Source organism: Glycine max, chromosome 14, assembly GCF_000004515.6.
Source record: "Glycine max cultivar Williams 82 chromosome 14, Glycine_max_v4.0, whole genome shotgun sequence".
NCBI classification, from domain to species: domain Eukaryota; kingdom Viridiplantae; phylum Streptophyta; class Magnoliopsida; order Fabales; family Fabaceae; genus Glycine; species Glycine max.
This window is the reverse complement of record NC_038250.2, coordinates 43,565,857-43,637,945: the sequence shown is the minus strand read 5'-3', so window position 1 is coordinate 43,637,945 and position 72,089 is coordinate 43,565,857. Positions and strand designations below refer to the sequence as shown.

General features: G+C 32.0%; 6 protein-coding genes across 8 annotated transcripts in view; 1 reads left to right on the top strand and 5 right to left on the bottom strand.

Moving 5' to 3' along the window:
- Nucleotides 1-699: 699 nt before the first annotated feature.
- On the bottom strand, nt 700-2,232 carry LOC100784445 (uncharacterized). Its single transcript, XM_003544742.5, has 2 exons — nt 1,807-2,232; nt 700-1,453 (listed from the first exon to the last, which is right to left on the bottom strand). Exons 1-2 carry the CDS (start codon nt 2,026-2,028, stop codon nt 1,001-1,003), a joined length of 675 nt encoding a protein of 224 aa, XP_003544790.1. The 5' UTR covers nt 2,029-2,232; the 3' UTR covers nt 700-1,000.
- Nucleotides 2,233-32,121: 29,889 nt separating this feature from the next.
- Nucleotides 32,122-40,782, bottom strand: LOC100790450 (sugar transport protein 5). Its single transcript, XM_014766627.2, has 5 exons — nt 40,647-40,782; nt 37,317-37,636; nt 35,285-35,614; nt 34,323-34,622; nt 32,122-32,768 (listed from the first exon to the last, which is right to left on the bottom strand). Exons 1-5 carry the CDS (start codon nt 40,780-40,782, stop codon nt 32,331-32,333), a joined length of 1,524 nt encoding a protein of 507 aa, XP_014622113.1. The 3' UTR covers nt 32,122-32,330.
- Nucleotides 40,783-44,642: 3,860 nt separating this feature from the next.
- LOC100783916 (sugar transport protein 5) lies at nt 44,643-57,771 on the bottom strand. 2 transcript variants are annotated; one of them, XM_003544741.4, is made up of 5 exons: nt 57,545-57,771; nt 55,827-56,146; nt 53,989-54,318; nt 45,881-46,180; nt 44,643-45,153 (listed from the first exon to the last, which is right to left on the bottom strand). In XM_003544741.4, the coding sequence occupies exons 1-5, from the start codon at nt 57,681-57,683 to the stop codon at nt 44,716-44,718; spliced, it is 1,527 nt and encodes a 508-aa protein (XP_003544789.1). In that variant the 5' UTR covers nt 57,684-57,771; the 3' UTR covers nt 44,643-44,715. The 2 variants fall into 2 exon arrangements, with proteins under 2 accessions (XP_003544789.1, XP_006596339.1); XM_006596276.3 differs by having other exon boundaries at nt 54,007-54,318.
- A 1,682-nt stretch (nt 57,772-59,453) lies between these two features.
- Nucleotides 59,454-60,420, top strand: LOC100789394 (annexin D2-like). Its single transcript, XM_006596275.4, has 3 exons — nt 59,454-59,528; nt 59,742-59,954; nt 60,124-60,420. The coding sequence occupies exons 1-3, from the start codon at nt 59,454-59,456 to the stop codon at nt 60,418-60,420; spliced, it is 585 nt and encodes a 194-aa protein (XP_006596338.2).
- Nucleotides 60,421-61,394: 974 nt separating this feature from the next.
- Nucleotides 61,395-67,328, bottom strand: LOC100788865 (putative pumilio homolog 8, chloroplastic). Its single transcript, XM_003544153.5, has 5 exons — nt 65,615-67,328; nt 65,335-65,497; nt 63,613-63,776; nt 62,294-62,549; nt 61,395-62,157 (listed from the first exon to the last, which is right to left on the bottom strand). The coding sequence occupies exons 1-5, from the start codon at nt 66,793-66,795 to the stop codon at nt 62,053-62,055; spliced, it is 1,869 nt and encodes a 622-aa protein (XP_003544201.1). The 5' UTR covers nt 66,796-67,328; the 3' UTR covers nt 61,395-62,052.
- A 3,678-nt stretch (nt 67,329-71,006) lies between these two features.
- The window catches only part of LOC100783378 (uncharacterized), a 7,393-nt gene continuing 6,310 nt past the window's right edge, over nt 71,007-72,089 (bottom strand). For both annotated transcript variants that reach the window (XM_003544740.5, XM_041009379.1), the window contains exon 3: nt 71,007-71,778. In XM_003544740.5, coding sequence (XP_003544788.1) covers nt 71,307-71,778 — 472 coding nt within the window. In that variant the 3' untranslated portion in view covers nt 71,007-71,306. The remainder of the gene's footprint in view (nt 71,779-72,089) is intronic.

Genomic DNA, 72,089 nt, shown 5'->3' with positions numbered 1-72,089 from the left:
TTTTTTTATATTTAACAAAAAAAGATGTGAAAAGAGAAAGAAAAAAGTTTGGAACAAGATGATTATTGAGCGACCGAGAGAGGGAAAAAACAAATAATGTTATAGAGAGTATTCTTGTAAAAAGACTATTATTGTTTGGCCGATAACTTTACCATGCTTAGAGCATTTTCTCAATGTTCGGCCGATAACTTTTTATTGCAGGATCTCTCATTTCAGTGATATTCAAATAATGTCCTTATTTTTAATTATCTGATATTCAATTATCTTCTATTCTACAAAAAGAATTCTTAAGTACCACTATATATATATACGTGTCTCAAGAAAAACAAGAAGAAACCTTTCAAGTTCAGTATCTAACTTTTCCACTCACTTGAACGGTACTCATCACACACATGGAGAGTGAAGACAATGGAAATAACTAGTAACTTAACTGAATGACAATGGTAACTCTTTAGCACATTAATACGAAAATAGTTTGCGTGAATGAAAACAAGTTACCATGCAACATGTCGAATATACTCGGTTCTCGTTGCTGGAAAAGAAAATGATAATACAGAGAAACATTTGTTACAACTTGAAGGACCGTGCTGTTATGAGAGCTAATTAAGAGCCCTCAGAGAAAATGGTCATGCAATTAATTTCAAATCCTGAAGGAACCTACCAAGCTAAATTCTACTATTATATGCAAAACACCATACATAAATTTAAGATGATCATTAACACTTATATATATGTACATAGATATGATTATGATAACATTAGGTTAGTTTCTCATGAATCACCCATTACTCATCCTAACAGTTAAATTCACCACTACGTAGAAGTAGGTTAATTACCACCGTACCCCTTGTTTTTAATGAACACAACTAAACTATAAAGAAACTTGGACCATATATTCAAGGGGTAATTAAACAGATAATACAAGCTTGGACCATGTGCTACATACACCTGAGAATTTTCAATTAAACCGTGTATCTGCACCACGTGCATTCCTAGTTAATTAGCACAAGAGAGGCTGGACCTTCTTCCTCTTCAAGAATTTTGAAGGGTTCTGATCAGGTGGGTGCATGAATTTGCAATTAGGACAAGCTGGGGAAGACTTGCACAACATTACCAACATGTGACACCTCATACAAACCGTTGTAATCATCTCTTTGTGATCATCTCCCTCTGATGATAGCCACCATGGTGGAGATCGAGTTAAAACACACGAATCATCCTTTTTACACTTGTTGCTCGATTCAATCATCAAATCACGTTCTCCAAAAGCACTCCCTGTGGAACCATGATTCTTTTTCTCATCTGTGTCATAACCATCTTCCTTTTTCTTCAGTGACAGCTCAAGGTCTAGACTCATTTGGCCAAGTGATGGCACTTTAGGGTCAGAGTTTCTCTCAAAGTCCTGTGTTTTCATCATAGTCATCCCTGTGTTGCACAAGTGTATCTGCCTTGACTGCATGAAAATAATATGAAACATTATATCAACTTATGAGAACCAAACTAAGAATACAAAGCTTGATATATTTCTATCTACACATGGTGTGATGTAGTTGACAGATATATGTGTCTCTTAAACATGTAGTAAAAGGTTTCATCCTCATATCCATATGTGTAACATCTATTGAAAGAAAATTCTTTAAATGAATCTCACTATGTCGAAGAACTAATCTCTAACTCTCGACTAAGAAATAGAACTGAGTTCAACCAAAACAAAAAGGCTAGATAGCCTTGTATAAAGTTTGACAACATATTATTATTATATGTCTATCAAAAAATAAAAAGACAACATATTATTATATATTGTACCTGAATAGTGAGGTATTGTTGCAATTTATGTGAAGGCAATGGTGTCTCAAGATGTAGCTCTATATCAAAGATGGATTTTCTCTTCTCATCTGTTGGATCATGCATGAAGAATTCTTCAGTGAGTGTCTCCCCTTCCCACTTTCTCTTCTTTGGTGGAGCTTCAAATTCTGGTGGAACTTCTGTTATTGGGATCTCTGCCAAAGCTTTGTGAAAGGAAACCATAGCTTTCAATTATTAAGAGAGTGAGCGAAATGTGTAATGAGTTTGAGGTGGTTATATAGTAGGTGGCAGAACTTGGGAGGTGGAAGTGTCAAAATTGGAGGTCTTTACCAACTTGCTTTCCAACTTGGCTACCCTTTCATAGTACACATTTTCACATCTTAAGTAATGAAGTTATGCATTATTATTATTAGATCAAAACGCTAGGAGTTCGGTTTTACCAGTATTACCTCATTCTTGCGTAAGGAAAAATGGGTTCATGCACTTTTTTCTGCTTCTAAAGTACTCTTGCGAAAAGTTGGGGGTGAAGATCATATCATAAATGAATCATGATTTCACCTTTAAAGGACCCTTGATACGTAACTCCACGCCTACACATCAAAGTTTTGTTACATTATATTGTGAGAAACTTTAACCAATGGGTATTAATTAAGTCAAAGGTAAAAATATCAATCAACATGCATTAAACACAATGATTAAGAGAAATTTAAATAGAATTATTTTGTTAGAAAATATTATATCTGATATATTAATATATCTTTAACGTGATATTTAATCTTAAAAAAATATTATTGATTCTTTAATTACCTACTAAAATGTGAGTCAAATTAAATTCCTATACTTTCTTTTGCTTGCCTTTTACTGCACCATTGACTATATAATATATGTAGCACCCACAAAATAAAACAACACTATAATCTTAGTGTAAATTAAATTAATTATGCTCCTTCATGACATGACATGACACGTTATAAATTAATTTGGTACTTGTGATTATGAAAGTCGGTGGGAAAGAGGGAGGAGGAGATGTATGACACGGGTCATAAATGTTGGGAGTCTATACAGTTGAAGGGAAGGTCTCGGATGACAATGGTTATTTAATGTGGATAATAATTCCAACTTCCCCCAATTACTAGTAGTTCATTAAGAGAAAAAAAAAACTAGAAATTCAAATTTTTAAAAAATAACAACGTGGAATGCTAAAACTATTAGTTTTTTTAGAATAACAAAATGTTTGTTGCATTTATAATTAAAGCAATGGCTTTAATTACTCATTTAATCTTAATAGTTTCAAAATTTATCTTTTTTAGTCCAGTAAACTTTTTAGTCCTTAAAATTTAATAAATGAATTTTTTAGTCTTTAAAATTTATATTTTAATTTTCAAAAAATTCTTAAAATTTATATTTTGATTCTCATAAGATTCCAAAAAAAAGTTAAAGAATTTAAATAAGAGTGACCTTTTAGAAATTAAAATGTAAACTTTAAAACTAAAAAATTTAATTATTAAACTCCAAAAACTAAAAAATCTACTTATTAATTAATTATTGGACTAAAAATATAAATTTAGAAATTATAAGAATTAAACAAATAATTAAACCTAAGCAATAAATTTCTCTCTAGTAGTATCTTTGAAGAGGATTAATATAATTAATAATTATGGTCATTATTAGGTATCATAATATTTTTTTTATTTTTTCGTATTCTCAAGATACATAATAAGAATAAAATTTTGGATGTTTCTTGATTAAAGAATCAATAATAAAAAGGTATTTATATTAAAAATCAAGTTAATAATGTTACCATTCAATCATTATTCTCAAATTCAAATTCAATTTTTAGATATGTAATAACATTAAATATTCAAAATGATAATATTATTATTTATAATAGTTTTAGTCGATTCAAGTAAAATTATCTCTCATAAAAGATATTTATTATCTTCAACAAAAAAATAATAAGATAGTTAGTAAGCATTTGTTTTAAGAAAAATTAGATACGAAATTTAGGAGTTTCATCATTCTAAAAACTTGAAAGCCATCAACATCATTTTCAGCCATTAAAGCGATCGAACTGATCCACATCCATGGATGACATATGCTATTTATAACACATTAGAAGTAAAGGCTCTCAACTCCCTCGATCACATTAAATCAACCAAGTCCTATGAGTCACCCCTCCCAAAGAAAAAAAAAATGAACGCAAAATTTATTAATTGTTCGTTCTCTCTCCCAAATAAATGTTTGAACAACCACTCCCCTGATTCCTGCAGCTGCATTTCATGCTCATAGATACATGCCCACTTCAACTCAAGATATTGACAATTTTGCTTTTATGCATTTGTCTCCCGGAAACAGAAAAACAACTATGCAATCGTCCTTATATGCAACTGAATCATGCAAAAAACAACAACGAGACAAATGTAGGGTTGTACGTGCATGGTTGAACACACAATAATGGTTGATCGCATGGTATGGCTTGAAATCTAATGTAACGTGTCATATTTTAATCGAGATTATTCATATATGCATGCAATTTAATATAAACTATTAAAACTACTATGATCTCATTATCGTGATTATATCTTATAGTTCACTTGAGTTTCCCATGATAAATAAACCTAGCTTGTAATAAAAATTCACATGAACAATATTCTTTCTATTTTCCCTTCTCATTAATTTTATAAGGATTTGGATCCCCTCCTTTGTTTTTAAATAAATAGTAAGATATGATTAAGTTAAAATAATATACATTGTTTTATAAAAAATATTGTCAGTTGATCATATAACTAATCACGTGAGTTCTTCTATGATAAAAATTACATATTTTTCCCTCTGAAACGTGATTATATTTTATTATTCAAGAATATAAAATCCATTTTATAATTCAGTAAGATATTCAAGTCATTATTCTTTTTAGAAAAAAAGTATTAAAAAATAGGTATTGGGCAAGATGTGCCAAAACATATAAAATGTGTTTTGCAGTTGACATTTATTTATAATTAGTCATCAATATATTGAATAAATTTGAGGAAGGGCCCCAAATGGATCGCTAAATTTAACACCATGTAGCTTGCTACTTTTTATTTTTATTTTTTTATAATCGAAGAAGCTTGTTGCTTGTCACAAAGATATTCGTTATGCATACTGCAAGTCGAATAAAAATCCTAAGTTTGAGTTTTAAAAAAAAGTAAATAATCCTGCGTTTAATTTTCTCATCATTGCTCTGCCTTTTTCTTCGTGTCCTTAACAATCGTGAGCGTTCTAACTAAAAAGTTGCAGGAGTCAAGATAACGATCGAATGCTGGGAGCATAATTAATAGCAAGCTAATTAAAGAAGCAGGACTGGAAGACAAGAACTGAAAATAGCTTAATTAGAAAACGGCAATAAAAGATGGCCGGACATGTAAAAAATTAAGCACTCATATATATATATATATATATATAACTTCTTTAATCTCATAATAATCGTTGCGTGAAAAGAAAAAATTTATCCTAACATATTTATTTTAATTTTTTAATGTAACATTAATTATTATTATTTACTTATTACTTACAATATTAATGATATAAGTTTTAAAACAAAAGTAAATAAATTAATAATAATAAGATTAATTTTGTAAAATAGTTATTATAATCAAACGGAGGGAGTGAAACTTTATTGTTAAGTTTTTATTAAATCTTGAGTATACATTATTTTAAATACTCTAAGAGATTGTTTTATTGTTCATGATGTTCTTATTTTAGTTGATAATATTGTTTTTCATAAGGTATATATATAGTCTCTACAAAGAAAAAACAAACTGAACTTTTTCTACTTTACTTTTGTTCTGATATAGATCTTTCCCTGGGACTTAGGAGACCTAGGCAGAAGCATTCGAATCATGTGTAGCCTACCATCTTCTAGGTCCAATTTTGAATAATATCCTCCTCGTACCTAGGGTTATTGCAATCTTCCTGTGAGTGATTCTCCGTGCATCACCATCTAGTTGTTGCCCGAGTTCTCTAGATACACCCACTAGACAATTGTCCCTGTAACATGCAACTTGAACTTGGGATAATGTTAAAGTCTTGACCAACATTGAACATTGACCCCTCTAAGGCTCAGTTGACATGACTGAGTCACATTCGGTCGATATATACAATCAAAATAATACACAATTAATCTTACATTTTCAACCGCAGAAGTACAAAAAGACTATAAGAGCATGTAAAAACATTCGCTCATACAATCTGTAGGGTACAAATTTTATATATATTTTCATTTAAGTTACTCGTCTTTTTATATTTTATTTCTCCTCTACTTTTATTTTTCGTAGTTTTCTCTCTTACTTTTTTTTTTCTTCTCTTTATTGCATTGAAAAGAACACACTTGAAATAGTAAACATGATAAAATTGGAAACGAAGAAAATGATCAAATTAAACCAAAGGAAAAAAAAAAAAAGGGTCCTACCTACCGGGGCCATTAAAGGCGTTGAGAAAGGGACAGGGTTGCAATGTTCAATCTCAAACAAGTTCACCTGCCTTCATTATAACCACTTTGAATTCACATAAATGCATACTTGAACAGTGACCAACTTGAAACAACCCTTGTTTTCTTGGTCACTTTTCTTCGTCATCAATCTCTCCACCAGCAGGGTTTTCCTCTGTTAAATGTCCCCAACCCACCTTGCGCTCCCTTCATTTATGTCTTCCCAGTTTCATTCACTTCTCGCATTTTAGAAAACTGTCAGAAAGTTCAGAATCTACCTTAGCATACATCTACCAGTGTACCACATTTCAGAAAGAAGCACTTAATTCTAAACTGCGTTTGATGTATATATGGATGAAATATATACATACATTGATGAGGACATCATATATGAATCTTCAAACTTCAATGTGAGAGGACATGACAGGAAGGAAATTTACAACTAGCGTTATGTTATGTCACGTGTATAGTGGAGGGAACCTGTTTTCATTAATTTTATTTATTACTTATTAAGCTTTTAACCGATCTTATTATAAAAAGAAATGTTGGGATCATGTTAACGATCGAATATCACTTGCTGATGAATAAAAAAAATAATGTAAAAAGTGAAACTTTTAATATATTAAAATCTTGAAAAAAAAATATTTTGATTTTAAAGCCTTAATAAATTATTTTACACGTCATTTTTTGATTATGATAAAAAATGTGACAAGGTATCATTATTTAATGAATTTAATAGTATCTCATAAGTATTCATTAACTTTTTTTTCTAAGAAAAGTATCCACTAACTTAATTCAACTTATCATACGAGATTGTAAAGTTTATATTATTATTATTATTATTATTTACGTACTTGTGTAAGGCAATGCATTAATTCTATGATGGCGCACATATAATAAGGAAATAATGGTAGCAGAGCCTACTACCTGCAAAGCAGGCTCTTGTAATAAAATATGGAAAGTGGAGGTAGGTTCCTATCGTTTTATGAATATTAATAGCGTTCATTAGAATAAAATCAATATCAATATATTAATTGTAAGAAACAGTTAGGTCACCATTGTATTAACTCCAGATATAACCCTATCCTCTTGGCTTTGCCGTCCATACTCAAAATCTTTAGATTCAAATATTCATATTAGCAATTTAAAAAAAAACATTCATATATTAGCAAATAGTAATTTTTTTTTTGTCGATTGTTTGAAACTGTCATTGTGTATATTGATAATAGCTTTTATTGATGCTTGCGACATTTCTTTCAATCATTAAATAATGAAACGACCTCGTTAATTTCCTCTTCAATTTTCAGGTAAAACGGAAACACTCAGGACTATTTTTTCTCTCTCTTTTTATTTATCCCTAAAAATGAAAGATAAGTAATAAAAAAATTATAATAATTCTTTGCATTTCTCTCTAAATTAACAAATAAACATATTATAATGGAAAGGTCAAACATAAGATCAAAGTGAAGAATATACCCTCAACCTTTGATAGTCTACAACTTTGTACAAAGCACTTATTTAATTTACTTCAATTTAATTATGTAAAGCCTGTATATATGTAATATAATTAAGCCTCATTCATATTAAAAGTTTTGAGCCTTAAATCCGTATGATCATCTGCATGTGTTATGGTGTGTGAGTTGAACGATAACTTGCACCTCACTGACTAGCACACTAATTTAAGATATCAAAAACCTACTTACGAATGTGATAGGGACCAATAATTATAGTAATTAATTTTGGTGCGAAGGTACACCCCTTCATTGATCGTATACCTTACCATTGCACCCCCTTTGGTCTATAATAAGCTAAAACAGCCTAATAACCCCATTCTAGTTGTGTCTTATTTTACAAATATATAAGATAGTTATTTTTGTTTGCACTGTACACTCAACGTGTGGTCTCTGATATGTGAATTGTGAAGGACGGTTTTTAAGGCATGGAAGAGTACGTGGAGACGGGACCACACTGAAGAACAACAGAATGCATGAACGACTAAAGCTTAATTTGGTTGTTTGATTATAGAAAAAAAAAAAAACCTTTCGATTGATGGATTTTAGATCCCATTTAGTGCAGGATGAACATAAGGACAGAAGAAAACCCACTCTGGGTCCCACTTTTTCTTTACAGATTACCTACCTGGGAAGATCATGGGGCCTATACTGTTGGAGAGTCTGGATTAAAAAAGATGACACTGTGAGTTGTATATGAGAATTTAGGTGTGGTTCGATAAGTTAAGAGTAGTTAACTATCTATTTATATAAAAAAATCCCTCTTCTTACATTTTTTTTTAATTTTTCATTTGTTTCACAATTAGATTTTGATTTTTGACTTAAATTTCAATTTGTTTTCTTTTATTTCACTTTTAATCCTTCTAAAATATATTATATTGACCATTCATTTTTCTTTGAAAATTCTCCATATAAAATTTTAGCCTATCCTTTCAACCAACCTTTAGTAAGTGATTACAATGAGAATAAAATAAAATATACTATTACAATACAATCACGTAACTGTATTGTTTGTGTCATTTAAAAAAGTATTTAGTCTCAAATTCTCGATTAAAGTTTAGTTTTAGTTCTCATATAATTTAAATTTTAATATTTCGTTCATTATATTTTTTTTTCTTTTTATTAGTTTTTATGGTTTAATATATTTTTAGTCCTTAAAAATAGGACAATTTTCTCCCAAATTTAAAACATGTTTTTTTCTCCTTTTTAGAAATATATCACTTATATGGTTTCATCAACTAAGATTTCAATAGAAGTGTTGAGATGTGTACTAAGGATGACATGATATATAGAGGTTGCCAAGTTTACAACTTATGATCTAATGTTGCATGAATGGTTGATAAATGCCTTATATATATTTACATATCTTTTTGGCATTTATCTTATGGTTGGTAAATCTCAAGTTTGACATTTATCTTTTTGACATTTACATATATTATGTTTTGATAAATTAGATTAAACTAAACCTTAAATGGGTCGAGTTATAAGTCCTCGATAGACAGTCCGACCTACTCATGTCCCTAACTAATTTCAATTTATTCATTGTTTTTCAATCCATTTTTATTGTAATCCAAGTGTTTGTAAAGGTTATCCTAAAAGAGTTTCTTATTTTTTATTACTCCTTAACTTTACATTCTCACAATTTAGTTGAATTTGTTATTTCCGATAACCATAGTTAGCAATTATTGTCATTTTGTTAAGTATTAAGTGAGTTTCTTGAAAAAAATGATACTCTTACTTATTAAAAAGTTTTTTATGATTTACTACACTTACCAATAATTTAACAATGGTGAATATGCATTGCCAACTCAATCATACCTTATTCGATGCATAAAAACTAGGTCAATCCTCAACACAACTTTCATCAAGATTTTGTGAAAACTAAATAATTACACTATTAAATTAGTTAGAGTTATATAGCGACAACAAGTTATATAATAATAGAAAAAAGGAATTTATTGACTATCCCTAACTTTTTAGGGTTTTATTTAATTTAATTGGGTTTCAAGTGTCACATATCTTTGATGTGCTTGAAGATTATATGGAAAAAAAAGATTATTTAAAATGACACATGACACATTTAGTATAATCGGGAGTGGTGATAGTGCACTTTCTTATCCTAAGTTAACAGAAAGACTAAAGTGTTTAACGAAATATTCTTTAGGTATAAAGAAAATAAACAAATAATTAATAGGGACCAAAAGAATATATACCCTTTTTAGGAGATAAAAACATATTTTAACTTTTTTTATATTCACTTTTTTATAATTGGAAATTTTATAAATAATAATTTTAATACTACATGTGTTTTCTTTACACAAGATACTACATGTGCCGTTAATATCAATTTTAAGGTGAATATTCTATGTACAATAACTTTTATTTTTAGTTTCTTAACACTTGTTTAGTGTTACAATTGATGCACGTACTCTAGCTATTTTATTTATATCATTACGTATTATATTTTGTTATTTTATAATGATAATCTACTTTTTTTTAGTTTATAGTGATTAAAAACTATTTTATTAACTTATTGTATAAATTTAATTTAATTCCATAGAATTTAATTTATATTTTAAAAAGTGAGTATTTATGCGAAAATTAAAAAATTCACAAGTTTATAACCTAGGACAGTTCACCAAAAGGTCCTAAGATCTACAAAACACTTGATTATTAAGGATTAAATAAAATACCTGGATTTGTAGTTAATTTCTGATCAAAGTGTTCTTCGACATTTGTTAAATCATGAACAATCAATCACCTTAAGGTTCTTCCTCAACTGGAGTCCCTTTATTTCTCAACGGGACCTTCGTAACTCTTCAGATGAAGAGAAGAAAAACTATGTGTGGTGACTCAATATATTGGAGGACTATAGTCTTCTTATAATGTGTTAACCTAATAAGGTTCTCATTATCCCTTAATGGGTCAATCCTAACATTTGTTCATTTAAGCATATATCATCTAATTTAGTAATCTAACGGGTACACTTAATTTGACCACATAAAATAAAATTCACTAATGATAAATAACTAATATAATTGTCTTATAATATTATATCACATTAATTATTGGAATAGAAAATTCCAACTATCTCTCACTTAGACTACATATTATAATAATTATATCACGATTCCTTAGGTGTGCATCCATACACTATTTATCTTTAGACTTCCACCTTAACAACTTAGTTCATCTCATGTATCAATAACGAAATCACTGCAATTTTCATCACTATAGCAAATGTGACTAGACCTCAATGACCACCACATCAATACACTCAATGACATAGGTCAATATGGATAAGTAACATGGAAATTACATGTAATGTGATCTCAATCATGCTTATGTCCAATTGGTCCAACTTAAGTATTTAACAAGATCAATCTTAAGTCCTTAAGTATAATTTAAACATTGCACTTAAATAAACAAGTTTCATAATAAACTTATAAACTTTAATCTTTATAAATGCAGAAAATCAAATACATGAAATCTGAATCCAAACATAGAACATAAAGACTCCTACTAAATCAAGACAACAATTGAAACAACACCATATAAGCAACATAAATGTTCACGTTTTAAGTGTCAACCATTAATTAGTGGGTTAGCTAGCAAACTGTCTTTTCCTATATGTTCTACAAATATCTTTAATTTTCTTAATTCTTTCTTTAACAATCATATACTTTATGTCAATAACCTCTGACCTAGTTGAACTCTTGTTATTGTTGGAGTATAACACTATTGAGTTATTGTCACAATAAATACTTAATAACCTCTTAATATTTGTAACAACAGGCAAACCATTGACAAAATTTAACAATCGTGTCATATGGTTCAATGCCTCAAAACAAGATATTAACTCCACCATCATGGTTAAAGATGTATCCTAATGTGGAGTCTCTTCTATTTAGGTATCCCACAAAATTGGAGTCAGAATACGTTATGATCTCTAAACTTTTAGACTTCTGATATGTAAGCAAGTAGTTTCTTGTTCTCTTCAAATAACACATTACACATTTTACTTCTTTCTAGTGTTGCATACCATGATTACTCATATATCTCCTAGGACTCCCACTAAAAAAAGCTATGTTAATATGGAAACAAACTTACGCATACATAAGACTCCTCACAGCTAAAGCATAAAGAATCATTTGTATATATTCCTTTTCAAGATTACTAATGGGGCATTGTTGGAGACTAACTTATCTCCTCTAACAACATCTGTATCTTCTAGTTTGTTATCTTTCATGTTGAATATATCCAAAACCATATTATGGATAAAAAGATGTCATCAACATATATTATGACTAGAAAGATGTCTATCTACCCTGATTATGTTTTCAAACTTAATAAAGCTTTGTATGGTTTAAAGCAAGCTCCTTGAGCTTATTATGAAAAGTTAAGATCGTTTTTAATTGAAAATGGTGATGCACTCCTACCCCCAAGGATATTGGATAGAAGACTCCAAGAAGATTGAGCCAGAGATGCAGGAGAAGGTCCTAGGGTTCTCATGAGCCTTAGAGTAGATTTTAGACCCATGGCCTAAGTATGAGCCCACTTATCTTTGTACATATTAGATTAGAATTTCATTATTTTTGGGCCTTGTATTTAGGACTCCATAGTGTAGGGAGGGTACCCTAGTAATGTAGAATTTTTCAACTCTTGTATTTTAGGACACCTAGACTAGTTTTTGTATTAGGGATAATTTTATAATTTCACATACATTAAGTGCACTACTTGATGTGTGTGTTGGGAGAGAAATTTAATTGAATTGGGAGAAGCCCAATCCAATTAAATTTTGGTCTAGCCTAAGGGGGAGGTGTGCATTTGCTTGCTACATCCTATTGTCACATCATATAATAACACTTTATGCATGTCCTTCATGCTTTACATGTCTCATGACACCTAAGTACACTTAGTGGAAAATCTTGAACTTGATCTTGGATAAGTGGGTTGAGCCATAGCTGAAATTCACTAATCATAATTAGTGAAATTTTGGCTCCAAATTTGACTCCACAAATTCAAATTCAAATTCAAGTGACCCTGGATGCAAGTTTAGTAAAACACAACATTTTGATTATACTTGTGCTAAGTCACCTGAAATGGGTCGGATCCTATTTGAAAAAGTCCATATTTGTTCAACTTCCCCTTACGATCTCTTTCTCTCTCTTCACCCTAAATACTTAACCATCACCATTACTCATCATTACGTATTTTCATGATCAAACCTTATACAACCCTTTCACATTCTCTCTCTCAGAAACCTTTCTACACCCTAATTTCTCTTCTTCTCGAAAACCTAAAAATTCTGCTAACCCTAACAATGACCAAGAAACAAAACCAACCTCAGTTGTCCACATTGCACCAGACTTCAGGAACAATTCTCCCTCTGCATCATTTGAGGAAGGTTCCCCTATTCATATCACCATACCTACACCTATGACCATTCTTGTTGCCGAAGTCATGATGAAGGATAAGGAACCAATACTTCATGTCGAGCATTTTTTCGACATTAAATCTCTGGAAAACATTGTCTCTATCATCAAAGCCCATCTTTTGTTGTGTGTCATCCATCACTTCTTTGAAGCCCCCAAAGTGGTGGTGCCTGAACTTATCCGAGAATTCTAGAGGACAGCCAAAGTTTACAGAAATGAAGATGTGGGAGGATATTTTGCTGGAAAAGTCCTCGGTATCCAAGTGAAGTTGTCGGTTGAAACCATTGCTTAAGCCATTGGCTATGAGTATCGAGGAACCTAATTCATGAACAACTAGGGAGATGAATTGGAAGATCACATTTAACACTCCTTATGAAGACCCAACTAGGCTAAGACCCCTAGATGCTATGAAACACTATTGAGCAAGGCAAAAATCTTCCAACAGATAGTCAACAAGGTCGTCATTCACAAACAAGGATCACAGGACGTTTTGTCCAACGCACACAAGTTTATTTTGTATCATCTTATGAAAGGCACCCCCTTTCACTTGCCCTAGATTCTCTTCAACTGCTTTGCTACAGAAGTAATGAAGGACAAGAGCACTGAAAAGGATATATACCATAGTGTCATCCTCACAAAGGTATTTGAAATCCATGGAGTTATAAGAAAAATTTTATATGAAACATCTGTAGATGTGCATGACAAAATCTACTAGGATGGAGCGTTTCTCCCCAAACAAAAGGTGTTAAGTTGATATAACATCTCCAAGATGAGACTCTCCAATGATGGCTAATTTCAACAAGTTCCCCAGGTGCATGATTCCACACTTGTTGAACTTCAACAGAAGTTTGGACTCAACACTCGACAGGACAATCAATTGGACGTAGTTTAGGAGAAGGTTGATGAAGAATAAAAGGTGGACGCAAAAGAAAAAGTTGCTCAAGCTGAGCGAATAACTAAGAAAAAGATGGATGTACCTCCGTCTAAGGTTGCACCTTCTCAACAAAGTCCACCTCCCACTTTCATTGCCCCCAAGGCAACAAGTGTCATGGAAAATGTCACCAAAATGCCTACACCTAAGAAGAAAACACAAAAGCCTTTGTCCACTACTCAACGCCTAAGGGCACTTAGTGAAACTAAAAGTGAGGATGCTTTGGTCTTCAAGAAAAGAAAGGTTGCACCCCTTTCAGATAAGACCTCTATGCCTCAAGTGAAGAAGGTGAAACCATGTCAACAAGCTCCTACTCTTACTCAACCTCGTACAAGAAAAGGAGAAAAGAGAGGAGCCCAACGACCAAAGCGCCTAAAGGGTGAACAATCCTACATTCACGATGATGCTACCAACAACCCTCCTTCAGCTGATATTCAATCGGTTCATCAGCAAACTTCAACTGTTCAACAATTTGAACGAAGCCTTTGACAATTTGAGACTAAACGTCTTAGGAAGAAGAAGCAAACTAAGTCCACCTCACTATTGAAGACATCACAAGGTTGTGTTTCCCTATTGCATTTCTCTTTGAGAATGCTTACAACATTGTAAGATGACTAGACGTGGAAGTCCGACCTCAAGTTAATTGGACGCAGTTTCCACTCAACTTAGAAAAAGAAGTCACCTATCATGAGGGATTGACCAACAGGGATCAAAGTTCTTCCTCCACCTAAGTGGAAGCGACTTCACCCCAAGGTATCCAAGCCTTCATCCTTTGCAGCACAACACAAGAATATCTACAGGATTCCTTCTGTAGCCTGCAGAGAAAAGGTCAGCTATGATAAGGACATCATTAGGTGGTTTCACAAGATCGACGCACAACAAATTGATTCATCCTCTGATGATTTCTTGCCTCTATTTCTCCATCCAAAGCATGTTCAACTCTTCACTCCCATGTCTAAGTTTGTTCCCTTAGACTATTGCCATCAAGCTCTCCCCGTTACTTAGGACAATGCATATAATGTTAAGATGGTAATGATGCAATATGGGCTAACTAATCAATGGCCAAGATATCCTCTAGGTCTTCACATTCGATGCACAACCTCCATCAAGTTTATGCCTGATCGAATAGCTCCAAGATTGCCACCCTTGGACTTAAGAAAGAAAAAGGGCAAAGTTCCTCCTCACAACAAGCCCATGTCTCATCAAGGCCCAAAAGACAATGTTGCCTTGCATCCAATTCCTTATGATTGGAGCAGCTACTTTACAAGGGACGCGGCAACAAAGACTATTGCGTAAGACTCTCGCCTTGCTTCCACCTTTGACTATGTCAAGGAAGACAACTCCAATCACATGCACATGGTGCAGATCTTGCATCCAGCTAAGATATAATGCTTCAACAATTGGTAGATGTGCTTCATGAGGCAAGAAGAAGATAATGAGTTTTATCAACGTTTAGTCCATGATACTTTTCTTCTTCACTCTCAGTTTGTCTTTGACTTGAATAAATATTTTGAATCTGCAATGAGAAGAGCTATTGTCACTGCTTGGACAAGGTTTCTCATGCTTAATGAGAATCCATACTATCCTAATCAAAATCCATGGGTTCCTAGTCAAGGAACGACATTTGATGTTCAACGTAAACAAGACAAGTTGAAGCATCACTTGATGGAGATGAAAAAAAAGGATGAAGCTAAACAACAGTAGGAGAAGCTTGAATTTGAAGAGTTGTTCAACAATATTCATACATATCTTGGGCCTTAGGTCAATGCTGTTGAACCTCCGCTAACTGAAGTTACTTTAAAACCTCCACGAATTGCTAAAGTTGCCTTTAGCAACTGTCAGCATTTCCAGTACTCCTCATGAGATAACTCCCTTGACACTCTTTGCTTCAACTGGTGTGTCTGGAGAGAGGATTCAAGAACTTTTGTGTTTTCAATAGGCCAACCTTGCTGAATGCATGAAGACCAACTTATTGATAAAAACACTTTAGAGTCATTGTCAAATACCTCAATGATTATGTTCTCTTCAACATGAATTTACTAATGCAACAAAGGCTACCTCCATCCGTCCAGCCACCAACCATTGTTGTACAACCTCTTCCCGAGGTTCCTACCTTAGAGGCTACTATATCTATTGATCATGTGCCTGTGCCTCCACCTTCACCACCAAAGTCACCACCTCTCATCCCTCAACCTCCATCCGCTGAAGGTTAACAGTGATGGTCAAGTCATTTCCTTTTTCTCTTTGAACCCATATTTTTTTATATTCACAAGAAGGGAGAAAATAGAATATGAATTTTGATTTGTAAACACTTGTACTTACCTGACTTTTTAATAAAACAAGTGTTTTGGTGGTCACATATGTGCGTTTTCATGCTTTTTAAATTCTTCTACACATGCTCTGATATCTATAAAAAGCATGTTATGATTAATACATGTTCTCTTATACATACATTTGGTAATGAACTCAATGAGAGTCTCACTTATCTTGACATAATCTACTCATGCATTCTAATAACATATTGCTCTGATTATGTCTTTGAAAGATCTCTTTATGCTCTGATGATTAACAAGTTTGTTATATGTCAAAGCTACATTCTTCAAATACAAAAACAAGAGTAAGTGATGTGCAATTGTACATTTTAAACACTTCTGGTACCTTGATCTTAATCTCTTCATCTTATCCTTTTGGTATCAAAATTTATATTGTTTGTCATTATAAAAACCGAGGAGATTGTTAAGTCTGGTTGTGTCCAAGTCATATTGGACTATACCAAACAATTAAATCTCTAAGATTTTGATGTTAAAAAAGTATAAATTTTATGTGTTAACCGTTCATGCTTAAGCTACAGGTTTATCTATCTCTATGAGATACAAGCAAAAAACATGAGTAGAAAGGCTCTGGATGATAGCTAAAGTATCAGTCATTGGACAATACTACCTTAACGTCCAATCTTAAGAAGACATGTGCTTTTGCAGTTGGCTCATAGTCCAAAGGCAATGGAACAATTACTCGATCCTCAAGTACTGAAAGTAACCATCAAAAAGTAATGTCCATGGTTCAGTAAGTAATTCATGCTATGGTGCACAATAGGGAAGTTTTAAATTGTCTTGTCTTGACATTCTTTATTCCTTTTGTCCTATGTTATTAACATTGCATTTGAATTGTATGCTGAAAGTCAACTCTGAGCACAAGACAACACTGATAAGTTGTACTTCTTTGAATAGACGCTGCAAAAGATGTTTATGGTCTCCACACACTCTCTCTGCACAATAATGTGCCTTGTGTAAAGTGCTTAAGCTATTAGACAATGGCTAGTTTGGATCTCTCAACGGATCAAAGCTCTGAAGTCTCTATAAAACTTGAAGATGGTCATGATAAAGTAGTCAAATCACTAGAGAATCATCTGAGCCAATACAAACATAGTATTGTAATGTTGCAGTTTAGTTGGACAAAAAAAACTTAAGCTAATCGAGTGAACCATAGCTCTACTAAGTTAGCAAGTTTCATTGTATTCGAGCTTATTGTGTAAACACTCTATGAGTGATTAGAATATTTTTTTTATCAAACATCTATTGTTTATGAAAGCTAGGAGTGACTTCGTGACAAAAAATACTTGGATATTAATCTCAAGGGGATTAAGGGTAGTGTCAGAAGTGGCCTAGAGAGTACTTGTTGTAGTCAAAAGTAGCATACATAATACTTGATTGTAACCAAAGTTTTGATTAGTGGAACCATTCAAGTTTGAAGGAGATAAGAACTGGACGTAATTCAAGAGTCGGGGTGAACCAATATAAAATCTGTGTTTCCTTTACTGCTTCTATATAACTAACTCATTTCTATAGTCTACTTTTACACTATTATGTCCAAGTTTTTGTGAACATACAAAGTGACTTCGAACCCTAGGACGAAACCTATCATCCATTGACATCTGTTTGAGAAAAACCTTCAAAGTTTTCAAAAGACAAAATTTTTATCCATCACATTGTCTCCCTCTCCCTTCTAGTATATTTCATATACTTCACCATTATTTTCACTCCATATTTAAAATATATGCCAAAGTAAATATCTCATGATATAATAAGATTGAACATATATATTTCTACACTAATTTCTTGAATGCTTGAGGAGCATACCACTCAATCTTTATCCAGTGATTCCTACCTACCAAAAGAAACTTTCTTTAATTCACAAATCATATATATATATATATATATATATATATATATATATATATATATATATATATATATATATACACACTAAAATGAAATTAGTATTAAAAAACTTTATATTTTCTAATAAATTCTTGTATGCCTTATACAAGACCCTTATACCGAAATCAACGAAATCGAAAATGTCACTACTAGACAAATGGCCTTCTATGATGGTCAAATACGACATACAATGACGGTTCTTGATCGCCATAGAATATGATGTCGTCGAAAGCGAACCCTTTCAACGATGGATCAAAAGTCACCGTTTTAGAAAGCTGCCGACTTTCAAGGACGGTGCTTATGTAAACACTGTCTTTGAAATCAAGCCTTCTAAGACGATGCTAACATCACGATCGTCTTTGAATGGCTATGTTCTAATATGAGTTGATGTAAGCACCATCTTAGAAGACTCACTTTCAAAGACGGTGCTTACGTAAGCACTGTCGTTGAATTATACATTATTTTTAATTATTGATATTTTTTTGAACAATATCCCATCAGAATATTAATAATTAAAAATAATCTATATTAGCATGATTGTAATTAATATTAATATTACAAAAATTTATCAAATAAATATTTTTGTAATTAATACTAATATTACAAAAATTTTATCAAATAAATATTTTTGTAATTGATATTAATATTAGAAAAAATTTATAAAATAAATATTTAAATGATAATTTATTATAATATAAAGTAGGTCCTAAATTAAATAATAATTTTTGTAGAAAAATTAAGAGGAAAGTACCTCGTATTTGACAGCCTCGATGATATTATGTCTAACAACATGCACAGTAGTTAATTATTTTTGTTGGCCTTCTTCGTTTCATAATGATGTTGTTCATCAGTCGAATACACATATAATATACCAAACTTTTGTCCATGATTTAATCCTGGGCACAAACCCTGTAGCAAATTTACCAATATACTCAAAATGAAAGAATTGTTCCAAAGTAGAGTTGTTAAATTATAAATAAAAATCTCAAAATACAAACAAACACCAATGACATTTCTATAGAATGTATCCATAATTTAAATTGTGAGCTAACATTTATGTCACTTCAAAGTTCAAACATGCTTGAGAGAAATTATACACAAGATGACTGGCACTGGAGCATTATATTGACTAATAAAGTCCATAAAATGTTAGATCAATCTACAACTTGTAGAAAATTCCCAGCCCAATGTATGCCAGAGTTGCCAAACAAACCACATGGTAGCCATAGTGATTTTTCATAGTTTTATTGTAATTCTTAATTTTCAAGAGAGAATGGCCATCACATTCTGCAAAAACTAAACCCCTTTTTTTCTTCTAAAAAGAAGCAGAATAAGAAGTAGAAAATATGCAGTGAACCTCAAATAATCCTATCAAAACCACTTAATTTGTAAACTTATTTTTAATGAAACAAGTGTTAAGAAATTTATGCATTGCATGCCCTATAGCAAGATGAGTGAAACAAGGGAAATACTGAAATATAAGGTGTAAGTAATATGAAAGGCAAGCAATGTATGCCTAGAGATGGAAGTAAAGCAATGTATGCCTTATTGAACTTAAGGTAGTTTCCTAAATTAAAATGAAACAAAAAAAATCTTAATAATTGAATAACATCAATCTTTTGATTCATTCAAATAGCAAAGGTGCTAAGTCGTATAAAACAAGTTTTTACATTTAATAAGAAGTTTCATTAAAAAAATATATTCACAAATGGTTTATATCTGTGTGTTCAAAGAATAATAAGAAACAATAAAAATGCATACATTCATAATTAAAATAAGTTTGCCAACAATTTTCTTTTCCAACATCAACATATCTCAAGTCAAATGGTTTAGGATGTCCCAGTATAGCTCTAACAAAACCCCATAATGATGTAGGAGAGCCTCTTGCAAATTCAATGCCATTGAGGACGTCCTTTTAGTACAAAGATTTTCTATTAATAGTAATTATAAAGATATAAATTCATAAGCAAATACTGAGAAGAAAAAAGCAAGGGAAGAAAGTTGTACTTGCACATAAAATTCTAAGGATGATGAATCAATTTCATCACTAAGGCAGAAACTTAAATAGGCATTCAATTAATTATATCACAAAGACAATTTCACATTATTTTTGTTGAGAATAAATTTCAACAAAGGGAAAAAGAATATACCAGCGTTAAACACCCATATTGGTAATGCACCAAGGTCCTCTACTAGCTGCTCAAGAAATATTAAATCATATTATATTTATTCAACTAAAATAGGACAAATTTAATTAAGAATACTCAGTTGGAGATACTCAAAATAACCAATTCCATCATCACTCCAATAGTTCCACACCAAGGTGCCCAGGTCTCTCCTCTCATGGTCCAATAGTATCTTTCCATTGAAATTGGTTTCTCAGGTAAACTCCTTCAACATAACAACCACTTAATGCAATGATTTTGATAAATAGAGTTACAACAGCATAATAAATCATCATATACCACAAAAAATATATATATAAAAGAACCAATCGTTCAATTACAACAGCTTTTTCCATAATGATACAGTTTTTTATAATTACTTATAACTATATCTAGAAACTATCTTAATATTTACTCTATGAATTTAACTATTTAGTTCATGTAAGAATGCACGGTATATATCACATATCCCCTGCACAAAAATAAAATAAAAACAATATTGTATAGCAATTAGCAAACATCACTTTGAAAACTTAGAATTTTGACATACCTGGAAATCTGAGAAATTTTGGTTTCAAATCTATCAGCATTTGAAAAAGGTCCTTTTTGAAGCCATGACACTGTTTCAAAGGAGGAATGAAGTAACGTAAAGGAAAAGAACAAAACCAAAATAGATGCATTGCTAGACATTGGTCATTGAGGTACCTGTTGGAAGAAGAAGATTTTGTTTCTTTGCCACACAAAATACAAGAGTATGATCCCCTATTTATACTAGAATAGAGTCACCATTTGACTAATCACATAAATGCTTAATACCTTATTCCAAGATACTAAATGCTAATGGAAAACTACAAGACTTCGTAACTCACAACCGACTTAGTAACTTACAACTTTTAACTTAGAAAATTGCACAATTATAAGACTCATAATTATAAGCTTAGAAACTTGCTATTATTAATTTTTTAATTAATATCTAACAGTACCAAATGTATACTTATTGTTAAAAAACAAAAAATTCAGATCATATGGCTTTGCTTCTATAACATCTCATTATGATGTTAGTAAGCAATATCAGAGGGTTCAATCCAATAGACATGAAGGGAAGCCCGAAGTCCCATATTGATTAGAGATTTGTTACTGGAAGATGTTTTCATTTTTACATCTCAATGGCACCACATCATTAAAAATATATACTATATATTGGGTTTGAGTGACACGGCTGTGAGGCTCCTTTGTACAGGGCCTGAGTGACTCAGCAGCCAGCAGCAAGCAAGCCTCAATGATATCATCTGAGGAACAAATATCTACCAAAAAAAGAAATAGAAATATGGTAACAGGTGACACTCACTATCCCAGCAACTATTTACATATTATTGGAGTGGTTCTTTTTTATTATTAGGAGAATGCTAGTTATTACCTCAACAATGCTTCTAATCAATGCTGATTATATGTATCACATTAACATCATTTCAGATTTTGTTCATCAGAAGTGGGAGACAATTTTTCATATGATCCATTACCTAATCAGAGTTCTTGTTCCTATAAGGTGCGGCTAGAGGATATTGGCCATCATTTGATTCTGCAAGTGTATTGTAACTGACGTGTTTGGAAGGTCAGTGCTTTGCCTCTCAATTAAGAATGGATTAGTAGCAGTATGTGAATAGCTCATTGGATGTCAAATATAATGCATAAGCATGTTGGAATAGTTCAAATAATTTTACCAAAGGTCATGGCAAATATAATGCATGGCAGCAACACAAGCTTGTTGGAATATATTTAAATACTCCTCATCTCCAAATAATAAATACGCCTGAAAGTTTGTGCATGGAAAACAAAATCATAGAACTTCATGCATATCAAGTAGCAAAGTTATGGGTGAGAATGGGTCCAAATTCTAATTCTGATATGTTACATACAACATTGTTTGTCAATTTCATTGCTATATGCTAAGTATCAATAACTTCATATGTTAGCATTATTTTATATTGCTACAACGGCTTTTAAGTTCCATTCGCTATCTCTTGGGTTTATGTGAATCCACATTGTGGACAGTGCTACAACATCGTTGCTACAACACGTGAATCTACATTGTGGACAAGGCTATCTCTTGGGTTTATCTGAATCTACATTATGTGAAATTGCATTCAATGTGCGCAACCAAAGGTTAAGAAACCAACTATATCAAGAAATGTATCAAGAAATTATAGAAACAAATCTTCAATAAATGTTTGTTGTGTTTGCATTGGACGCAACCAATAGTTCCTCTCATGTACCATAAACTTTTTAAAAAAAATGTTTTTTCAACAACTATATTAAGAAATTATAGAAACAAATCTTCAAAACAAGTTAATCCAAGCAAGCACACCTTGAAGGAACAAATATTTGATGCTAAAAACAGGGTCCAATCGAGTAATCGACATGCGACTTTCTGCTACGCCCAAGAGTGCGAATTCTGCAGCCCCAATCCGCATGACAGGGATCCATTTATACTAAAATGATTTTTTATACCAGCAATCGTCAACAAATATCAGATTATTTTCTTCCTAAAAAAAATACCATCAATCCAGCATGTAAAAAGATACACATTAAACATATTATTGTTACATAGACTAGTGGGAGAATCTAAGATTATGTTGAAATTGCTACAAATTTCTAGAATATTCTTAAATATAATATGTATGAAAATGGTAGAATATTCTAGAACTATAGTGTGTATGAATATGGTAGAACAATCTAGAACTATAATATGTATAAATATGGTAGAATAATCTAGAACTATAAGTGTATGTATAAGATAGAAGAATCTAGAACTATCATGATACTAATCTATCATGAAAACTCTAGAAAGACCTAAAGTAATGTAGAAACATTCACCACCATTGAGAGGTTGGTGACTTGAGCCTATAAATAGGCAATTGGTATGTTGTAATTGATCATCCAAGAAATCAATGACATAGCCTTCTTTCTAAAACAATTCTCTAAAACTATCAACTATCATCTAATCAACTCACAACAGTGGTATTAGAGCTACGTTCGGTCATACATTGGACATAGTTATATTACCTACCTACCATTCCAAAATCCTCCCAACTACTTCAAAAATTTCCTTTGTACTATTAATCCACTCCAATAATATTTTTTCTAAGCTATGGATAACACTACTCAATCGTCAACTATTTCTGTCCCTATCTTCAATGGTGAAAATTATGATTTCTGGCGTGTTAAAATGGAAACATATTTCTCATCTCAAGATTTATGGGACATAGTAGAAGAAGGCTTCACCGTTTCCATGGATACTTTAGCTCTTAATGCATCTCAAGAAAAAAAGTTGAAGAAAAATAAACAGAAAAATTCAAAGGCGTTATTCACCTTGCAACAAGCGGTGACTGATCCAATTTTCCCAATAATTATGGGAGCTAAGACTGCCAAAGAAGCGTGGAACACATTACAAGAGGAGTTTCAAGGAAGTGTTAAGGTACGTGATGTTAAATTTCAATCTCTAAGAAGAGATTTTGAACTATTGAAGATGAAGGAGTTTGAGACAGTTAAAGACTACTATTCTAAAGTTAAAGAAATAGTTAATCAAATGAGAGCTTTTGGGGAAGATATTCTTGACAAGAAAATTGTTGAGAAAATTCTAATTACTATGCCCCAAAAGTTTGACTTAATCGTGACAACGATTGAGGAAACCAAAGATCTGTTCACTCTATCAGAGATAGAACTTGTGGGCTCTCTTGAAGCATATGAGCAAAGACTGTATAGGCATAAAGAAGATACACTTGAAAATGCCTTCCAATCAAAGTTTAAATTTCAGCCCCAAAACAAAGAAAATGGAGGAAAGAAAAATTATGGAGAAACTTCCAGAAGAAGAAAAGGTTCTAGGAATTTTCTTAAGAACAAAACAAATAAAAATCTTCCATGCAATATATGCAAAAGGCAAGGCCACATGGAGAAAAATTGTTGGTTCCGTAATATGCCACAATGCAACCATTGCAAGAAGTTCGGGCACGTAGAGAAAAATTGTCGCAACAAAAATAGGCATCAAGCCAATATCACAGAGGAGCACAATCAAGAACAATGTATGTTCTATGCCACTCAAGACTCAATAAAAGAAAAGGGAGGAAGTTGGTACTTGGATAGTGGATGTAGCAATCACATGGCCAAGGATAAGACTATTTTTAAAAGCATTGATGAGTCTGTCAAAGTCAAAGTTCAACTGGGAAATGGAAGTGTGGTTGAATCAAAAGGCAAAGGCACTGTCATGGTGGAGACAGATAAAGGTACGCAACTTATCCATGATGTCTTACTAGTTCCCAGCCTAAAAGAAAATCTTCTAAGCATTAGCCAAATGATGGAGAGAGGCTACACACTTCACTTTGAAAGAGGTGTATGCAAAATCTTAGACAACAAAAATAAAAGGTCTGAGATAGCCTAAGTAAAGATGAATAAGAGCAATAGAAGCTTCCCTCTAAATTTATAATATGCAACAAACATTGCCATCAAGGTACAAGTTGATGATTCATGGCTATGGCATCGAAGATTTGGCCACTTCAACACATATGCCTTGAAGTTGTTACATGAGAAGAACATGATGAGAGATTTTCCAAGCATAAAGGAAAACAATGAAGTGTGTGAAGGATGTCTCCTTGGTAAGCAACACCGATTTCCTTTCTCAACAAGTGGAGCATGGAGAGCGAAAGATCTATTGGAGCTGATATATACGGACGTCTATGGACCAATGAGGACACCATCACATGAGAACAACAGGTACTTCATACTCTTCATTGATAACTTCTCTAGAATGACATGGGTATATTTTCTAAAAGAAAAATAAAAAATCTTTGGAGTATTCAAAAAGTTCAAGGCCCTTGCTGAAAATCAAAGTGGAAAACGGATAAAAGTACTAAGAAGTGATCGCGGCAAAGAGTACACCTCTCGCGAGTTTGAAAGATTTTGTGAGGATGAAGGCATTGAGTGACAACTCATAGTCGCATATTCTCCTCAACAAAATGGAGTGTCCGAGAGAAAGAACCGCACAGTTATGGAAATGGCTAGATCGATGCTCAAGGAGAAGGGACTACCTAACACATTCTGGGCTGAAGCAGTCTACACTGCTGTTTACATACTCAACAGATGTCCAACTAAGTCTTTAAAAGACAAGACTCCAATTGAAGCTTGGAACGGGAAGAAGCCATCAGCAAAGCACCTAAGGGTCTTTGGATCTATTTGCTACATTCATATTCCAGACGTGAAGAGGCACAAGCTTGAAGACAAGACTATACGAGGTATCTTCCTTGGGTATAGCAATATCTCTAAGGGCTACTGTGTCTATAACTTGCAAACTAAGAAACTCGTCATCAGTCGAGATGTTGAAGTTGATAAGTACGCTTCTTGGAATTAGGATGAAGAAAAAGTGGAGAAGAACGTTCTTATACCCGCTCAACTACACTAAGAAGAAGCTGAGGAAGAAGACCCAGGTGAACCACCTTCACCTTCACCACAACAACAAGATCAAGAACTATCATCACCAGAGTCTACTCCAAGACGAGTAAGATCTTTGGTGGACATATATGAAACCTGTAACTTGGCCATACTTGAACCTGGAAGCTTTGAAGAAGCGTCAAAGAAGGAAGTATGGCTCAAGGCAATGGAAGAAGAGATATAGATGATCGAGAAAAACAACACATGGGAGTTAGTAAATCGTCCCCATGGAAAAGATATCATTGGGGTTAAGTGGGTCTATAAGACAAAGCTCAACCCTGATGGCACCATACAAAAACACAAGGCGAGGCTAGTAGCTAAGGGTTACTCACAACAACCCGGAATTGACTACAATGCGGCATTTGCACCAGTAGCTCGTCTTAATACCATAAGAGCTCTAATAGCTCTTGCGTCACAAAAAGGATGGAGTATCCATCAACTAGATGTCAAATCCGCCTTCCTTAACAGCATACTTGAAGAAGAGATCTATGTGGAACAGCCACAAGGATTCGTGTTTGAAGGCAAAGAAAGCAAAGTGTTAAGACTAAGAAAAACACTCTACGGTTTGAAGCAAGCACCTCGAGCATGGTATAGCAGAATCGATCAGTATTTCATGGATCGAGGATTCAGGAGGAGCAAGAGTGAGCCTACACTTTACATCAAGTCTCAAGCTACACGGCCTGACATAATGTATGCTACAAGTCTTCTATCAAGATTCATGCAAAGCCCAAGTCAAATACACTTTGGAGCAGGAAAAAGAATTTTGAGGTATCTACAAGGAACAAAAGAGTTCGGTATATGGTATACTACCGAAACCAACTCAAAATTACTTGGCTACACCGACAGTGATTGGGCAGGTTCGGCAAATGACATGAAGAGTACCTCTGGCTATGCTTTCTCACTAGGATCGGGAATGTTCTCTTGGGCGTCGAAGAAGCAAGCTACAGTAGCACAATCAACAACAAAAGCAGAGTACGTGGCAGCTGCTGAAGCAACGAGTCAAGCTATATGGCTTCGTAGGATACTTGAAGACATAGGAGAAAAACAAGATGAGCCTACTAAAATCAATTGCGACAACAAATCAACAATTGCAATGGCGAAGAATCCAGTTCATCACAACAGAACAAAAAACATAGCAATCGAGTATCACTTTATTAGAGAAGCTGAAGCAACTAAAGAGATCAAACTCGACTACTGTAGAACAGAAGATCAAATTGCAGACATATTCACGAAGGCGTTGCCGAGACCAAGATTTGAAGAATTACGAGCTATGCTCGGAGTCATAGAAATTTGCATCAAGGAGGAGTGTTGAAATTGCTAAAAATTTCTAGAACATTCTTAAATATAATATGTATGAAAATGGTAGAATATCCTAGAAATATAGTGTGTATGAATATGATAGAACAATCTAGAACTATAATATGTATAAATATGGTAGAATAATCTAGAACTATAAGTGTATGTATAAGATAGAAGAATCTAGAACTATCATGATACTAATCTATCATGAAAACTCTAGAAAGACCTAAAGTAATGTAGAAACATTCACCACCATTGAGAGGTTGGTGACTTGAGCCTATAAATAGGCAATTGGTATGTTGTAATTGATCATCCAAGAAATCAATGACATAGTCTTCTTTCTAAAACAATTATCTAAAACTATCAACTATCATCCAATCAACTCACAACAGATTACCCACCTACAAATGCTTTAAAAGAAGGTTGTGAGTAAATAATCCAGGCTTAGTATTTGAGGCAAAAAAATTAAGATGCTTGTTAATTACCTCAACCACTCAAGCAGCATGTCAAGTTAGAAACAACAAATTTGAAATCTGCATGAAGACAGCAGTGGATGCTTGTTGATCGAGTTTGTTGAATTTTTAATCTGGTGCAAACAAGTGGAAAAGATGCAAACAACTGCAGGGATGCTGGGGTGGTTCTCATTCTTGGAAACACAATTCTGAGGGCAAGGAGGGATTCAAGATTCCACAAGAAAATAGTTGTTGATTATATATATGCATTTCTAAGGAAGATATGCAGGGAAAATAGTGTGATCTTCAATGTTCCTCATGACACTCTATTAAATGTTGGTTAGGTTTTCTATGTATAGCCTCTAAACCTCTAGGTAGTTTTTGCGTGAACATTGGATTTATAGGCACATTCAATCAGAAGCATGTTAAAATAGTTAATATCTAATTAATAATAATAAAAACTATATTGAAATCTATGTTAATATTATTTTTATATTATTCAAAGGCTTATGGTTGATTGAGTTTATAAACATCGTGATCACACAATAATTGTTCCTCTTGAGCCCAGATAAGTAAGACATATCATTTGTGATGGTCATTTCGTGCACAGTTCAGCTTAGTGTAGCATATGAACAACTCCTTATGTTGTGCAGTGTGTACCACTCAAAGGGACTATCTTCAAAAGAGTGACTTTGGGTAATTTCTTTTGAATCGTGAAATTCATTATTCGTTTGATGTTCTAAATGCATCAGTATTTTGTTCAACTCTTCTAAGTTCTAACACTAGCTAGGTCGTTCCACTTAATGTTGCAGTGAGCATTTTTTCAGTGGTATGTATGTTGTCTACGTCCTTGACATGGGATCCATCAATATTTGTATTAAAAAATGGCAGAGAAGCCTATCAAAATGTACTAAACATCGAACCTGAAAGTCAAAGCTATGATGCCCACATTGAAGACTTAAAGTTAGTCTTAAAAGCTACTAATGAAAAAAACAAGTCCTAGACAAAACAATGGCCCTTTCCAATTTCGGATACAACCACTTTGTCAGTGTGGCTGTTGATGTAAGAACTCATTTTTGTAAGTTGGTTTTACTAATCAGTAAAACCTTCAGTTGGGCTTGGAAATCTAATATTAGCTTCTAACTTTGTTGGATTTAACTCCATACTCTTAGATACGTAAAAAGAAAAAAAAATAGATATCAAACACTTCAATCAACAAATCAATGAAATCAAAACGTTAACCCAAATCAATGAAAACAAAATGGAAAGACAAATCAATGAAATCAAAATAGAAACACAAATTCAAGCAAAAACCCTATATATGATGAAACAAAAAACCTTAGAGATGGAAGAGACGAATATGGAAAGCGAGAAATGTACTTGCCGCAAAATACAACGAGGGTCCGAACCTAGCATATGAACCGAGAGAGGAAGTGATGAATTTAGAAGTTCCTGAAAAGTTACAATTCTACAATATTAGTTAAATACAATATCTCAAAAGCCACCACACCGAACTCTTCTAACATGTGGTACGAGGTCGAGGTTACCTTCGAGAATAGTGTCAGTGCCAATCCGACCTCAGGGTTCTCAGATAGTCACCCACATGCCACGCAGAGCTCAGGGGGGTGTTGCGACAGTGAAGGTACGGAGGTGAAGGTGCAGTGAGACCTAGCGCGGGAATTTTTCGAAGCTTCTCAGAAAGTCACTCACGAGGAATTTTTCAAATCGAAGAACAATTTTCACAGAGAGGGACTTCGAGGAAGACCTAGTGTGGCACAACAAAAATGATTTTATAAACTAATGTTAACGACGGTGCATATTGAAACCCGTCTTTGTATTTGACGATTTCAATGACGGTGTTTCATATACACCATCTTAGTAAATTTCCTCATAATTGCAAAAATGCCCTAGCCTAGCTTTCTAAAATGGTCTTACATGAAAACATCGTTGAAAATGTAAAATATTTACATAAATGTCACCGCCCTGCCTACTACGACAGTCATATTGCGACCGACCTCGAAGGTGCATCATAAAAAGCTTTTTTTTTAGTAGTGCATAGAACATTATACCTTATTATAAATCAAAATGAAAAACTCCAAATTATGCACGTGTAAAACACATATAACAGACACCAGCTCAAGCCTATGTAAGGCATATATAAGTCTTACAATAAAGGTACGTTAAATAATTGTTCCTTATATCCTTGGATCTGATTCAAATTATAAATAAAAACTTTAAAATATCTTTTATCTTTAATCCTTATTCTTTAGGCAAAAGTTAAAAAAATTCATAAGTCTATAACTTAGCATAATTTACCAAAAGGTCCTAGGATCTACAATATATTTGATTATCAATGATTAGATAAAATATATAGATATGTGGTTTGTTCTAGATCAAAGGATTCTTCAAAATTTGTTGAATCATGAACAACCAACCACTTTATGGTTCTTTTTCGACCAGAGACTCTTTATTCCTTAATGAGACCTTTGTAATTCTTGGAAAAAAGAAAAATTATGTGTCACGACTCAATATATTAGAAATCATAATCTTTTTATAATGTGTTAACTTAATAAGATTATTCCTTAATAGATTAACACTGACATCTACTCATTTAAACTCATATTATCTTATTTCGTAGTTTAACGGATACACTTAATTTAATCACATAAAATAAAATCTACTAATAATAAATAATTAATATAATTATTTTATAAAATTAAATCACGTTAGAATAATAGAAAATTCCAAAAGCAGCTAATGGACTGATCCATTGGGTCTACATCTCACCAAAGTTCCAGCTAGATCGGAGGCCCAGCTCAACCTAACTTGAAATTATGTTACCTAATCCAGTGGGATGATTAGAATTGGGGTGTTGTTTCCTGCTTTCCTATTATTACTTCCTGCACTACCTATCAAATTTCAGAATAAACTTTTGGGAAAGTAATAAAAAGTACACAAAACAATAAAACAATAGTGACACTGCAGGAAGTTTTAGCCCTAGAATTGACAACTCTGTACATTTGAGCATATAAATAAATCACACGCACATTCAAATTCAACAAGTACACAGTACACAATTTTATTTATTTATTTTCATTCACCTTCTAACGTGTTAAAGTACCTTAAGAGCTGCTATTCTTATCCCCGTATTTTCTATTTATACCGCCACGTGTGCTTCAAATTTTGTTTATCCAAAATTATTCTTTTCACAAAAATACGATCTCAATGATAAAATATTTAACAAAATCATATTTCTGTTATGTAAAAAAGTAAAAAGTAGTGCAAAAAAATAAAATATACAATGGAAACGTTGGGTAATTGTTTTACACTTCGTCTCACAATGTATTTCTATTTTGTTAAATTTTTATGGAAAAAATTGTAATTAATTGTATATATAAGTTGCTTTTTTTTTAAATTACCTTAATTATTCTTGATTAATTATGATACAATTTATCTTAATGACAACACACATTACATTTTTAACCGTAATATAATTAATTGTGATATAAACTACTTTTTATTTAAATTTGAATTAATGAACACAAGTTACCATTTTTAATTGTCATAAAATGAATTATGATACAAATTAGTATCATAATTAATTCAATTATTATTAATAAAGGTAATTCATACCATAACTATTCGGTTATGTTTATCAATAGTAACTTCTATCTAATTAATTTAATTTTAATTAAAACAGACAATCTATATGATACTAACTATTGTTAAAAATGGTAAATTGTATCTTAATTAATTTAATTTCAATTAAAAATATATATTTATATCACAATTAATTTGGTTATTTTATAAGAAAATAAATTATATCTCTAATTAATTTTAAAGTCATAAAAAATACAAAAAAAACATATTTTCATTGAATAAGAGGATGCACAAAAAAATTACACAACAAAAAATATGATTTCATTAATAAAATATATAATGGAATTGTATATCTATGGTGTATTTTTGTTGACAAAATATAACAACCATCTTCCATGTTGAAGATTTTAAACAAAAATTAAATTCATGATATCAAATGTTTCAATTTCCATGTAACTAGTATAGTTGGTGGTAATTTTTAAGACTTCTCAATGATGATAATGATAATAATATAGTATAAGACTATATTAACTTATAGGATGAACAGGATATATGTTCATGATACAAATTATACTTTTTCAATGTATTCATATATAGAATGAATTTCAATTAATAGAAATATTGTAATACATTGCATATTAACATCTTATTCAAAACATAGTGCAAACTTAAACATACTAAGATAACAAAATCCCTAAAAAAAATTCTAAGATAATTTAAAATGATAAAATTTACTTAGCCGTGTACTTTACAAAATAGACATGCAATTCCCTGACTGGAATAGTGCAGCCATGCAATACATTGTACATACTTTACAATTAGATATTTAAGCCCTTTACAATTAGATAAGCGTTTATCTAGTAGAATTTCTTGCATCGATAGAATTCATGCAGATAATTTTCTTTTCATGCTTACAAACAAGACCAACCCTATATACATGTACTACTAATTAGTTCATTGAAAGATTATCTTGGTTGTATAACTTGTCCTTCACCAACAAACCGGCGCCAATACCAGTGTTTGCCCCATATTGCATACATGGAATCCAAAGAAATGCCTCTGGTCTCGGGCAAGAACAGTATAACAAAGATGGTGATGAGTACAAGCCAACCAGCGTAGAAGAGAAAAGCTCCAAACTTAAAGTGGCATAGCATTGTCAAGAATGTCTGGGATAAAACAAATGTTGTCAAGAACTGCACAGCAATGGCTATGCTTTGTCCCGTGGATCTGATCTTCATTGGGAATATCTCACTTGGAATCAGCCAGCAAAGAGGGCCCAACGACCAAGCAAAACCTGCGGCGTAGAAGCACAATAGCACCAGCACAGCAATGGAGTTGCCCTTTGAAATTTGGTCTGTACCATGAACACCACTCCCCACTGCCAACACAACAGCCACCGAAATCTTCACAATGATCAAATCTATAATTAGTAATGACCAAGTACATAACTGATGCAATCAATTTCAACCTTAATTATGGCCAAATATATGGTAAGTAATCCCACTTGTGTAACGGAGAAATTACTACATAAGCTATATGTCATGAATATTTGAAGTTTGGGTCTTGCTAAAACAGATTAAGGAATTAAAAAAATAAATTTATTATAAAATTATAAGTACAAAAAAGATTTTTTGTATTTTAATAAAAAAATTATTTTAAGTTTCTTAACCAGCAATTAATGATTAACATTTGACTTTTGTCTTTTAAGTTTTTAACTAATCTATGTAAGACACATGATTGCATAAATATTAGCCAAGACCGGCCATGGACATGCAAACTATCTAATAATTTTTCTTAATAATGATATAACCATTCCAAACATATAAATATAGCAAAAGTTCATTTGGATTTTTTTATATTAAGGTTATATTTAGTAAAATTAGCCAAAAAATTAATTAAAAATAAAAATATTAACTGCTAGCTTGAAAAATTATCTCATATAATAATAAGTATTTAATAAAATTATCTGTTAATTAAAAATTACAAAAGTATAGAAATAGACATATTTATGTAATGTTTTTATATAAATTTTAATTTGATTTTCTTGATAAAAGTATATTTTGTAGTATTTATAATTTTTAGTGTTAAATTAATTTTAAACACCTCTAACTTTTTAGTTATAAAATATCCACAAAAACTATATAAATTTATTATATATCACTGTTAATATCATATAAAATAAAAATGTAAAAATCAGAAAACTCTATCATATATGTAAAAAAAAAATGGGGTAAGGATAATAAAATTTCATCTTATATAGAAAAGATTATAAACTAAATCTAAAACATGTTCAAGAATAAAAAAAGAAATATATATAAAAAGTCAAAAGTTAGCATTTTGAAAAATAGTATTCTAGTGTCTCAAAAACCGCTAGAATTTGGAGAGAAAAAATTACATTTATCTAAAAGGTAATAAAAAATTTAAAAATTAACTAAAATGTAACATACTTTAAGATAAATACTAATAACATACTTTTTTAGACATACTTTTATTGATTAAAATTTATTAAGAATCTTAAAATTTTGTAATTATCACTTTTTATTTAATGAATTTCTTTTATAATTTTATAGTTTTCAATTAATATTAACCAATAATTAAGGGTGTATTAAAAAGATTATATTAGACTATAAGAGTGTGTGTGATTGAGAGTATATTGTAAGCATTCCTAAGAAAATAGAGTGCTATGGTTTTTTCTTTCTAAATAGAGTTTCAAATTAAAAATTGTTTGAAAAATGTCTAGTAGTAATTATGTGTATTTAAAAAAGTGATTTAAGCTTTTTTAGAAAAATAATTAATTAAATTTCTAAAGAATTTAAGAAAAAAAAACATTATTTTTAAAGAAAAAACACTTAAATGAACGTGCTTAATAATCTCAACTTACTCTAGCTATATACATATACGTGGACGAGTAGTTTAAAAAAAATGTAAAAGCTTAATTAAATTAATAATTGAATTACCATGCAAAGTAGCATTTGAATGCCACCCACAATGAATAAGAGCCTTCGACCAAATCGATCAACAACAGCAGTTGAGACAAGAGTGGAAGCAAGGTTGACGAGTCCCAGTATAACAGCCGAAAGCAACGCCGAGTTATTGCCGATTACCACAGACTGAAACAGGTTTGGCGCATAAAAGGCGACAGTGTTGATCCCCGAAAGTTGCTGAGACAACGGAATCGCAAACGCCATCACCAACTGGGGCCTATACCGGTGCTCAAAAATGACTGCAAAACTTTCCCGTTCCATGGCTTTCGAAACCTGTGACGATTCAGGGTTAGGAGATTAATTTAGTAGTGAAGGAAAGAAAGAAATAATGGGATTGAATTCTACAGTTGACAAAAACAACATAAAAAATAATTAATTAAGTTTTTAGTTTTCAGATTATAGAAATTTTGAATTTTTAGTTTTTAAATTTTTTTTTTTAAAATTTCATCCTTAAAGATTTTTTTTATTATAAAAAATGTTTTTAAGTTATAATGATCATTTAAAAAAAGTTATTATAAATATGTTTAAATGAATTGTTTACTGGTTACGAATATTATCATAAATGATAAATGATTTTAAATGAGAAGAATCAATTGTTAATCCATATTGTAGATATTTTTATTGGTGATTGCTGTTGATGAATTCTTGAGCGCCATACATTTTAATAATATATTATTTTTAATTATTTATTTAAATATAATAAAATTTAAATGTGACATATATATGTATATAATATATACGTGTCATTTATTTTATCTTATCTGATGAATTTCCATCATTTAACAACAAATATTAATAATAAAAACTATTTTTAATAACAATAAATCCTTTAAAAATTAAATTTAAAAAAAGTTAATTTTGAGACCAAAATTCAAATTTTCATAAGCAGGAGTCTTAAAAACTTAATTAATCTTAAAAAGAAATACAAAAGAAACCTGTGAGGATTCAATCAATTGTTGCAATTCGGGTTCCACATCAGCAGTGGGGCCCCGCACTTTGCGCAAGGCGTTTCTGGCTTGATCTATGTGGTTGCGCTCTACTAAGCTGCTTGGAGTGTCCGGGATTAGGAGGGCACCCATTGTCATGATGGTTGCGGGGACCATGGCAAGACCGAGGGACACGCGCCACCCCCATGGCAGCCGCGCAGTGCCGTAGTTTACGCAATTGGCCGCCACCACGCCAATGTTGTTGAACAATTGGAAGCCTGTGTTGAACGCACCTCGCCATTTGGGTGGGGCTATTTCAGAAAGATATACCGGCGTGGCCTGTGTTCATTGAGACAAAGACATCAAAATTTTGTTAGAACCCACTACATTTCATCCTCCTAAGATCCAATGTAATTACTTAATTAATCTGAATTCTGTAAAGTAATTAATTTAGTTAATATGAGTAGATATATTTTTAATTTTAATTTTTTTAAAATTATCATTTTTAGTAATATTTTTCTTATTGTTTATCTTTAGAACCTCTCATTTAATTAAGGATATATTAGATTCAAAATAATTAATACAAGATATAATATGAATTAAATTTTATAAAAAAAATTAAATATCATTTTAAATATATGTCTTATAAATACGATCTAAATTAGTATATGTAAATAACACTCATAATTTTATGCATACATGACAACGGGTAATAATAAATTAAGGTCAAAATGAAAACAATTTCATTGTCACATGTCATTCACTTATATATATCAACTATCATGTAAACTTACATATAGGAAACATTAATTTTAACAAAAAAAAAAATTAACAATAAGTAAAAAACAAATTATACTTGAAAAACAAATTATATTTTGAAGGACTTAAATTACATTTTTATACTATCAAGAACATATATAAGTTATAATAAATTACACTTTCTGAAATTAAAGTAGCAGTTCACCCTTTTTTCTTTTCTCTTTTATTTTTTCTTAAAAAGAATAAACATACAAAATTATTATAATGCAGTTGCACACTTGCACTTATTTTTTCTTTTTTTTCACTATGATCCATTATAAGTAGACATGGCAACGAAGCGGGACAGGAATAAGAATTATCTCCTCAGTTTCCGATTCCGACTCTCCACCAACATGTTTCATACTTGTACCTGATACTTGAGGGGTTAAAATTAATTATCTCATCCCGGTATCTGTTCGTCCCGTACCTGATTCAACTTAGAAAAATAATTTTTTTAAAAAGAAAATATTAAAAATTTGATTTTAGAAAAAATAAATTGATTGTTAAACATTTATTTTTAACTACTTGTATATTAATAAATTTATTATAACGCATGTGTCTACAAAAATCGTTAAGAAAAGAATATTAAATTATGTAAAATTTTTAAAATAAAATTAACTAGTAATAAAAATTCTACAAATTTCAAGTGGTGGGACGGGTCCGGGATCGGGGCAGATGTAATAATTCCATACCCATATCTGTACTCGACTTTTGGTTATCGGAGAAAATCCAAACCCATACCCGATCAACTCGGATATTACCCATCAAAGTTAGAAAAGAAAATTTATTTATCGGGTATCCCCGTCCCATACCTGATTCAAATTAGAAAAATAATTTTTTTTTAAGAAAATATTAAAAATTTGATTTTAGAAAAAATAAATTGATTGTTAAACATTTATTTTTAACTACTTGTATATCAATAAATTTATTATAATGTATGTGTCTATAAAAATCGTTAAGAAAAGAATATTAAATTATATAAAAAATTTAAAATAAAATTAAGTAGTAATAAAAATTCTAAACCTTTTGATTAAATTATGCAAAAATTCTAAAAATTTTAAGTGGTGGGGCGCCCGACTTTTGGTTATCCGAGAAAATCCAAACTCATACCCGATCAACTCAGATATTACCTATAAAAGTCGAAACGGATTCGGACGGGTATTCACGGATACTAGTTTAATTTCTTTGCCATGTCTAATTATAAGTTCCTAATTTTGGTATCCATTATAATCCAGTTACTTACTTGATTAGTGAAACCAACTCCAATGCCAAGCAAGATACGACCCAATATGAGCATACCAATATTTACAGCAGCAGCATTAATGGCACCACCGGCAAAAAAGATGCAGCCACCGAAGATCATGGTGTTTCTCCGACCCAACGCCGTCGTGATGTGGCTGGCCAAGAGAGATGAAACAAGCCCCGCGAGAAAAAGGGAGGACGTAAATAATGTCAACAACTGATCGTCATACACACAATACATGTTTGTTTTTGCGCTAGCAGCCTTTATCAATATCGCTGGGAAGAATTTTTCAAGAAATGGTTTCATCGTAGTCACGCCTCCTGAAATTGCATATCCAAATTTTCATTAAAAAAAGACAACCTTTTTAAAGCATTTTTTTTTTTACAAAAAATAAGTGATAACATTTGGTTAATTGTTTCAATAAAATTAATTGCAACAAATTATATCAGTGACTCGTAACAGAAAGGGGGCCTTATTAATTATTACTATTACGTAGTACTAACTGCACATATGCAGGATTCCATACACTCCTTGCAATATCAGAAATATTTATTGTAAAGGTGGAGGCGAACTTTAGTTGCTGGAATCATAATTGTATAATTATAATATACAAGGACCAAGACATTGTTTGTCTAATACTTAAACAATAGTGGATAAGATCTCTTTGACGAATAAGATCTCATATCTAAATCTTATATATAAAAAATATAATTAAAAAAAAATAATTCATTTAAGATGATGATTAAATTTTTCAACAAAGATAAGTTATCATTAAAGTTGGTCAATACCAATATTATGATGACTAAAAAAATACATATTAAAGTCAAGGGAAACCGTGTATGCTTGGTTTTCTAGTGAGAAGTATTAAAATTAGTTTTGTCTCTTGTCAAACATTATTTTTGTAAGAGATATAGTATATGTTTGGATAGCCGGCCAAACTGATTGCAACATGCGTTCCAAAGTACTCTGAAACTTATGTTTTTATGCACTAAGAATTAAGAGGCGAGTTCCTTCTGTAAACGGAATTCTGGAGCTTATAACATTTACCCAAATATAATAGCGGTTTTACATGTCTAGATATATTCTAGCAACGCACATATATGCACTTGTTCATGTCAGATAAGCTAAAACGACGTAGAAGCTAAAATAGAAGGCATCTAATTAAAAAATAATGTAGATCCGCGACGCAGTGCCAAAGCAAACAAACTAATTATAGATCTTTGGTTTTTGATACGTAAATTTGATTTTGCTTCTAAATTTTGGTTTGATTATAAGTGACTAAAAATATTCTTTACATTAAGTTAAAAATATATTACATTTAGGATAAATATAATAAAGTATTAATTACTTTCTTTCAAAAATGATTTTATAAAATTAATTTCTTACAAAATCAATTTTTTAAAATTTCACCCAAATTGAGTTTCTTTTGTCAGGAAACATGGGAGGAAAACAGTAAAAGGAAAATGTTTTATTTAAGCGTTCATGGTGAGAAATTTTTGCATGTACATTTTTAATTACACTTTTTTTTCTTAAAAATATCCTTTTTACTTTATTTTAATTAATTTCTATAAAGATTAATACGTGGAAATAACTTCTCACTTGAGTCTACACACGCATAACGACAAACAAGAAAAAGCTTCACCATCCAGATTAAATTCGATGGCTGCAAATACGGAAGCATTTTTGGTTGACGAGTTTTTCGGAGGAGAATCTACTTTTTATACTTATCAACAAATATTAATTTATTAAAATTGTTAATCAGAGATATTTAAACTAACCATTCCTTTCTTTTCCTTCTTCATTCTTAGGTCTCTTTCCTAATCATTGGAAATCATTAGATCAATCTTTTATTTTAATTATATTTTTTTGACAAATATTTGGGTGGTGAATGATTAGATAATTTTGTAGTACATAAATTATTTTATACTACTTAATTTTATTTCTAACTTATTTTATATTAAAAATATTTAGTATGTATTTAATTTAGTTTTATGATAGAAAGTATCAAGCAATATATGAAAATTAAACTGAAAATTGTTATAATTTAATTTTTATTTCTGGAAACTAATTGGATTATTTTCATCGTATATAAATATTAGTGAATTGAGACTTGAGAAACAATAATATATATATATATATATATATATATATATATATATATATCATTTTTTAAAACAATAAAAATACATTATTCTAACGTGTTGTTTTTTCTTTATTTTCCAAAATAGAAAATATAAATATTGCTTGCGTCTAAAATTAATCTGTTAAATATTAATCTGTTAAAAATGTTAATGAAAGATATTTAAACTCATCATCGCTTCCTCTCCTTTCTTTTTCGCCTTTTATTATTAAGTCTCTTTCCTAATCATCATATGAATCTTATATTTTTACCATATTTTTTTTGCAAGTATTTGGGTGGTGAATGATTAGATAATTTTTGTAGTAGATAAATTATTTTATACTACTGTAACTTATTTTATATTAAAAACATTTAGTATGTATTTATTTTTATGGTAGAAAGTATCTATCAATATATGAAAATTAAACTGAAAATTGCTATAATTTAATTTTTATTTTTGGAAACTAATTGGATTATTTTTATCGTATAGAAATATTAGTGAATTGAGAGTTGAGAAACAACAATAATAAATATATACATCATTTTTATAAATAAAAAATAAAAAAAAATATTCTTACGTGTTTTTTTCTTTATTTTCCAAAACAGGAAATATAAAACAAAATATAAATATTGCTTGCGTCTAAAATTAATTTGAGTTGACGTTATTCAGCAAAAACAAAACTTGAGTTGACGTTTAGCTAGATGAAGAATGACAAACAAGAAAAACGCTTCAGCATGTGAAAGAAAAGAAGCGATCTAATTGCCATCATTACCACTGTTTGACGTTTAGATGATTACTGATTGAAAATAAAAAGAGGTTTACCAGTTGGTCCAATTGTTGTGAACTTGAGGTTACCAAACACCAAAGGTTATAACTTATAAGGCTTGGAAAATGCAAATCCCCCACCACCGTTTCCTCTTATAGTTTATCATTCTCTTTTGGGTGTAGCAATTCATAACAATTAACAAGAAACTCACAACAAACATATGAATATGCAAACCTAGTTTGTTAATCTTTTCCTTTGTTGCTTTTGATTTAGGGATTAAAAACATACCCTTATTACCAAAGCAAATTATAATGCCCAGTTTACCCAAGAAAAATGTATTATGCTTGTATATATGCTTTAGAAAGATTAATAAATATAAAAAGCTTATCTAAATAGATTCTAATTAAAACAAATTAATAGGATTTTTTTTTAAAAAAAAAATACCTGTAATTCCGAGGTCATATCCAAAAATTAGACCACTGGATGCTGCGACGATGCAAGTGATGACAACTGAGAGTGTTATCTTGCCGTTGAAGCCATTGGCTGAAGAAGCATCAACGGCGAATCCCTCAATGGCCATTTTGGTGGCTTTGCTCTTTCTGTTTACCAAAAATTGCTAAATATATAGTCGCTAATTAGCTTCCTATATAAGGATGTTGATAATAAAATTGTGACAAACAAGACTATGATTCAATTGGTATAGTAGAATGTCTAAATTTTTATAAATTATTTGTCTTTGATTCTTACATACCAAAAAAAAAAAAAATAAGATTGTGATGCCTAAATTATAATAAACTATTTGTGTTTGATTCTTGCATACCAAAAAATAAAAAGATTGTGACACTAAATGAGTTGATAAATAGACTCAGGGACTTGTGGCGATTTTCTTTATCTGTAAAAATCAAATATTAGTATACTTTTTTTTACAATAATTCATTTCCATTGTTTAAATAACTGATCAGCTAGACTCTTTAGTTTAATTTCTTTTTGTTCTTCTGCAAATTGTTCTTTTAGGGACTACATGCATCTTTTAGATAATTTTATTTGGGTAAGATCATTACAAATTACAATTTTTTCCTTTCAAATATATTCTAATAATTAGTTAAGTTAAAATAACTTCCCACGAATTATTCTATGTGCTTGATGATCTTTTGCAAATTGTTAATCGTAAAAAATTACGGAAGAATGGACATTGGCCTTATTTTATATATTAATCTAAAAAAATGTAAAGTAATTAAAAATAACACTGATAATGAATATAAATAATAATACTAATAAAATATATATATAAAAATAATAATACACTAATATCCATTGATTCAACTGTTAAATTATACTTACAATGAAGATGTTGCTGTCAAATTTTGTTAAGACTATATAATTAAAATTAATAGAAAAATGAATTAAACAACATTAAATTTTTTGGTACTAAAAAGAGCATTCATATTTAAATTATTATGAATAATATTGTAATAGAAATTTCACATTAATATAATTCTTTTAATATATAAAATTTATAGCTTTTATTTTTTTACTATAATTATTAGTTTCTATACATGGAGAAACTATTTAAAGTTTTTGTTTCGATGAATTTTGGAAAATTGTTAATATATATATCTATATGCCACAATATATATATATATATATATATATATATATATATATATATATATATATATATATATATATATATATATATATATAAGTTAATATTGTCTGGTGAATTTGGCACGGTAGAAACATCAATCTAGGATAAGTGATTGCACAACCAAAGCATTATCTCCTTGATTGTATCCTTTTTATTATTCTCAGGAAATCTGGATCTGTCAATTGGTGGCAACTCTAGCAGTATTTCTGACTTTAATATTCTAAATTAAAATTGCTTTCAGTTGTAGGTCATGTAAGCAAAGCACCTAATTAAAATCATATATTCAAGTTCATTACCTGACACCCTCCCCTTTGTGGCTAGGTCAAATGCAATATTAATGGGCCTGCCAAGGGTTCACCTAGAGTTGTTTCCTGTGGAGGTGTCTTTAGAGATTAGATGGGTGGCACTTAGTTGTTTTGCTCAGCACTTAGGCATATCCTTCTCTTTGCATATGTGGAGATCAATAAAGCCATGATTGCGATTGAGACAACCTTCAATAGAGGATGGAGGAAGCTTTGGTTAGAATGTGACTCTTCTATGGTGGTAGCATCTTTTCAATCCATCCACATTGTCCCCTAGCAATTGGGTAATTAACCGTTGGAATAGTTGTATTCAACTTACAAGAGCTATGGATCGAGTTTAATTGTCACTTCACATATATATCTTTAGAGAACGCAACTATTACGCAGATAAACTAGCTAACTTCGCAATTACTTCGCTGAGCTTTACTTAATTGGTGAGATGGCTTTTGACTCTTTCCTTGTACGCGCGTTTTTTTTTTAATAATATCTTGGCATGCTACAAATGATGGATAGTGTCTTAGGTACAAGTGTCAACGTGGTTAGAATCTTAGCTTCGATCTGCAATGATACTTTTGCTTGCTAGCTTTTATTTAAAAAGTTAATATATCATCATACAAAGATGGAGATTAAAATCTCTGTGAAAATATATCAATACTAATATAGCAGATGCAAAGAAGTGATAATAATCTTTTCTCTTCTTGCAAATAAATGATTTATTTGGATCGAAATAAAATGAAAAGAAAAGTAATAAATTGCTTAATTTATTGGAAATAGAAATATTTTTGTAGAGGCTATCAGGAAATAGTCTCTTTTCTCAAATTATAAGATACTCTCTCCGTACCACAGACCAAGAAAACTCATTTAATAGATGAAACAGAGTAACAAATTTATCAAATTAACCTTAATCCTAATTTCTGCTGAAAAATACTCTCTCTTGGTTTCTATGTGAATCATCATTTATCACTCCTAATGCTTTACGTGAAATATAAATGGAGTAGTGGAGTGGAGTGTGGGGATTTGGAACGCTGCAATAAGCATTCAACAGTAGTGGAGTGGTGTGAAAGGGAATTAACTTCAATTGTGTATTTTTAAGGGAATTAACTTGTTTTACTGAATACGATGCAAGACAATAGTAATATTTTAAAAAATATTAAGGGTATAACTGCAAAAACTAATTGATACTTTATTAAAAAATTAAAATGACGATGCAAAAAAAATTCTCTTATGACAATTATAATAAAACGGATAAAACGAAGGGAGTAAGACATGAGGAAAAACAATATCTTTCTTTTATTTTCTTTAAATTTCTTAAAAATAAAAAATTTAATATTAAGAAAAACATAATAGAATAAAAATTCAATTTATTTAATTAGTATAAAATATTTTTTATGTAATTTATTTGTTTTCACTTTTGTTTGTACTCATCGAAGTAAGCATAAATAATTTTTTTTTCTATCTATCCAAACAATACATCTTTTATAATATATTAATTTTTAGGCTTTTTTTTCTAAAATAATATGAAAATTAATAATTTTATAATAATAATAATTATTATTTATATCTTTACCTATATAAAATCTTTACCTATATTATTACTATTTTAAATTTTATAGTTATTTAATTATTATATTATTCGTAGTGTTTTTTAGTGAATAATTAATACTATTATATTTTTAAAATTATTACTTGAACGTTTATACCTACTGGACAGGGGTTTCTTGCTTTAAAATGGATTAAATATATTTTTTATTTCCTAAATTTGGGTATTTTTGTTTTTAGACCTCTAAATTATTTTTTTTTAGTTCCTATATTTTATAAAATGTCCATGTCCGTGTTGTTTGTCAAACGGGAAATTAAACTATTATTTTAAATTTTGAATTTATATCCAGAATAAGTAGAGAAAGAAAAAGATTTCTCCTTTTCCGTTAAATAATAGACAAAACCAGTCGTATGCAAACAAGAGCTCAAACCAAAAGTTATATATAATTAGATGTACTTATAAGTGCTCAAACCAAAAGTTGTATCTAATTGGAAGTTAAATATCACACACAATAGCATTAATCAATAATTAATTGGAGCATATAGCTTCAAAACGCAAGATATAATAATTAGCTCAACACCAAACCTACTTCAAGAAAGGTCCTCAAATAATTAGAACACATGGGTTAAATAGTATGTTAATTTAAAAAAAAACTTAAATTTTTTTTTTTGAAAATAATTTTGCAAAACTTTTTAAGACTATCATCCAAAGAGGTTTTCGTACGTAAGCAGCGTTGCACAATATCAAAAGCCAGATTTTCAAATATATATGTAAGCAAGTGATGAAAAACTTAAGAACAGTTTTTATATTAATTTAGTCAACATTGAGCTACAAGTTCTTCTTTTATCGTGAGGAAAACCAGATGAATATATATATATATATATATATATATATATATATATATATATATATATATATATATATATATATATATATATATATATATATAAGAAGTATATTATATTCTTTTGTGCCTACAAACATATATATGTACTATAAAGTATATACTAATTCATTAAAAGATCAATTATCTTGGTTAACTTGTCCTCTAACAGTAAACCGGCTCCAATACCAGTGTTTGCCCCATATTGCACACATTAAATCCAAAGGAATACCTTTGGTCTCGGGCAAGAACAGTATAACAAAGATGGTGATGAGTGCAATCCAACCCGCGTAGAAGAGAAAAGCTCCAAACTTAAAGTGGCATAGCATTGTCAAGAATGTTTGGGATAAAACAAATACTGTTAAGAACTGCACAGCCACAGCTATGCTTTGTCCAGTGGATCTGATTTTCATTGGAATTATCTCACTTGGAATTAGCCAGCAAAGAGGGCCCCACGACCAACCAAAACCTGCAGCGTAGAAGCAAAATAACACCAGTACTAATATGGCTTTGCCCTTTGAAATGTGTTCTGTACCATGAACACCACTCACCACTGCTAGCACAACAGCCACAGCAATCTTCAGACAATGTTCAAATATATCAGCACTAGACCAAATAGTTCACAACATATGCAATCAATTTCAACATTAGCGATCCCTCTAACATATAGTAATTTATGTATCATGGATATAATATCAATTAATTTGATTTTCAACACCCTTTATTATAAAAATATTTTTTCATAACTTATTTTACAGTTTAATTTTTATTCATGTCTAAAAAGTTTTAATACTCCAACAGTCCAACCAATTTGAAAGCACAATCGTGATTACTTTTTAGACAATTATTATGTATAGAAAATAATCTATACTCAATGGATTATCATTCAATAATAATAAGTTAAGATGTATAATAACTTTGTTGATTTTTATAATAATTATTTTAAAACTTATATTAATTATAATTATGTTATAAAATTCAATAAATTATATATATATATATGAATAAAAAAAACTTTTTAAACTTCCAATGCACCTACCAATTTACACTTAATTTAAAAATAAGAATTGATCCAAACATAACAAAAGTACATTTCAAATTTTGTGTGTTCATTCAAGAAAAGCATGTATGTTTTTTCGTAACAATTATTAATTTAAAATAAGAAAAATAATTTCACTTATTTTATAAGGAAAAAAGAGAGAAACCTAGCTAATGAACGTGCTTACTGCTTAGCAATCTCAACTCTAGCTATGTATGTACATGCAAGTGTATGTGTAATAAAACTTAATTAAATAATTGAATTACCATGCAAAGAAGCATTTGAATGCCACCTGCAATGAACAAGAACCTTCGACCAAAGCGATCAACAACAGCAGTTGAGACAAGAATGGAACCAAGGTTGACAAGCCCCAATATAACAGCCGAAAGTAAAGCCGAGTCACTGCCAAATCCCACAGACTGAAACAGATTTGGCGCATAAAAGGCAACAATGTTGATCCCCGTCAGCTGCTGAGACAACGGAATCGCGAACACCATCACCAACTCAGGCCGATACTGCTCCTCAAAAATGGTCCCAAAACCTCCCCCTTTCACGGCTTTTGAAATCTGCCACCATTTAGGAGAAACATAAAAGTTGGAGTTTCATATGTATCCTTCCCCAGAGATAATATTAATCTATAATAATACATACAAAAATATTATTCGATACGAATGTTTACACATACATTTTCGACAACTTTAAGTGATAAATTCATTTGATTTTTAACAGAATTTATTTTAAATTATATGATAATTATAATGTAATATATCTATAGTAATACATAAGAAAATATTTTTAATAAGAATTTTTAAATATGACATTCTCAAGAGCTTTAATTAATAAATTTATTTGATTTTTTTAAAAGAAAATTCATTTTAAATTATATAATAATTGTAATGAAATTATAATAATTAATTACAATCATATTTTTTTTAAATTATAATTATAACAATGAAAATGATTAGTGATTATTTATGATAATTATACATGCTATATTTTTTTCCTGCATACTTATTATTATTATTATTATTATTATTATTATTATTATTAAATTAATTGGTTATTAACAGATATAAGTAATAAAAAACGTAATTGTCAGTAATGAATTTGAAATCACTAAAATATTTATGCACAATTCTAAATAGGTATAAATGCAATTTTTGGTTTTTTTATTTTTCTTTATCTAATTTTGGTTTTTCAATTTTAAAATTGACATTTAGTTCCTTTATTTTAAAAAGATTAATAATTTTAGTTCACATATTTCAAAATAGAGACATTTGATCTTCTATTTTAGAAAATTCATAATTTTGATTCTTATATTTTTAAAAATCTAAATTTTGGTTTAATCTTCAATTTTATCTATGTTTTATTTCTTTTATTTCTTACATTATAATTAATTAAATCATTTTCTAATACCTTAAATGAATATGTTATCTGTATCAAAATAAAAGAAATAAATCGTAGGCAAAATTAAAGATTTGATTAAAACTTTAAATTTATTAAAATAAAATGACCAAATATCTTTATTTTAAAATAAAAAATTAAAATCACAGATCTTTTTAAAACAGGCGGACAAATATTTCTATTTTAAAATGTATGAACCAAAATTATGGATTGAGCAAAATAGGGTGACCAAAATTTCATTTAAGCTTTTTGAATAAATATCTTTGTTAATTCTAAATAATAACATTCTTTGGTGTTCTCCAATATTTTTTGTTTATGTGTTGGTCTCACACTTATTTCCACACATAATAATTTGTGCACAATTATTTGCATACAAAAAAATTTTAAGACAATTATGACATTCAGAGATAAAAAATTAAACTTTATAGTATCTTTTGATTGAGCATAATTTCACAATCATTATATGTAATAATGAAAATTATTAGTATCTAATATCTATATTTTTTAATTTAAATAGAGTTGGAGAATGAAAGATAGTCAAGAAAATAAAAAATGATAAAGGATCTTCAAAGATAATTCAATCTGAAGAAATAATACGAATCAATAATTAAATAAGTTGATACCTAAATTGAGTAAAAGAAGTTGATATCGATAGAATAAAATTTTAAAATTTAGAAACAAATAAAAATATCTTTTATTTGGATGATAAATTAACAAAAAATAATAATTTATATTTGATTGATTTATATGTTAAATATATAATTCTATTTTTTTATGTAAAATACATAATTCTATTAAGTGTGGTAAAATATTAGTTTATATTTTTTTTCCTTGGATTAGAAATCACATGGATATCCCCTAATTCATTGTAATTTAGTAAGTAAAAACATATAGCTTAAATATGTTTTTCATGCATGAAAAATAGGTCATTTTTAATTTACTACCTAAAATTCACTTTTGTTCATCTACATACTTGACATTTTTTTTATGTTTTACTGTAGTACTTTTCGTTAGTCTCATTCTGTTAAATGATAATATGACGGACGAAGTGTCAAGTCATGAAAGCCTAATCATTTTCTCGTCAGTAAATTCTTTACCTTCTCCTTCCTCATCTCCCTTTCTCCTTGTCCCTCACTCTCTTCTTCTCCCCCTTTTCACCTCCTTTCCTTTGCTGATGTCAAGAGTTGCCGCAACCACCGCTCCATGAGCCTATTTTTCGCACCGCAACCACCCACCACATTGTCTTCACCACGTTCTCCACGAAATCCTTCTGCTCCATGGATACTATAACGACCCAACCTTCTTACTCCAAGGTGTTGCCAATGGTGTCGTCGTCTGACAAGATGACGAAGGTGAGGTCACCGCCGATGGGGGGGGGGGAGGGGTTGAGGAGGTGTGTGCATGTGGCGTAGGAGGCCGAGGAAGAGCGCCATGACAGTGTTCACAATCTCCTCGGCGCACGAGGGGTTGTTAGGCTTTGAGAGTGGGGGAGAGGAGGACGCGAGAGAGAGAGAGAGAGAGAGAGAGAGAGAGAGAGAGAGAGAGAGTAAAAGAGAGGGATGATTGCCTTAGTTTCGAGGATAAGGCACCTCCTAGGGACTAGTTACGGGAGTAAGATTTTTCCTTCTTGTATTATTCGTACTCAAGCAGGCTTATATACACAAAGTTATTACATGTATAACGGTCGTAACCGTGCTGACTGTTTCTTAACAGAATAACTACTCCCTGACAACACTAATATCTTGCACGTGCGTTTTATTCTACTAACTACTAACTACATGTGTTATGTGGTTACGTAATTGTGCAAGTACTTTGGTGTGATGATTTCTCTTCTGGGTCTGGGTGCTTCAGATTTGTGCACGATGCTGCTATCATTACTCCCATCCCCGAACACCACCTTGTCCTCAAGGTGGTAGGCGTCGCGTAATTTCGGCCAGGGTTCCCAAGTAGTATCATCTAGTGGTTGTCCCACCCATTGAGTAAGGACCAAACGAGTTGGAGGGGAGGTAGAGTTATCAATTTTGGAGTCCAGAAAGCAAAGGGGTCGTGGTACTGGCTTGTGACCGACAACGTGTAAAGGCCAAGTATCCAATGACAAAGGTGGAGGGTCGTGGTGAGCACGTAAAAGCGAACAATGGAAGACTGGATGGATACGTGCATTGTCTGGTAGTTGAAGGCGATACGCGACTTGGCCTATGCGAGCCGTGATTTGGAAAGGTTTGAAGAAACGCTTCGAAAGCTTTGGATGGGTGGTTCCTGCTACTGATCGTTGACGGAAGGGCCTGAGTTTGACATAAACCCATTGTCCCGCTGCATAGGTTATATCGTCGCGCTTAGCGTCTGCTTATTGTTTCATGGCAGCCTGGGCTTTCATCAATCTTTGCTGAAGCTTGGTGTGGATCTCCTGGCTGGAGCTTACCAGAGTTTCAACCGCCTCGTTGTTGGTCGTCCCAGGGATATAGTGTGGTAACGCCGGCGACGGTTTGCTGTAAATCACTTCAAAAGGAGTGAATCCTGAACTGGTGTGGAGCGACGTGTTATATGACCATTCTGCTAAGGCTAGGTATCGAAACCAATTTGTCGGTTGAGAATGAATGAAAGAACGTAGGTATTGTTCTAGAACGTGGTTCATAACCTCAGTTTGGTCATCGGTCTACGGATGGTAGGCCGTACTCATGCAGAGGAGGGTGTCACTGAGTCGAAAAAGCTCTCGCCAGAATGAGCTTAAGAATACGGGGTCCCTATCGGAGACGATGCTGCGAGGGAAGCCATGATGTTTGCAGACCAAGTCCAGAAATAAAGTTGCAACCTTGAATGCGGAGAAGTGCGTGGGTAGTGCGCCCAAGTGAACACCTTTTGAGTAACGATCAACAATAACGAGAATGACGGTGAATCCATGAGATGGTGGGAAATTGGTGACAAAATCCATGGATATATCTTCCCATATCCCTGTCGGAATTGGTAACGGCTGCAGAAGACCTGTCGGATGGCGAGTGCTTGATTTTATTTATTGACAAACCTTGCATTCTCGAATGAAGCGTTTAACATCATCCTTGAGGCCGTGCCAGAAGAAGCTCGACTCAAGTCAATGAGTAGTCTTTGCGACACCCGTGTGGCCGCCCAACGGTGTAGCATGATTCTCGAGCAAGATAGTGGGAATGTAGGGATTAGTCTTATGTATCCAGATGCGCCCTTGAAAGAATAATAACTCATTGTGGATTTAATAGTCAGTATGGGATGAAGGGTTGGCTTGAACCTTGGACAGTAGAGCCTGGAATTCGGGTTCAGCATGTAACATTCGTTGGAGATCCTCGATGAATTCCAAGTGGGGAACTAAAAGTAGGAGCAGCTGGCCTAAGGTAGAAGGCAATCGAGATAGTGCGTCTGCGATGATATTAGACACGCCGGCCTTGTAATGAATGGTGTAATCGAATCCAAGTAACTTAGAGAGGTAATAGTGTTGCTCGGGGGTTTGAATCACTTGCGTCATGAGTTCCTGGAGGCTCTTGTGATCTATCAATATGGTGAAAGATCGCCCTAGGAGATATAGACGCCATTTTCGCACTACGACCACGATGGCATAGAGTTCTCTTATGTATGTTGAAGCATGAGTCAACCGAGGGCCAAAGACTTTGCTGAAGAATGCTATTGGATGACCCTTCTGCATCAAAACAGCTCCCATGGTGGTTCGTGATGCGTCTGTCTCGACGACAAATGGTTCTGAGAAGTTGGGAAGAGCGAGAACGGGTGCACAAGTCATTGCCATTTTCAGTTGGTCGAAAGCTGCCTGAGAATCTTCAGTCCATTCGAACGCATCTTTACACAATAGTGTAGTAAGAGGTGTTGCTATGGAGGCATAGTTTCTTATAAACTTACGATATAATCCAGTAAGGCCCAAAAAACCCCTGAGATCCTTAACTGAGGTTGGTGTAGGCCATTGTACCATGGCCTAAACTTTGGAGGGTTCTGGTTCGACTCCTCTGCCGGAAACCACGTGTCCCAAATATTCTACCTGATTTCATGCGAAGATACACTTTGTGTGCTTTAGGTAAAACTGCCCTTGTAACAGTGCTTGAAAGATCATTTATAGATGTTGAATGTGGGATGATAAGGACTTGCTATATACCAAAATATCATCGAAAAATACCGTGGCAAAGCGTCACAGGAATGGTGTAAGCAAGTTGTTCATGGCGGCTTGAAAGGTGGAGGGCGCGTTACTCAAGCCGAAGGGCATAACACAATACTCATAGTGCCCTTGATGCGTTCTAAAGGTTGTTTTCTCGATATCGGGCTCATGCATAAGGATCTGATGGAATCCTTGCCTTAGGTCGAGCTTCGAAAACCATGACGCCTGACCGAGTTCATCCAGCAACTCGTCAATGGTAGGTATCAGAAAATGGTCGCGTATGGTAACTGCATTTAGTGTGCGATAGTCAACGCACATCCGCCAAGTGTCGTCCTTCTTCTTTACTAGAAGAACTGGGGAGGAGTACAGGCTCGTGCTTGGTCGTATCAGGCCAGCAGAAAGGAGATCGGAGACCTGCCTTTCTATCTCAGTTTTCTGGAAGTGCAAGTATCTGTAGGGCCATACGTTTACCGGGGAAGTCGAAGGAAGGAGATTAATGCGATGGGTTACTTCTCTCAGAGGGGGAAGAGTGGGTGGTGTCTGGAATATATGTTGGTAATGGTGGAGTAAGGCTTCTATAGCGGGAACTGGGTGAGGAAGATGATGTTGTGGTGGGTCAGGGTGGTTTGTGGGTAAAAGGCTTAAGTGGAATAACGCTGATGTAGACCCAGTCCGAATAAGATGTTTAACTTGAGGCGCTGAAACTGGTTCTAGCCCGTTCATGACGTCCGTGTGAAGCTCTATTGCTTGGCCCAAATGATTAAACTTCATAATAAAGGAGGTGTAATCAGTTATCACTGGCCCAAATTGTTTTAGCCACTCAATACCCAAAATGGCATCAGCTCCACTTATCGGAAGCAGATGGAAGGTGACATTGAAATGATGACCTTGGAGTGATAGCGAGGTATCTGGGCAAAGCTGGTTGCAATCAAGGACGGAGCCATTACCAACTAGTACACGTAGTGGTGGGGTGGACTGTACCGGAAGGTGGAGGAATTGGGCTATGCGGGGCTGGAGGAAATTGTGTGTGCTGCCACTATCAATGAGTATGGTGAGGCATGCGAGGTTGATTACTCCAAAGAGACGGAATGTTTCAGATGAAGGAAAACCTTATAGAGCGTGTAAACTGATGTGAGGATATGTATTATCAGTTATGGGCTCCGAGATGTCGTTGGGCTCTGCTTCCTGGGTTGTGGATGTTTCTGGGCTTAGGTCGTCAATCTCTGATGAGGGGCTATCCGCGATGAACATAAGTACTCAACCCTTACAACGATGAGTAGCACTCCATTTCTCATCGCAGTTATAACAAAGTCCCTTTTCTCTGCGAAAAGCGATTTCTTCTGTGGTTCGTTGAACAAATGGCGGTTTTGGTTTTGAGCTGGGATGATTAGTGTGGTTTGGCGGAGGAGGAAAATTGTTAGGACGATTGGAAGAATGGCGTCGATCTTTCAGCTTGTCTTCTTGAAGTTTTGCGAGCGCAGTTGCCTGGGGAAGAGAGATGGGTTGAAGTGCTAAAACCTCTCGACGTATCTCCGATGACAATCCAGAGATGAAACAGCTTAACATGAACGGCGAAGGCAACCCTATTACTCGATTGGCTAATCGTTCAAACTCAATTAGATATTCGTTAACTGTTCCACGTTGTGACAATTTGAAAAGTGCTCATTTTGGATCTTCATAAAATGATGGTGCAAACCTGGATTCGAGAGCCTATAGGAACCCGGACCAAGAAGTGATGAATCCGTTGCGGAACATCCATTGATACCAGCTTAGGGCTGCACCGTCAAGATAAAAACAAGCCACCGTGATCCTTTCTTCTTCCGGCGTGTTCTGGTAGTCAAACAGTTGAGTGATTTTGAAGATCCATCCTAGCGGGTCGCGTCCATCAAACCTAGGAATATCGAGCTTGACGTGATTCCTTTGGCTGAACTGAGCATTTGGGCTGGAGTGGCTAGGGTTTGCGTCTCACAGACGAAGATGATCCAGGATCGAATCAACTTTCCCTGAGAGCTCAGTGTACTTGTCGGTGAGGGAGGCTTGGCTATTGGACAGACGAGCAATGGCGTCTTCCAGTCTATCCGTCGTCGTCTTCCTGATCGCGTGATCAGCCATGGCAATGGCAGCGGCAGGTCGGACCAAATGTTAGGCTTCGAGAGTGGGGGAGAGGAGGACGCGAGAGAGAGAGAGTAAAAGAAAGGGATGATTGCCTTAGTTTCAAGGATAAGGCACCTCCTAGGGACTAGTTACGGGAGTAAGCTTTTTCCTTCTTGTATTATTCATACTCAAGCAGGCTTATATACACAGAGTTATTACATGTATAACGGCCGTAACCGTGCTAACTGTTTCTTAACAGAATAACTACTCCCTAACAGCACTAATATCCTGCACGTGCGTTTTATTCTGCTAACTACTAACTACACGTGTTATGTGGTTACGTAATCGTGCAAGTACTTTGGTGTGATGATTTCTCTTCTGGGTCTGGGTGCTTTGGATTCGTGCACGGTGCTACTATCAGGGGTTGACATGGACAAGGCGAAGGCCGAGGCCAACAACGAGGGTTGAGTCGATTGTGCGATCGGTCAACCCAAATATTATTTCTCTCATTGTATTTTTTAAAAGTCTATTATATATCACAATTATTAATGATAGACAATAATAACTAATAACTAAATGATTAGAATCAACAACTAAAAATTATAAGTAATTCTTACTAGAAAAGTTTTAAAAATATATATTTAGAATTTATTTTATAAAAATATTTTTAAAAAAATGTTTACATGTAAATGACACGACAATAGCAGTCTAGTTATTAACATTTATGGGTAAAAATAAAAACAAAAAAACCTGGGACGATTGAATCACGTGTTGCAATTCGAGTTCAACATCAGCAGTGGGGCCACGCACTTTGCGGAGAGCGTTTCTGGCTTGGGGTATTTGGTTGCGCTCCACTAGGCTACTTGGGGTGTCAGGGATTAGGAATGCTCCAATAGTGATGATGGTTGCGGGGACCGTGGCGAGGCCGAGGGACACACGCCACCCCCATGGATGTCGTGCGGTGCCATAGTTTATGCAGTTTGCGGCCACCACACCCATGCCGACAAAGAATTGGAACCCAGTGCTAAATGCGCCTCGCCATTTGGGAGGAGCAATTTCGGATAGGTACACCGGCGTTGCCTTTGTGAATTGTAACACAAGAAATCACATATATTTGTTAGAACATATTGTACATGTTATTCCACAATTTTTTTTGGAAAAAGGTTATTGAAGACCCCAAATCTCTATCCATAGCCTAGAATGAGAGAAAAAAAATACAATAGGATAAAATTTACGATGATAGAAAAAGAAATGGAAAGAAATTAAAGATGTTAGTGAAATATTTAAAATAATGTGATATTTGTATCTTATTTTTTTTTCTTATTAGCAAATATTATTAATTAATTAATTTTTTATCATAAAGATCGAACTTACTAACTTTTTTTTCTTTAGTTTTTTTAATTGTACAGCCAATCTCATGTCTTTCATGTTATTACACAATAATTGGAGAGGAGGCAGAGAATGTGATGCATGAGGACAAGTGTTTGGAGACGTTGCAGAGGATCCGGATTCAATTGCACGAGGTATTTTTTTATTATCTTCTGCTCTCTATTTGGTACAGTCAACATATGAGCCATTGATTTTATTTGATTACACAGTAATTAAAGAGGAAAGAGAATGTAAATACAGTTAAGATTTTGGATAAATGTGGCTGGAGTGGAGAGGGTGGGTATTCTAATTGCACAGCTAAAGCAACATTATTATGTAATTTGTACATTTGTGGCGCGAATCTATATTGGGAAAAAGGGGGATGGAGGTTAGCTCCTATAATTACACACTGAAACGAACATTATGTGCATTAGTGATGCAAAACTGAATTGTAAAATACCCCATAGCACCACTATTATTATTAGGGAAGGTAGGGGAATAGCTACTATTATTAGCTAGAATTTAGAATGAAGAGCATTTATGTTATGGGAATTGAACTCTACTGTCCCAACTAGCTATTACCATTGGATGCCCTTTCTTGTCTTTATCATCCTACATATTGCTATCCTAAGCTGTAATAAAAACAAACAATATTACTATGTTCACCCCACTTTCACTATACCATTCTTACACTACCTTGTTACCTTGTTTTAGATAATAAATCAAGATAAGCACATTTTTTCGATACACTATATCTTTTCTCTCAAACAAATAAGTGTAGCAACATCAATGGCATATATTATGTGACTTAATCATCTCCTTAGATAACAAGGTTAATTTTGGATGCTTATATAATTTAATTTCGATCGATTCATCTTTTCATATATGGCTACATTAGTTATAAAAAAAAAACTTAACTTTTATATGGATACTGAATTTATAATCTGATCTAGTTATTTAAAATTAACAACTCGATGTTTTACATAAATAATTATATATAATAACACTCGCCACTAGTTAATAAGATTACATTTATAAGAATACGAATAATATATGTTTAATTAAAAGTGAATAACCAGCAGTAGTATAACATACTGATACATTCTTAAAAAAAGCTTACCGATAAATTTTAATAGATGGATCAAGTGACCAAGTGGTGAATGAAAATTAAAATTACTACCTACTTGTAACATATAATTTATAAATTGAGCATTACTTACTTGATTTGTGAAACCGACTCCAAGACCAAGCAAGATACGACCCAAGATTAACATAGCAATATTTTCAGCAGCACCATTAATGGCACCACCGGCAAAAAAGATGCAACCACCAAAAATCATGGTGTTTCTCCGACCTAACGCCGTCGTGACGCGGCTGGCCAAGAGAGACGAAACTAGCCCCGCCAGGTGAAGGGAAGACGTAAATAATGTCAACAACTGATTGTCATATACACAATACACGTTTGTTTTTGCGCTAGCAGCCTTTTTCAATATTGCTGGGAAGAATTTTTCAAGAAATGGTTTCATCGTAGTGACACCACCTGAAATTATTTCATATCACTATTTTCATTAAAAATAAATAAAAATCTTGTTTAAAACAGTTATTTTTACAAGACGTTTACAAAATAGGTGCAAACATTCGTTTAAATGTTTAGATAAATTAAAATTAATTGCAATAAAAAAATATATTTTCCTCAGTTACGGAACCTTATTATATAGTACTGATTATTTTTTGATGCACGATTCTAGATACACTTCACTCCTTGCAGTCCGAAATATTCATTGTAAATTAAATTCAATAAAAGAAAAGTTAGGTGGAGCCAAACTTTAGTTCCGGGACGTATTTGCAAAAATCATTCATGATATATACATCATTATTTTTTTTAAAAACACAATGGAAAAAATAGAAAATAGAAATATTATTACTTTCAACTAAAATTAACTTGAGTTGACATCTAGATGAAGAATGACAAATAGGAAAAACGGTTCACCGCGTGAAAGAAAATATGCAAATCCTGAAAAATGCAAATCCCCCACCCCCTTTTCCTCTAATAGTTTGTCTTTCTCTTTTGGGAGTAAGAATTCGGTCATGCAAAGTAACAAGTAACTCACAATAAACGTATGAACCAGCACGCTTTGCTTGAACAGTGAAGTAGTGACATGCTTGAAAAAGCTTTGATTACCAACAATGATGTATCGTCTCAAAGTTAAAGTGTAACTTACCAGTTACCGGTACCGTGATTACCACTGCTTGACGATTAGGGTTACGAGTTGGTCCATTAATTGCTGTGGTTGCTAAAGGTTATAGGCTTTGAAAATCCAAATCCCCACCCCCTTTTCCTCTTAATCAGTACTACCGTTTATCATTCAGTTTCAGGGTAGCAATTCAATCATAGAAAATAACAATTAACATTGTAACCTATTTTTTACTCCTTTGTTCTTGATTTAGGGTGCTTTAGAGTAGGGTGCAAATTGATCTAAAACCGATCAAACCTCTTTAAAAAAAAAACATTATTCTGAAGAAAAAGTTGAACCAAATCATTTATCATTTTGTAAAAATGATGTGGATAACCAAATTATTTTTAATAAGTAGTTTGGTTCAATCTAATTCAATTCTTTAGAATAATCCATTTATATATGAATAAAAAAAATGAATAATCAAATTGAATCAAACTTAAGAGATCCAAATTGTTTGAGGGGAAAAAAAACCCAAATCCATCTATTTATATAAATGGTTCGGTCCACTTTATAAAAACGATTCAATTACTGAACTGGTTTTATAAAGTAAATCAGGAATGGATTGGTACCAATTTTTAAAAAATCCAAATTTTGCACCTTAGAGGGAGGCTTTATTAACAAAAAAAAAATGATGAAAGGTGAAAAAAATCTGGTAAAAAACAAATAAATATATAGGAAGATGATTTTATAAGAATAGATACCTGTAATTCCGATGTCATATCCAAAAATTAGACCACTGGATGCAGCAACGATGCATGTGATGACAACTGAGAGTGTTATCTTGCCGTCGAAGCCATTGTTGGCTGAAGAAGCATCAAGGGAGAATCCCCCAACGGCCATTTTGGTGTCTCTCTTTCTCTGTTTAGTGTTTACCAAAAACTGCCAAATAGTTGTTAGCTCCTATATATGTAAGGAAGTTCATAGTGCATGGCAATTAAATGATCTAATAAATAGGATTGGGGGGGGGGGGGGGGGGGGGGGGGTGTGGATTCCCTTTACTGTACTTTTGTAGTTGAGAAAATTGTTGCTTTATTTTTCCTTCTCCAAATTATAGTATGTATTTTTTACTTTAAATACTTCTACTCAAATTCACAAATTATCTACAATTATGAAGTAATTAAACGTTGATATAAATTTAGACAAATCAATTTAAAAAGTAAAGTAAGTAAATGTCTTAATGATAGACTTAATTGTTAAAAGTCATTTTTTTGTAGATGTTAAAAGTCAAATTAAACTACTAATTAACGAAAAATTAAATAATTTCTAGTTTATAAATTATATAATTTTATTTAAAAAATTGAGGAAGAAGAACTTGTGCTATCAACAGGATAGGGAATTCAGAGAAAAAAAAATAATAGGATAGGGATATTCGTCTCTACAGTTTTATTACAAGAATTTATTTCAACACTTTCTTGAGACGTGAGATTGAAAACTGCACCAAATGGAGTTATTCTTTGAACTCTCGAGAATATTGATCCGTGTCAATGACACAAACGTAAAAACTTTCAATTTTCTTAGCAAGTTCTCCAAACAATTCATTAATTAACTATTTACAATAGAACATACAGAATGAATAAAAAATAATGTATTAGAAATTCAAAATTATTCTTAAAAAAAGAAATTCAAAAATATATTTAGCCAAGAAAGATTTCGGTTCCTTAAAATTATGGAGGTGTATTAGATTAGGATTTTGAAAGATTTTTTAAAAAAATTATAAAAAAATATTACGATATTGAATCAAAACTTTTAAATAAAATAAACAAATATTGGTGTATGTAATCAGGATTATTATAATTTTTAAGGAATATAACAAAATTAAATGATATTTAATTAAAAAAATTTATCACTTAAAAAAAGTTTTTGGTATTCAAAAATATAAATATTTGGATGAATTATTTTTTTATTATGGATTTCATGAAATTTTTCGATGAAAAATATACACCAAATAATCTCACAAATAACTTATGAGTTGTTTCTCTCTCTTTTTTTTAACAACTTTTTATTATTAAAATATAAACATTTGCTATGTATTGTGGTCATGTAGATGTTTTGATCCATGAGGATTCTATCCTTTTCTATCTAAGGTTATTTATGATATTTCTTGTGGCATATGCAACTTTTCTTTATTAATACAAATACAATCATTTCTTGTGAGGGGAAAAAACTTGTAGTAAGTAACAAAAACTTAATTTATTAGTTTTAATTGTCAATTGAATAACATTTGCTGTGCTCACGAGTTGAATTGAATATGATACAAAAAGAAGGAACGTATGCATAACTCATTTATTTTTAATGGAAGATTTGTTGAATTTTTATGAGGAAAAGAAAAATATATAGATTATTAATTATTTTTTTACAAACTCTTGTAATTTTGAATGTTTTTTAAAATTTATATTGTAAATTCATAAAGTTTTTCCAAATCTTTTGAATTCATGTTTTATAAATTCATTAAAATCTAAATCATAAAAGTCTTTTAAAAAAATCTTTAAAATTATTACAATTTTACAAAAATTCACATAAAAGTTTTATGCTCAGTTTGTTTGTTTTTTGAAAGTATATTTTCTGTTTGTGTTAGTGATGCAATGAAAAATTAAGGATTGAACAGAACTAATGAGAACTAAATTGTATCTCAATGACTGTGGGCTGCAGAATAGCCTCAACTTCATTGGAACAATTAAGCCTTTTGTTGGTCAAATAATTTAGAACTTCCTTCTGTCAGAAACAAAACTGACCAGACGTAGAATCTAGAATCATAATTTTTCAATCTTACTGAAATTTTAGTTTGTATTTAGACCATGGAGAATTTTTTTAAACTATATTTGTGGTTTTCTTTAGTCTATCTTAGTTTTTCTCTTTTTTCTCACTTCAAATGGTTAGCTAACATTTTTTTTTCTCTAGCTCATACTACCTCTGGTTAGTTCTTATCGTTATGAAGGAGACGAGGTCAACTTGAACCTGGCAAAAACTGAGGCAAAATTGCTACATGAGAAGATTTCAAACAAGGCTTATAATGATGACGACTTCATCAGGATCTTGGCCACAAGGAGCAGAGCACAGATTAATGCTACTTTGAACCACTACAAAGATGCATTTGGAAAAGACATCAACAAGGTAATGTAGTTCATGATTCATCCTTATATCGCTTTCAAATAGTTACATTAGGAAACTTCAAATATGTCAAAATGAAACATTGTATATAGCCTTGGGGTTTTGACACCACCCCTCTTTGTTTCATGGAAACTGATAAGATTGAATTGCAATTTTTGAACCAATGTTGCAGAACCTGAAGGCTGATCCAAAGGACGAGTTCCTGTCTTTACTAAGAGCAACTGTGAAGTGCTTGATCAGTCCGGAGAAGTACTTTGAGAAGGTTGTTCGGTTGGCTATCAACAAGCGAGGAACCGATGAAGGAGCCCTTACAAGAGTGGTGGCCACAAGGGCTGAGGTTGATTTGAAAATCATAGCAGATGAGTGTCAAATGAGGAACAGTGTGCCTCTTGAACGTGCCATTGTTAAGGACACAACTGGTGACTATGAGAAAATGCTTGTGGCGCTTTTAGGACATGATGATGCTTGACATATTCCTTAGTGTATCTGTGTCTACTTGTGGCAGAGGTACTACATAGTGTGGAGTGTGCTGCTTTGTGGTTCAATGTTGTTGTGTTTTCTGGCAATTATTGTCTTCTTATGTTGAATAAAATGGACCACTTTGGCTCACTTTGGTGGGTTTTTGAAGCCCCTAGAATTGATTGTGTGCCAAACATACATGGAATCCTGCAATATATATGTGGTTCAGAATTTGAAAATCATTAGTGAGTTTAGTGTTATTTTTTATCTTTCATATTTTATTTTAGTTCTCATTAATTTTGTTTTCGTCCCGACTAATTATAAATGAAAACAATTTATCAGAAATAAATATAAAATTTATTAATTTATCAAAAAATAAAAATATCGATAACTAAAAATAAAATTATTATTTTATTAAAGACTCGATACAAAACAAAAATTTATTAAGAATCAAATACAAAAATTAATATATATATATATATATATAAAAGGTTGGTTTGGTTCTTAAACATATGACATAACCCACAAAGATCGGGAAAATATATGACTCAAGTCTTACAAAGACATCAGTTTGTATTTACTGGTTAATGGGTAATTGGTAAAAAAAAATTCGTAAGTTCTTTTTGAGAGGCAAACAGCAAACACATTTTTCTATTATGTTATTCTATTTTCTATACAAATCTTTAAAATTAAGAAATAGACTGAAAAAGTGAAAAAAAAAATATGACAATTTTGTAGTTAAAAGTGAAAACAGGAAACGAAAATAAAGTGTTTTCTCAAAGTAAATGAGTCTTAAGATTTTGAAAGTATTAGAATTTAATATTTTTGGAATTTATTTTATGGAAACATGTTAAATAAGTTCCGGAAATTAATCTTCGGAACATCTATCAACTTTTAGAATATTTGTCTGTCAAAATAATATTTTTTCAAAATTAGTTTTCGGGTAGAATAATTTTGACAGAAGAATTTTAAAAAAATGGAGGGTGTGAAGAAAAAATAGGGGTGCAAAATTGAATTGTTATTAACCCATATGCAATATCAGCCGTTTATTATTTTTAACTGTAATCTAAATTAAAGGTTGTTATTAATAGTTTCATTTCTCATTTTAAAAAAAATTCTCATTTGAAACATCTAATTGTCATAAATTTGTTTTGGACTATCAGCACTTAAAGGAAGAAATTAATCATAATTTAAACCATCTTCATCCCAACAACAAGGCCATAAAATCTCCAAGGCAGTACCCAAACTCGAAACAAAATATTATCAAAATAGAACTTGCAGGAAAATGTTCACATGATATCTATGCAGAAACTAGAAAGGTAATATCATATCTAGGATGTACCATGCATCACAGATCCATAGATCAACAAAATAATGCAAGATTTGGCTTTGGAACTTGCCTTTGCATTGGAACTTTTAGACCCCTAGATCACAGAGGATGATTAGAGGCTTGGACAAACTTGTTTCTAGTAGAATTGGCTCACAGATTCTTGGACAATCAAGTAGGCATGCATACAACATATACTCGTGGCCAAGACATTAAAGTATAAAACTAGGAGGTTCTTAATTAGGAAAAAAGTAGTTAGTAAATGAAGTGAGCACAACAACATATCTTATTTATTGGCTAGCTGCCAGTCACACATCACTTGTTAAGCAGGTTCCTCGAGAAAACCCTTTTGCAATAAGGGCTGGTGCGCAACATTTTGTAGGGGCGAACTGCTTCAGCTAGAGATGCATGCAGAAAGCCCTGCATCAGAAAAAAAGATACAAGAATTCTTTATGTAGTGATTCTCGTATAAATTTTCAACTAAAAATTATAGTGTTAGGAAAGAGTATGTTATATAATGTATTGCAAGAATTTCATTGTATATTTAGTTTCAAACCTTGGTCACTCCGAGAGCACGTTGAACAACATAGTTGCCATATAGGTCTTGTAGCAACTGCTCAAAGTGAGGAAAAGATAAAAATTCTTGGACTATCCTTGACTTGATCTCTGCAAGATGCACGAGGCATTTTTCAACCACATGACTGCTATATTTTTGCATTGAGAGGTTGGTGTAGTTCCCTTTGAACTGAGAATGCAGTTTGAATGAGGCAGTTGGGTTCTCCATCTCTATAATATACTGAACAACATAATTTCTGCAATGCATTGAGAGATTGAAAGGTTACATTTTTAGAGATAAATAAACAATAAACCCAAGATGTAAAGATAACCAAGTGCAATCTGTGTTTCAAGAATCCTGGTTCAGAATCTGTACACTAGAGTTAACCTCCAAATGTCTTTTGTATGATTCGTGTTGTCACAGATGAATACAAATGGAAAGGAAATGAAGCTGAAATACCTCTTTATCAGCAGGAAGAATTTAATTCCACACATCATTTATGGAAAAACACTAGTCTAAGCACCAAATAGCAGAACAAAAAAATTTAACATTTTGGCATGTTTCAAAGGAAAAATCCAATATACTCCAATTTTAATAATCTCAAATCATTTTAAAAATTAATTAACCAAGATGTATCACATTTGAGTGGAATATTCTCTAATTTTGATTTTTAGGGATGTTTTAGCAAAGTTTCACTGAAACAAATAAAATTCTGTTAGTTTCACTGATACATATGAGCGAAATATTTTGGTTGATCTGTCTCTCCTCACACACATGGCTTTTTATTCTCTCTCTCTCTCTCTCTCTCTCTTGGCTTTTAAGTACCCCTATGTTCTACAAATTTGAAGAACCTCTACATGTAATTGCACGAGTTTATAATTTTTTGGTTTGAAAATAAAAATAAACAACCCTGCTAATCTACATCTTTTTTGGAAGTGAGATATCTACGGAAGAAATTTTAGTCTTATATCTTTTAGTTGATTCTAAGCCTGGCATGACCTATCTACCTTTCCAAAGGTCCCTACTCCTTAACAAATCACGTACATACTTTTCCTTTGGAGCCTAACTTTAACCTCAAACCAACCCACACCATTAAACTTCTACAGACATTCAATTTAAGGATATGCACTAAATCTCTTCCTCACATAAATTAAAAAAAAAAAAATCCTATGACAAACAAGTAAAAGAAGCATTATATAATAAACAATTATATGTATATTTCCAAACAATTATAGATACTGCTCAAAAGTACTACGTGTTATCTCAGATTAAGCAGTGAAAAAGAATTATGAAATCCAAATATTCCAAAGGCTAATTACCCAAATGGATCTTGAGCAAGTAGAAGCCCATGTCTGCATATTTCCTTTACCAGTTTATCTTGGTATTTTCCGGTGGAATAATCAATGCAACGTTGTAATACACAACACCCATGTTGATGAGTAGCTATCTCCACACAAAACTTTGTAGCAGCATAAAAAATAAACTGCAATAAATGATAGAGGGAAACAAGTATGGAGAAACCTTCATAATTAGTTTCAATCAAATCAGTAGGTTCAAGGAAAAGCAAATGATGAATCAGATGTTAATGCACGTCCACAAGCTTGTGAAATTTGGAAATCCACCATTAAAAACATTTCTAGAAAGATCTAAATAATATTTATATTATGATTTATAAATAACCATGATCATAACCATAAGCATAATAGTTTACAACAAAATGCTCTCTTTGAATCAATTGAATTAGCAACTACACATTTCCTTTAGATTCTCTATTTTTCTCTACATTCTAACTTTCACCAGTATAATTTCAATGATGTTTCTATCTCACTTAGCTACTTCAAAGAAAATGACTTCACTCAATTTCATTCATAAAGAAATTGTTAAAACTCACTGTTTGTAGCTTTTAACAAGGTTGTTACCCAGAGTACAGAAGGCTACCAAATTCAAGATATGCAAGACTACGATAATTATATCCATTTGAACTCGATAAAGATTTCAGAATATCTTCTCAAAATTCTTTATCATTGAGGATTTCAGAGTACATTAAGTTTGGTTCTCTACCATCACCTAAAAACTAAACACCATAAGGAGTCACACTCTGCAGTACCTACGTTATATTTAATATTTATCGTGGTAAGTAATAAATGAAACAGAGAAATTTTAGTGGCAATGAGTCAAATAATTTAATTTATTAGAGGCTGGCACAAAATGAAAAGGATCACCCGAATTTATTACTAACTTTTTCAGTCCCATGTCAATGGTCAATAATCATTACATTCTCAACCAGAACATTTATTTCCATTGCTTCTTATATAGTAGAGAGTTAGCCTTTTAAGAATTCCTAATTGGGAAAGAAAATAAGGAACATATTCAGGCTAACTGGCCAAATATAGAATGCTTCACCATTATGGTCATAAGATAGTATCCCTCAATAGATGGTGAATTTTGTTCCTTCCACAGTTGGCTTACCTTTTAGAAATTTCTGAAGTGACCAGAGATAAACATAGGCTTGAAAATATGAAAATCCCAGAGATGAAGTATCCAGCAAATTTAGAAACTGCTGAATAATGAAATTAGTTTGAAAAGTCAGGATATTCTGAAGTAGTGTGCATAAAATAGACTGGGAGATTACCATGCAATTAAAAAAGTTTCAACAAGGTGTAAGATTTAAGACCCTTTTGTGAAATATATTTCATCTGGTTGACACCAAATGACCAAAAGAGGCAGGAGAGCTCACACTATAAGAAGCCAACGCTTCACAAAACCATGAATAAACCAATTTATGAAACATTAATAAAACAGGAATGCCCTCTGCTCTAAGCAGTGTTGACTAAAGACCATTTTGTGTCATCATGTGTAATGATACCTTCATACAGCTTAGAACAAAATTGTAAAGTGGACAGCTAATGGTTGTTCTTGTTCTCTTATAAATTTAACTGAATAGTATGGAATAACTATATGGCTATGTACTGTTGAAGTTAGTGAATAATGGGAAAATAAACCTACAATAAAATTGCAAGCAAAAGAGATAAGTGTTATACCTCATTATCTTTACAGCTAAAGTATTGCAAGCAACGCTGTATGACATGATTCCCATTTAGATCCTTAATAAGAGCAAGAAAACCAGATTGAATAGCAGACATAAGCATTGCAATTTGTTTTCTAGAGTCGACAGTCGTGATCAGCTTCTGAACCACCCGAGTCCTGATACAGCAACACTATCAAATTCAGCATGTCAAAAAGAAAAAGAAAACATGTTCATTATGATATAGAAAAAGAAAAAAAGAACAATCTTTCAGTTCAACAGAAGGATGCATATACCCGTGTATATTCAAAGAGGTTTTGATTAGCTGCCCTGGTTCTTTTGTCAACATTGACACAACCTGCAACCTTTCATCATCTCCGCCCACATCAAGCAACTTCTGCACAAGGTAGTTGCCAAAAGGGTCCACCATAAGCTCAACAACATCATCTATGACTCCATTGAACACTATTAGCACATGTTCAGAGGTGCCCTCATCAATCATCCTCTGCAGGAAGCGGCAACCGTTCTGGTGCTTAGCCAGGTAGTAAATGTAGCCATGGAACTTAGACAAAGGACTAAAATTGTACAACAATGGCCGCAGAGAAAGCGAAACATCGCTGGCGAGAATGCCATTCTTTTCATGTCTAGTGGGAGCAACACGAGGAGGAATGAGTTGAGGAAGTTCCTCTCCCACTGCTTGTTGAACTAGTAAAGGTAAACTCTCTTTGCAACCCCACAAAGAATGACACCCTCTACCAGCATAGCATTTTACATTCTTCTCTTGTAGGACAAAACCACCGTCAAATTGAAACCCCAAAGTGTTCCCTCTAGAGTGAGAAAAATCACCATTGGTGGTTACAGCTACACTTGTTGTTCCTCTTTCTTTTGCTGCAGGGAAACAATGTGATGATGGCGTGTTTACATTCATAGCAATCTTTGGTTGCATCATGGTTTGACTTTGAGAGAACACAATGGGTTTTTTCACATCACAATCCACTACAAAAGGCCTTGTAGCATGAAATGGGTTTTGCAGTGGAACGTGCCCATAGCAAGTGTTGCTCCTTTGGGTATGAGAAGAAGACTCCATTGGGGGTCCAAAAGTGTGTCCCTTCACATCAGAAGGAACTGAAACACCCCAAGTAGGTAATGGGGTACCCATTTCTTCATGAACATGTGCATGTGCATCAAAAGAACAAGGTGAGTGTGAGTTTAAGAATGCATGTGGGTATGATGAATCCATAACATTAGCACCATATCCTCTGGTTTTGGCACCAACATTCCCTAGTTCGTGAAAAACACTCATTCTAGCAAAATCACTACACAGCATCGCATCAATATCAACACCATCATCATGGATCATGGAGAAAACACTCGAAGAAGGTTGAGGTTGTGGTGGTGAGGTGACGTGGCCACGGTGAAGGATGCTGTTGTTGTTGGAAAACCCGTTCAACCAAGTTCCTAGTTCTTCATTTCTCATGGCGTTTTTCTCGGATATATTTTGATCAAACCCAAAAAAAAAAAAAAAGAAGAAGAAGAAAGAAGGACGAAGTAAAAAGACAAAGAGGAAGGAAGAGAAAGAGGATTCAAATTTGAGCCACACGGTTTTGAATGAGAAGAAACGGGAATAGATAGAAGTGGAAACATAGGAATATGAATAGAAAAGAATGGGAAATGAAATGATAGTGTTTTTGTGAACAGATGGCAATGTTGGTTGGATAGGGTAACTGTTTGAATCAGTTGGGAGAGGATTTCTCCCTCATTTTGGGAGAAATTGTGGGATAATACAGAGAAGAGGTTTGGGTTACCGTTTTTTTCAGCAAAAAAGGCCACTTTCTGAAAACAGGGTGGGTGTAGCAGGGAGCATAACAGGTGCTGCTTCTTTCTTAATTTCTTTCTTCTCTTTTGTGCGATTCGAGAGATATTGTGCTTGTTTCTTTCTTTGTTTGTTACGTTCTGCTGTTGTTGTTTTCTGACTTAAAAATGGTTCAATCATATGGAATCAATGGAACAGTGAATACTACTAATGGGGTTGGGGTGTATGTTAGAAACTATAGAAAGAGAAATAATTGTAATTAGTCTGAACAAAAAGTCAATTACAAACAAATAATGGTAGATGTTTATGAATAAGAAAATGATGCTAATGATTTGTTGATACGAAACATGTTAGATTTTGGGTTTTCAAATTTTCTTTTAAAAGTTAGATTTAGTTTATGTAAATATTTAATAGTTTATAAGATATTTTCAGCATTTACTTGTTCTTTTTTATAAGAATTTCTTTTAGACGGATTAATTATTTTTCTTACATATTATTATTTAATCATTTTCTGTCCAAATATTCATAAAAAAAAATTAAATGTATAAAAAGATAAAAAAAAATTAAAATAATAATATAAATAATGGATAGATTTATTGTAATTAAATAATTGTTATAGGTTATCATGGTATAATTGAATCTTTGAACTTAACTCAGCTAACTCTATTTAAAATCAAAACATCTGGGATAATTTGATATAGGAAACGGAGTATTGGAATGAAAATTAACAAGAGTGTTTATTAAAACTGAAATGTGATTCTGATTCACTGAGATATTACCATATTTCTATTTATACACAAGACAAGCTTGCAATACAACTCGAACTGAATACATAACAACTTAAAACTTTCACAATGAACTTGTGTAGTTAACCAATTAATTTATGCATAGCCTTAAAAAAAACTAATTAATTTGTGCATAGTCTATCACATCAATTGTATAATTTTTTTATAAGCTAAAAAAAATTATTTGAAAGAAACCAATTACTCACAACTTCTTTTTACGTAAAATAATTTATTTTAGAAATTATTATAATTATTAAAATATTTTTTAAGGTATACCAAACATTTTAAAATTCAGTCCATGCCTGATATATAATTTCTGTGTTAATTTCGCATTATTTTTCCGAATACACAACTTCAGTTTTCCTTTTGTTTTCTTCATTGGTATTAAAGTATTATAAAGAAAAAATATCTAAAATTGGCCTTGCGCTCTACCAACTGAGCTAGACGGGCACTTATAGGTATATTTTAAATACCCTATTTCATTAGTTTAACGTAGGTTCACACTTAGCTAAATTATTAATCCGTATGGATAGAGGGCATTGATCTCAAATGACCTTGATTTGACGTATTTATATTTTGTTTTTTATTTGAATTTTTTGTATACGTTTTAATAATTTGTAATAAATAAATGAAAAAATATAATACTTTTGATTGGTAAAAGAGTAAACATTCATAGGTGATTTTTAAGAGTATTTTTTAGTAGTAGAATCAATTTTAAATTCTTGAATCATTTTTTTCTCTTATGGTATCATATGAAATGTAAAAACTTTTTCTTTTGTTTTATTTTAGTGGAAGATTTCATTTGGGTTCTTGAATTATTTTTGTGGATTTCATAATATATTTTATCAATCTATTAATGAAAGAAACATTCAAAATAAAAAATTGAAATGAGATAGTTCTTGAGAAAAAATTTACTCTAGATATAATAAAGAAAAAATTTTGAACTCAAAAATTCAACTCAAGATCTCTCATTAAAGATATTCTAACTTTTTTCTCTAAAATTATTTTTACTAAAAATGTGTTTGGTATAAAGAAAAAAAATATAGATGAAAATAAGAAAAAGAGAATTAAAATAGGTAAAAAAAAAATAACAAGTTGAATTGTTTGGTTTAAAAAAATAGAAAAGAGATGATAAAAAAAATAAAAATAAGAAGAAGAAAAATAATACAATCAGGTCCACAAAACTCCCAAATATTATTTTTATCCTTCCAATATTATTTTCATCTATCAAACCAAACACAACCTAATACATATTGTTGCTCATCATCTATAAGACAAATAAGAAGCTGATACATATTGTTGTTCATCATCTATAAGACAAATTAGATATTTTATTACCTGTGCATATAAGAACTCATCGTCTTCGATTATCGTGGTCCCCAATCCATAGTTCACGATATTGACCAGCAATTCTGAGTAAGTGAATCACACCCTCATGATGATACTGATACCCTGGGTTGACTAAGCAAGTTCTTGAGAGCTACTTCAATATGGTAAAAGGATTGTAAGATTCAAAATTCTCATTTTAAACTTTAATTTTAAAACAACTTTTTTTAAAATAAATGAAAAAATATAATGTAAGTTAATTGTTTATATGCTAAATCAATTTTCTCTTTAGTTTATTATTTAGATTTAATTTCATTCTCTAATTCTTTTATTTAATTTAATTTTCTAATTTTTAGAATCAATTTAATTTAGTATGTTATTTAACGATGCTAAAGAATATATTTTATTGTGATTTAAAACTATTTAACGACAATTTTTAATCACCACAAAGTATAATTTTTTAATAGTGTTGATTCAATTTAGATAATATGACTAAATTGAATTGATTTCAAAATTAAGAGCGATTCTAGTTATAAGATATCTAATGAAATCATTGCTGGAATTGAGATCTCATTCAAAGAGAAAGATATCAAATATCTGGAGTTCCTTTTTGTATATTATATGGATGATCCGATTCGTAAGGACCATGATTGGGAATTTTTTGATCGTCTTTCTCCCTCCGAGAAAGAGGCGAAACAAATTGAAAAAAATGAACAAAAATCTGACAGACTTAGGTCTCATTAGCATGCGTCAGGGAATTGAACATAAAATTAGCCAGGGATAGTCAATATTAATAATTCTATCTGAATTAAAGAATTATGGGAATTTTAAGATATCTATGGTGGGAATGTCGGTTGTTGGATTTTTCCATAACCATTGTTATAACCCCGAGTTAAATTTTTAGGCTGTTGCTTTCTACACCTCCAAAATGTTTCCTGCATCCTTTTCGAAATGTTTTTTTACCTTTCGAATTGATCATTCCGAAAGTCAAATTTGCAATCAATCTAAAATAGAGTTTTGCATTCCAGATTAATCCGAAAGCTAAAAAAGGACCACAGGAAACAATAGCCTAATTTCTGGTTCTCCCTGCCGGTTTGCCCTGTCCTCTATACATGTCCTTTTTTTTATTTTTATATTTCTTATCCTCTAAACATTTTTTTTTGCCTGGCATAGAGAATTTTTTAATTCCTAAAATCCATAAAATATTTGTTTTAAAGTGAAACAAGAAATAAAAAATTTATAATTTATAACTTTTGACAATCAAAAGATTAATTTTCTATTTCATATTTTAAAATATAATGTTTCGACTGTTAAAATTGTTTAAATTCAAGTTAGTAAACAAATTAAAAAACTGATTTAATAGGTTTAAAATCCATTTTGATTTTTTTATTATCTTGATTCTCACAATGTTAAATAGCTAGAAGAACTATAAAATAAAAAATTTCTGACGTTAAAATATTACCACAAATTACAAATATCTTATTCTTTGTTTGACTCACATTTAGCATAATAACTAAAAATTACATTTTACAAATTTTAAGAACTAAAAAGAACAATTATAAATTTGGTGAACTAAAAAAATAACTCTAATTTAAAGGATTAAAAACATATTTAAACTCATATATAAATTTCCATTATTAGGCCAATATACACAAGCCCAAACATTTAAAGTTGATATATAGAACATTTGCCTCAGTATTTGACTTGCCAAGGGAATTCACACCACACTTGACATTTAAGAAATTAGAGTGTCTGTCAATTACATTAGCCAAAGCAAACAATTCTATATCCATAGTTTTCCAACCTATTGCAGTTTGTACACGGTTAAATTGCATACAACAAAAGGAAAATCTTCCCTAAAAATAGTGGAAAATAAAACTATGAAGGCTTATACAGTTTCATTTCATCTATAACTGTCCGTGTATGATTCATGCACAAAAATTGATCAAAATATAGTTCTGAAAAATCGTCCACCATTTAGTATACCTGAAAACTCTCTCTTGGGACACACAAACTCATTTGGCCGCAATGCAGACCTGCTAAATTTTTATGATGTCTTTTTAACTATTCTTTGGAAAGTGTCAACTGCCTGTAGAGTAATGTGTTCTCATCATCATCAATATCACCATCATCATAATCCACAATAGACAATTCCTCTGACTCAAACTCTCTATCCATAGCTAAACCACCTGATTCGATTAGCTGCATCTCTGATTCTATTAAAGCCTCCATCTTAGCACGTTCCCTGTCTCTCGGATAGGTCCTATAAAGAAATGTGTAGATTATACAGCATAGAGCCATTGGAATTCCTATTGCAGTGTAAAGAGACTTCGCCAATGATGCAGCATTCTCTCTGTCTGTTAAAATCTCTTGAGATTCACTAGACCCTTCAGGAATGGGCTTATACCCATAAACATGCTGGGCCAAAATCCCCACTGCAGGGGGAGCAAAAGATGATAGTATAGATTCAAAAGATCGGTCCATGGCATATACACTTGTGCGGGATCTCTCTGGAACTATCTCTGCAAAAATTGGACTAATGTCCATGCAGCAGACAAGTTAACCTATGAATAAACATATAACTTTAACAAGCTTTTCTACAATCACACAGAGCTGTCTTTCAGTTCTAGAATCTAGATCACAACAAAAGCAATAAATTATGCTATGTTTACCATTCTATTTCTCTGCCATGGGCACATGCAGAATTGTTTGCACTAAAGTAAACAAAAACTACTAATAAAGATGTACAATACCAAAAGAATTTAATTTTTTTATCCATAATCCAAAAGAATTTAATAATAATTTAGAAAGTGAATTGAAAAGAAAATTCGAAAAAGATGAATTTAT

Bases quoted from the DNA above. Each gene is read 5' to 3' on its own strand.
- LOC100784445 (XM_003544742.5), bottom strand. From the start codon at position 2,028: ATGGTTTCCTTTCACAAAGCTTTGGCAGAGATCCCAATAACAGAAGTT. The intron at 1,454-1,806 runs GTACAATATATA...ATTTTCATGCAG, and splicing joins AACAATACCTCACTATTCAG to TCAAGGCAGATACACTTGTG.
- LOC100790450 (XM_014766627.2), bottom strand. From the start codon at position 40,782: ATGGCCATTGAGGGATTCGCCGTTGATGCTTCTTCAGCCAATGGCTTC. The intron at 34,623-35,284 runs GTTTCTTTTGTA...GAATCGTCACAG, and splicing joins AATTGATTGAATCCTCACAG to GTTTCGAAAGCCATGGAACG. The intron at 32,769-34,322 runs GTAATTCAATTA...ATCATTGTGAAG, and splicing joins TTCAAATGCTACTTTGCATG to ATTTCGGTGGCTGTTGTGTT.
- LOC100783916 (XM_003544741.4), bottom strand. From the start codon at position 57,683: ATGGCCGTTGGGGGATTCTCCCTTGATGCTTCTTCAGCCAACAATGGC. The intron at 56,147-57,544 runs GTATCTATTCTT...AAATAATTTCAG, and splicing joins ATATGACATCGGAATTACAG to GTGGTGTCACTACGATGAAA. The intron at 46,181-53,988 runs GTTTTTTTGTTT...AAATGGTGGCAG, and splicing joins ACGTGATTCAATCGTCCCAG to ATTTCAAAAGCCGTGAAAGG.
- LOC100789394 (XM_006596275.4), top strand. From the start codon at position 59,454: ATGAGAACTAAATTGTATCTCAATGACTGTGGGCTGCAGAATAGCCTC. The intron at 59,529-59,741 runs GTTGGTCAAATA...TTTTTTCTCTAG, and splicing joins TTGGAACAATTAAGCCTTTT to CTCATACTACCTCTGGTTAG. The intron at 59,955-60,123 runs GTAATGTAGTTC...CCAATGTTGCAG, and splicing joins TTGGAAAAGACATCAACAAG to AACCTGAAGGCTGATCCAAA.
- LOC100788865 (XM_003544153.5), bottom strand. From the start codon at position 66,795: ATGAGAAATGAAGAACTAGGAACTTGGTTGAACGGGTTTTCCAACAAC. The intron at 65,498-65,614 runs GTATATGCATCC...TTGCTGTATCAG, and splicing joins ACCTCTTTGAATATACACGG to GACTCGGGTGGTTCAGAAGC. The intron at 62,158-62,293 runs GTTTGAAACTAA...TTTCTGATGCAG, and splicing joins GTGCTCTCGGAGTGACCAAG to GGCTTTCTGCATGCATCTCT.